At 40.6% G+C, this 72,089-nt stretch overlaps 1 long non-coding RNA gene across 1 annotated transcript; it reads left to right on the forward strand.

Moving 5' to 3' along the window:
* The first annotated feature begins 8,769 nt into the window (after nt 1–8,769).
* On the forward strand, nt 8,770–34,352 carry LOC130252153 (uncharacterized). Its single transcript, XR_008840303.1, has 5 exons — nt 8,770–8,854; nt 12,470–12,539; nt 21,117–21,178; nt 33,254–33,391; nt 34,276–34,352. It is a non-coding gene; the product is annotated as an uncharacterized LOC130252153 (long non-coding RNA).
* Nucleotides 34,353–72,089: the final 37,737 nt, after the last annotated feature.

Here is a 72,089-nt window from a genome sequence, read left to right on the forward strand (position 1 = left end):
TTTTTCAAAATAAGTGGCTATTTTTCTTGCCATTTGGTGCTACAGAGCAGTATTAATGGTAACTAATGCAGTGCAGGTTTAGACAAAAAGTAGTCACAGCAATGCAATTTTAAAAGTCTCTCCAACATTATCCGATATTGTAAATAAATAGGAACACATGATCTGAATCATTGGCATGAGTATGGGATACTCATGTTCCCTTAAAGCAGCATGTAATTTAAAATAATTTAAAGAAAAAGGTTTTCCAATGTCCATTCTCAAGTATTCTGAGTGTACTTCTTTTCAGTGTTTTGCTGAATATTTTGCAGTTTTCCAAGTTCCAGTCTTTCTGGCAAAGTTAATCAAGAGTTAGACATTTTACAAGTATCTGGTGGTTTGTGATCCTTCTGTTATATTAATGCTACTCAAGGTCACAGGGGAAGCATTGTTTCTGTGCCTTGGGAAAAAGCTGTAAACCTTATAGTAGGATTGCTTTATAAAATATTTGCAGCTGTTGATTTTTCTCCTACTTCCTTTTCTCCTATTTCTTGACACTTTCTTCAAAAGGTTAGTAATTTTCAAGAAACATTGAAATTCTATGATATATTTAGCTTGTGAGGTTAAATTTGGCAATCTTAACTTGAAGTAACTCCTTTCCCTACAAAGAGGGAAAATAGAAGAAGACTGGTTGAAAGAAATGTGCTGGGCAAAAATTCGCAAATAGGACTGTTGAGAAATAGTGCCATTATTGATTTAGAAAATGCAGCTATTAAACAGGGAAATAATTATCATTGTGGGGAAGCTATTCTGTGAGAGTTGCAAAAATGAGGATAAGGGCTCATTTTCAGGGGAGGGAAGGGGAGCAAAGACAGAGGATGTTCAGTTGTGAGGCGAATAATGATACTTCAGCATGTCTAATTGTCTAATGCTACAGCATGTGTAAACTAGGGCAAGCTGTGTATTATAAAAATTAAAAGCAAGCCAAGGCCTGACAACTTTTTCTCCGAGTTCTGCTCTGCTGCAGAGGAGTTGGCTTTGATGGGAGTTGTGTTTTCTGCCTTGCTTGCTGTTGGCTCTCCCCGTATGGAAGTGGGGATGTCGTTCAGCCAGTTTCAAAAGATGCAGTTGCATCAGCACGACTGTGAAAGACTTGGTTTATAATTTTGCCTTTGAGTTATCTCCAGCAGTCCCTCTGCCTTGCCTTCAGAGATGTAAGTTGGCAAGTGCTCAGCATTGCTCCAAGTCATGTCTTTGGATGTGAACTGAGAGTCTTCCTCGTGCCCTTCCAAGCTGGCACGTGGAGCGCTGCGCACGGGATGCGCTGAAGAGAACAGGAGGGTGCTGGAGCAGGGAGGTTTGCATCATCTGGCTTCAGGCACTGCAATTGCCTTGGCTGGAAGCTTAATCTCCTTGTAGTGAATGCAGAGAGAGAGACTCAGTCTATACTCTGAAAGAGTCTATACTCACAAATTTCTCTTTTAGTTTTGGAATTATGGCGTCTGGAACAACCCTCCTTAAATTATTGAGACCCACAAAACTCCTGTTTGTGAAGCTGCTGAGAAAGATGGGAGCTGGCACAGTGGAGAGAAATAATGGAAGCTAGTAAAGTGTAAAAGATTGCAAATTGCAAAGAATAGCTAGCTTGGGAACTTCTGTTTTCCCTGTGTCACAACATTCTGCCTTCCAAACTCACTATACTATATTGCAAAAACTGTTCCTCTGTTGCCTGCATGGGTATTTGTCTATTAATCATCACTGTCTGCTTTTTCTTTTGAATCTATCTTTTAATCATCTTGTTAAAGATCTTAATTTAATCTGTATATTGTATTTGGTAGCAAAAGCTGGCTAATGAAGAAGTTAAACTGAACTAATTTTTCTGCAGTGGGAAGGGCTTGATGTTTGTGTCTCATCATGTTCTCTTGGACTGGGTCATTCAGAGTCTAGCTCTGTTCCAAGCTTTCCCTAGATTAGGGTGCTGTCAGCTGCTCATGTAGTATGCTAATGAGCCTTATGCATCTCAAGGACTGAAACTATTTTGGCTCCAGTCTTAGCAAATATTATTTAAATTTTTTTCATTGTAACTTAAACCTGTTCAAAAGTTAATGTAAATTAAGAGATTACTTAATGTGAAAGGAAATGACTTAGCATGGCATCTACTTATGGAGCAGAAAAAAGAAGCAAGCATTTTGGTAGTGTGACTTTAACTGGTGCTGAAGCATGGAAACAGTGGTGTTTCCACATAGGCAGCCATCCTCACACAGGATGACAAAGTATCAGGTAAAGAATTTCATCTCTCAAAAGCCAAAGTCAAGTTCTGATTTTGGGTATCCTGCTAAAGACTAAGTAGTTGCTGCCCATGTATCACTGTAAAAACCAATACCTTGGAGAGATAGGAGCATGGACACTGTAGAGGGATTTGCAAGATCTTTATGTTTGAACCAGGATTAAAACACTGCCTCTGCTCCTGGCTGCAACAGAATGTTTGTCTGTGTTTCTGATCTTTACAGTTTCAGGCTCTTTTTGGTTCTGTTTGGGACTGGAAGTGTGAATGGGAAAATGCTGAAACCTATGAGAAGGCCTTAACCCAAGGGGTTGCCTGGCTCAGGCTGGAGGCTCACCAGACAGAGGTTATTAAGCCATCAAACTGGAGAGGATTTGTCAGAAGTAGGCAGACTTCTGAGTGAGGAGTTGAAGGTCACAGGTCAGATCCTTCATCAGCTTTCCCTGCAACAAGTTTTCAAAGGTGAGAGCCAGCACTTTGCAAACTGCCAACATAAACATCTTCTTTCGTGTGATGCTGGCAAGTGCCTCTATATGCAGATATATGCACATGTGTCCAATTAGCAAAAAATCCTTCTAGGGTCAGAGTGAAAAGAAAGCCACAAAAATATTTTCCAACACCTCGATATAAACCCATGGATCTCAGCACACATGAACATTGGAGAGTATGAAAACCTTATACTGATTTGGATTTTGTCTATAACACATCTCTACTCTAGTCTAGTTCAGTGTGCTCATGTCTTTTTTAGCAGTTATGCAAGAAAATACCCAGAGACAGATTTCTGTAATTAAAATCCTGATTACTGAGTAGATCAGCATGTGATGAGGCAAGAAATGGTGGCTAATATCTGATGTTATCTTGCAAAAGAGAGAGCCCTAAGCTTGAATTTGTTTAATGCTCATTTGGCTTCCCATATACAATGATAATGATCATCTTTTGACAAGATCAGCTGTGATAATGGGTGAGCACAGGAGCATTGCTTGCTTTGGTTTGCATTGCCAAGCATGACATTTAAAAGCAGGGAAAGGCATTTGTTTTAAAACCTTTCAAGGAGCATTTTCAGAGTCAAGCTTCACCTTCTCACTTCTTACAGAGCTCACCAAATGTGACCCAGCATCACCACCTGGCTGCAGACACCTTCTCTGCTGCTGCTGAAGGACACCTCTGGAGCTGGCACTGGTTTCAGTACATATCTGTAAAAAATGTTAAACTATGTGTTTGATTTCTGGAACAGGGGACTGGGTTTAATGACCTAAAAAGCCATCTGAGAACAAGATATGCTTGTATATAGTCAGCGTTTCTCATGAATTGGAAGCTTGGCAAAGAAGATGACCAAAATTACTTTATTCCCTCTGAAATTTCAGTGCTTCTGAAAATTGCATCCATAGAGAGCTGTAGTTAGACACTGACATAGAATCCTTGCCTTTTAATTAAATTGTATTTCTGGGTAGTGATTACAGTTACTTTAATTATTTCTTCTAAGTGCAATACTACTGGCTCTGTACAATACTACACTGGAGCTTTTCAAAATACATCTCTCTACCTAGAAGGACAAATCATATGCTCTGATCAGTGAACTCATGTGATTTGGAGATGCTGTAGTTAACAGGGATTAGTGTTTCTATGATTTTAAAGATTTAGCTGTCATCTTTAATTTACTTTTAAATCTCACTTTTCTTCTTTTTATCCTGAGGGCATTACAGAAGGAGTTTCTTGCTAAATTTATCTTGGAGTTATGAAACTGAGAAAAGAAAATTAAAGAATACCCACAGTTCCTACAGAAGGTATAGAGATTATTTAAGCTTTATTGGGAGGTGAAAAAAGGCAAGAGGAGGATAAAGCAGATAAATAATTCTACCATGTAGATCAAGAGGGCATCCCTTCTTAGAGAATATTGTGTAAAGTGAAAAAATCATCCTGGTTCCTGTGGGGTGGTGGGCATGACTTGCTGGAGCTCCCTGTTGAGCAGTCCCCTGGTCATGCTTATCTATTCCCTGTTGCCCCATCTTTAGAACTGTGCAAATCCCTTCCTGTCACACGACCAAGGGGATCTGCCCCTGCTCTTTCAACCGGGTGACAGCAATGCTCAAATGAAAAACATGAGTGGTGCCATATAATGAACAGGTTCTTCTGGGACAGGTTGCCTGATCTGAGTTGCCTGACAGTGCTTACTGTCTCTGCCTAGGGAATGATTGAGGTAGGACCCAAGGAATACCTCTAATTGGGTGGAACACCTCCAGTCACATCATAAGGGATTTACCTTGCTGTAGACCCCACAAGTATGATGGCCAGTGTGTATCAACAAATGAACCACTTTGAATATAGCTTTGTAACTAAATTCAGTATTTATGCTAATGCTGCATTAATATTATCTGTTTCCTCCATGGAGAGAAAAATGTACTATAAATTTACAAATAAAAATCTTTGCAAGAAACCAAGCCCTGTGGAATGCTGCTCATCACTGCTCACCACTTGGACCTTGAGCCACTGATCACAGCTGCCATACAGCCAATTTCTTATCCACTGGGTGGTCCATCTGTTAAATCCACCTGTCTCCAGTTTAGTGACAAGGATGTGGGCCAGGGACAAAATTTTAACATCTATTTAACACCTGAGGTTGTAATTCCCTAACCTGAGGACCTGGAACTTTCTAGAGCTGGTTATAGGTAATGCAAATTCCACAAGGCACCATGAAACATAGTAGATGGAGCAAAATCTCCCACATAGAGAAGGAAGGGGTTTCTTCTTCAGAGAAGTCTTGTTGTGGATGGGTCAAATTTCAATTTATATTTTCTCTTCTAATGAGCTATGAAGTACTGATTCTGTGAGTATGGTGCTGTTTCTGAGGATTGGTCACCAGTACTAATTCCCATCATTTTTTTCTCAGTGTATGAAATTAAAGTAATTTTTAAGTGCTCTGCTGGGTGACAATTGCTATGATCACTTGTTCCTCTATATTTCAAAATTAGTGTATCTGTGTTTTCCTCCTGATATTTTCATACTTCCCAAGGGGTCTTTTTAAAGTGCTTCTCAGAGGTTGTCTAATTGTCTCCATGTCATAATCCCCCAAACCATTTATTTATGAAAATAAATGTCATCCTAGCTTTTAACACTTCCATATGTAGCCTTGCCTGTAAGATAACTGAGCAGAAATCAAATGATACTTCCCACTCATGCAAAGTTTGTTTCTCATTAGAGCATTTCAAAAAGACATCTATTATGGTAATAATTTTAGCTATTCATATCAACTTACTCTCAAAATTTGTGCTTCACCTCTTTCAAAGAGTTGCTGAAACCTTTCTTCTAACCCTCCTCCAACTCTCATCTTTACTCCTTTTGATTTCCTTATGGTGTGGGTTATTTTTTTTTTTTTCCCTTGCAAACCTTAACTGGTGCTGCCTTCTCATTTAGTTTCTTCCTCCTCCTCTATTTCCAATACAGATTATTTTTTTGTCCTTGGAGCTTTGAGTGGTCCCATGTGAACACTCATCCATTGTTACTGCTGCTTTGCTGATGTGAGCATTGCAGTGTGCAAAACAGGAGAGTCAGCAATGCTTGGACCTTGATTATGAGAAGACCCTCCCCTGCTACTTAAAACCTCCCTTGCAAACACTGGAGGGGAGGGGAAATGGTGTAGCTGATATATTAATACACATACAATAACACCAATTGCCTGCAGGAGTAAAAAAACCCTGAACACCTAACTTGAGAACAAAATTAATTTTCAAATGTAGGTCATATGCTAATACAGCTCCCAGTGTAACCTGTGTAGCACCACCAAGCATAGCACAGGAATTGACTGTGCCTTACTTGTCTTGCTTGTTCTTTTTGCCACTTTCTGCTTGTTTACAACTAAATTAGCTGTCAGACTCAATGGCCACGTTAAAGAGAGGAATTTTTTCATCTAATGATCAATAACAAAATGTTTTGCATAATTCTTATGGGTGGGTTAAGAATATTCCTCCTTCATTACTGGTGAATGAAGAGAGGCAAGTAAGGATTTCTCCCATGATCACAGTGATCCTGGTGTGCAGGCTGGTGTCCCACTTGTCTAGTGCTCTGCAGCAGCTGTGCCCAGATGTTCTGGCCAGGGGGACTGATGAGTCTGACCTCCTAGCCAAAAGCTGGTTGTGCTTCATGGATGTTTTCTGTGCAGTGTGGGCAGACTTGGAGCGTGTGCAGGGCATGACTTGATTTACAAGCATAGAGTAGACCCAGTAAAGTTGGACATCTCTTTCCTGCCTGCCCCCCATGGATTGTCTCTGGATGTTGGCTGACTATCCAGCTCCAATGGGGTGGCTTTTCTCCTCCTGTCTTTATCACACAGTTCAGACCTTTGCAAAGCTCAGGACATTTCAACAAGGGCAGTCACAGATTTAGAGCTGCACAATAAAAACTTATGAATGCCATGTGCCAGCTTCTGATATTGGACTGTTTACTGCATAATGATATTGTTTAATTCAATACAGAGGGATGTAGAGAAATAGGTGATAGAAAGAGATGCAATAAGGGGCAATGCCAAAAGAAGAAAGAGGCAGAGATCCTCAAGAAGAAGGAAACAAATGGAAGAGTGGCATTTGAGGAAAAAAAGCCCAGAATCTTGAGATTGGGGGTTGGCTGGCTCTTTGGACCCCTGGAGCACCTGTTTGGAAAAAGACTGCATATCAGTGTCTGAGCAAACTGAGCTTGCCTGTGTTAGTGTCTGCAGGAAACAAGCATGTAGGCAGATAGTGAACAAATCAGCTCTGCAGGGCTGGGTGTACTTCACAGTGTGCATTAAAATGAGTATTCAGTGATGCCAATTAATATTATAGGAATTTATTTTTGTCCTGTTTGGCTGTTCAAAAAAATATTTGTAAAAGAATATTTTCTTCTATGGCCATTTTCAAACATTGCCATTTTGCAGCAAAAGGCTTAAGAAGATGTAAGTCAAGCAAGACATTATTTTGGGCAAGTAAATTTATTTTTCCTTGCCTTTGGTTTTCACTTCAGTGAAATGTGTCACCACTTCAGAGGGTGGTGTAGCTTCCTACAGTCATAACAAGTTTCAGTCAGAGGAAGAACTCCTTAAGTTTTGTGATTCAAGGACTGATAGACATTTTGTTGGGCTGCTTCTAGTAAAGGTGAGCATGTGGCTCCTGGGATGGAGCATGTGAGCAGAGTGGGAGAGTTCTGGTATTTCATTTTTGCTACTACCAAAAGCAGTAGTTGCTCTTAATTTGTGAAAGTGGCTGGATAAGGAGGTTTTGAGGAATGGCTTAGGTTTTGTGCACCCAAATGGCCACCTTTCTGAATAAGCTACTGCCCAGTTAAATGTTTGCTCAATTATGGTGGCGCCAGCTTGTCCCACATTTGTAATGGTGTGCCAGCATTTTTACAATAAACCTTCATTATCTGAATTTTATGTTTGTCCATAAAATCTTGCTCTAGGCAGGTATGTGATGTATAAGATAGGAGGAAGGAAAAATGCAAATACCCATTACAAGTTAAGTAGGCATCATGATTTTGAAGAAAGTGTTGTGGCTTTGCCCTACCTAGTGGACTGGAAATAAAAGTATGTCTGTTGAGAAGAGCTGGGACCCTTGCTCTCCTGGCTGAGTGGGAAGCTGAGGGTCTCTCACCTTGCTGATGACTGGGGAGTGGGCTGGTATGATGCTTACAGTGGCTGCCCTGCACAGAAGGGCACTGGCAGTAGTACCCTGCATACTTTGGTGTGTTAGCCCTCAGCTGAACTGTGTTTACCACATCTGCTGTGATACAGCCCTCTGACCAAGTCATTTCATGTCTCCAGTGCATTGCCATACCCTCAACTCATGCCTGAAATGACATGACACATTTTCCATCCCCTTTAGCTTCTTTTGTCTTTTTCCTCTGCTTTTATCATTTGTTTTTCGCTTTGGTTTTCTTTTTCCTAAGTAGGCAAAACAAGAATTGTTTTATGATGTTTCTCAGCATCAGAAGAACTCACAAATCAAGTATTCAACAAACCAGAGTCACCAATTCCCACACACCTCTGTGTTTCTCTGTAGTTCTCTGCTCTCTTTCTTAGAGGCACAGCTTTATGTGCTCACTCAAGAGAAGGATGTAATTCAGAACAAGAATTGCTTGGCTCTCTTGCCTCTCTCTCAGCTGTCCAGGTTCTTCTGTAGCCCCCCAAACTCAGATTTGACTGGCTCACATCTGTTGAAGGGCCAGCTTGTTTACAGCACTCTGGTGACATGGAGCCATTTATTTGACTAAAGTTTAGCCCAAATGAGGTGTAATGACTTGCTCAAAGGAGAGCAGCACAGACAGCAAATGACTGTCACAAGGAAAAGACAACTTTCCTTCTCTTCTGTTACTCATTGTTTTTAACAGAAAATTTGAGCAAGATGCATTTTAAAAAGCACTCAGTGTTATGAGAATACCATGTCATACCTCAGTTTATAATCCTACTGTCATGTTTTCAGATTTCTATGTGCAGTTTAGAGTTTGTTGACATTTTTTCCCACTCATTTCTTACACCTACAGGTGTTCACATTTGTGTAAATCAGGCATTTAAATGTTAACCCCCCCAGTACAAGAATGCCTTTGGTTCATCTTCTCCATGTTGAGGTAACTGCAGGGGGCTCTGATTATTAAGTAATGGGAATTAGCAAGACAAATGTAAACATTTGTTCAAAGGGATTGTATTTGGAGACCTTAATTAGAGGGCATGAAGCCATTAAAGAGTAAAAGCCGACTGGCCTGGGGCTGGTGGGGAGCACTGGCCTTCACAGCTATAAGCCCAGCCAGTTTCTCCATTCTGCCTTTTTTTTTTTTTTTGTTTGTTTTGTTTTTTTTTTGTTTTTACAGAGACACAGCTGAAATATTCTGGTTTTTTCACAGTTAAGGCTCAGACCCCTTTTTTCACTTCATACCAATTGATTACTTTAAGCAATATTTGCTTTCAGCTGTGTCCTAGAAACACACCCATGTGCTCCTTGCTGGCACTGAGAATTGTGCAGATGCAAATTTTGTAAAACTTTTTGCATTTCTTTTTTAAAACTCATACAGGTAAATAAAGCATGGCCTGCAAAAGCCACAGAAATTTTTAATTGTGTTGGAATAGCACTGAACCTCAGTGTCTGGTGACTTCTCTATTTTAAAACATACATCCTAAAGAATGTTAAGCAGGATATCTTGCATGCCTTTTTCATGATTTTAAAAGTCATGTGATTAGAAGGTTGAAAAAAACCTAAGCCACAAACAACAAAAATCTCCAAACTACATTGTAAAAACCCTCCTCAAAACCCCTAAAGAAATCCCAAATGAAACTAAGAGGAAGTCTTTGCTGTTAGTATAATACAAATGTTACTTTTGTGGTTAAAAAAAGATCCAAGAACTTTCCTGTCTGGTGCACATTTGCAAGTCTAAGTGCTGGTGCTGGGTGAGGAGGACTGTCAGGTTAGTGATGTTACCAGCAGTGCTGCATCAATGCAGTACAGGGGGAACTGTGCCTAAAACACATAGGGGAATGAATTATAGCACATGACTGAATGGAATGAGTTGGATAAACCTACTTTGATGGCAAAATGACTTCAAATGCAGCCTTCTTCCTGCTCCAAAAGGCTTCTGCACATCTGGTGCATAGGCTGTGATCCATATCCAGACCCTGCAGGGCCATTAGTCCACCTTGGTGCTTGGTGTGATACTCCCTGCTAAGTTTCCTTTCAGGTATCCTTGCAGTGTCCTGTGTTAGAGATTCATGAGGAAAATCCAGCAAGTGCTGCTTGAGATTTTCAAATGACAGGCAGATAGCTATTAGCATTAATCCTCTTTCTGTATTCTCCAAAGAGCTCTTTGACAAGGGTGTGTGCAGGACAGGAAACACTTGACAGGATTCAGCTCCCACTCAAATCCCTACATTAAAAATAAAGAAAGCAGAGACCCTTTCCATCATCATCCCTGGCACTGGTGCAGACAGCCTGCCCTGGAAGGCAATCCCTCCACCAGGATAAGTGATGGGAGATGTTCTCCAGCATCTGCCTAAAAGGCCACCCAGTAGTTGTGTAGGTTTGTAAAGTAATAGGCACTGAAAATTTAGGTTAAGAGCCCCTGGAACAGCACTGAGAAGAGCACTGCATGGGTTCATGTGAGCTCTGACACCCAGCTCTCCCCCTTCCATCTTCCCTTGCTTGTCTGTGATGGATGAGGTGCCGTGAGGAAGTGCTCCTGCCACTGCTAAAAGAAGGGTGATCCCCACTCAGCTGGGCCCCATCAAGCCCCACAGGGTCTACCCAGAGCTGTTGGCTCCCTGAGGAAAAGGGGAGCCTCAGGGGAAGGGCTATCTTAGCGGTAGAGGCTCTGCACTTTGGCCTGAGGGCAGTGTGGGGCAAGGTTAGCTCTGGAGGGCTGAATCAGTGCTCGTGCTGAGGTTTTGGAAGTAGCTTCTGAAGAAGCATAGTGAAGTTATGTACTTTCTTCAAAATATAAACTGCTTATAATCTCCACCTCTTACAGATAGAAAAGGGAAGAAGCAAGAAGTTGGTTGTGGTGAAAATAACCAGTGTTTCATGTGTATAACTAAGTGTACTGTGGACATGAGCAACTAGAGGAGTCTGATTATAGTTCAGCTTAAGTCAGTGAAGCTAAAAATTATAAACAAAATCAGAATTCATCTTGCTATGGTCTTCTTTGAATCCACACTTCCTTGATCCATAGTTGTAGTCCAGAGCTGATCTGCAGTTAGTCAGTGACTTCACAATTCCAGACTTTTCTGCTAAAACCCATCACCCTTCCCCATGCAGATCTAAGCTTTTCTTTGGGAAGGAAATAATTTAGTTAATTTTCTAAATAAGTATGTGGTAGAGTTTTGTGGGTAAGCCTAAGGGAGAAGATTAAAATCACAAAACACATCAGCTGGCTGTATGAAATACAAGACAACGAAAGTCAAGGCAGTGCCAACAGCAGTTTAATAGTTTTCTTAAAAATCTCTCGCATTTTGCTACAAAACTGCATATTGATCAAAGTTTTGAAACATCTGTGTGTATGAGGAGGTACTATAGTATGCCCTATAGGAAGGTAATAAAACAAAAATATCAGCTGGAAGAGCACTAGCTTGTAGGAATTCTGAGGGTGCTCTTCTCTCCTTTGCTGTCTAATGATCAGTCTAGCTATTGCCACATGTGAACTCTTAATATTACATCACCTCAAGGAAGTCTGCACTCAACATTTGCACTAAAGAATTACTTTAAAAAAATTCTGGTATCAACCATGTGATTAATCCTGGCTTTCCAAAAGCTTGATTGTTGTCTGCTTCTGACTGTCCCATTGGCATTGTGTCTCTCTTAGGACACTCAAAGTTGTTGAGCATAGCTTGTGGTTTCTGAAACAAAAAATTGACCACAAAAATGTCACCAGACCATGTAGCTGACTTGAGCAGGTTTCACCATCCCTTGCAGAAAACCACAATTTGAGAAACAAGATTGGAAGAGACGAGAGAGTTCAGGTTCTCCAGGGGAAAGGAATATTGTGGGACCATGCCATTCCTTACACTGCACAGGATTTAAAAAAACCAAAAAAAACCAAAACAAACAAACAAACAAAAAACAAACAAACAAAAAAAAAAAAAACAAACCAAAAAACAAACCTAAACTAAAACTTTTTCTGGATAGAAGCAGCAGATAGAAGTAATATTAATGTTACTTCATGAAAATCCAGTAAGTGGTTATGACCATGAAGTGGTTGTCAGCATAGGAACAAGGCTGAAGTTCAAAAATCATATGAAGATGCATCTTATTTCCATTACATTGCTTTTTGGGTGTACTTCACAAACAATGATGCAGTCTTATCACTGCAGATGGACACCATTTGGCTTTACCTTGCTCATATTCACAGACCCTTCTGTGAAATATCTCAATCTCAGCCTCAAGGATGCTACAAAAGTCAAAAGCAATCTGTTTGGGTGATCTAGGAAAACTAGCCCTTCTAAGGAGAGAAATCAACCTCTCCTACTTATAAAATTAAAACGGTAAAGGAAATAAAGCTTGGAAGGGCTTTGAGAACAGGGTCTTTTTGATTTGGCCTGACTGGGGACAGGTGAGACTGACAAACTGGATGCATTCTTCATGCAGTCCTAGTAGATAAGATTTAGATTTGCAATGTTTAGGGCTGTTAACACATGAATTGAGGTTGTGACCAAGACTTTTCTTGAAATTGCTAACAATAACAATGCCTCTCCTTTTGTAGGGTTTGTTTAAAGGAAGATGATGAAAGGGGGAAAAAGCTAAACACTCAGATGCTGTGCTTCTTAATACTTGTAGGTATCTCAAGTTTATCACAAAAAAAATCACAGGTAAAATATAAAAATAGCTAGAAGACTTGGTTTCACTTATGGATCTCAAAACTGCTTCTCTTGCATGTGGTATTGCAATCTGTTTTCAAAGCAATTTCTTAAATCAGATTAGTTTATAGATAATCTAACCACCTCTCTAGCCCTCCTGAAACTCAAGGCTCATGGCATCACACATTATAACAAAGGAGGACTGAAACCTTTCTTAGTTGGGAGGTCCTTTATAGAATCTTATAACTTCAGAAAAGGCCATAGGAAATTTTAGGAGCAGGACTTGAGATAAAATAATTTTGCAGTACTATTGTATTTTACTCTAACCTGTAGTCAAAATGAGGCAGGTGTATTTCATCTGCCTGTGACAGAAGCTGAGACAAGGCACAGTCATGTTGTTCCTCTCCAGATTAGGGTATGGGGACAAACCCCACTATTCCCCACCCTGGCCTGTTGCATTGGCTACTGACCTAAAGGATCTGCTGTGCTTAGCTAAATGATGTTTTTAGTTAACTGCTGATGCAGATAGGAATCTCTTTGGTGTTTTATCTTGGTTCTTTTGGTGCTTATTGTGGTTTGCACTATCAAGATTCAGAGTGCACACGAGTGGCATTTTGTAACTGGAAGGTGTTTTCCATTTGCATTTCCATTTTGCTCATAGCCCTTGAATTAAGTCACCATGGAAAAATTCCAAATAATACACCCTTTTTTTGGCAAATAAATGTAAAAAACTTGATGCCTCAAGCATATTACATGCTTTGCAGGAAATTCCCAGCCTCTTACAACAAAGAGACAGCCAGGCACCGTATCAGCTCTTCAGAGCAGATCAAAATTGCTGTTACTTGCAGAGTTATGGAGCTGAATGTCAGAACTCGCCCCTCTGAGTACCATTTACATGCCCCCCTTACTAGGGGCCTGGTGTCCAAGATGAATTCTGTGGCCACTGTTTGTCTTTAAGGAGCATCATTAAATGAACCAAATATCCATGACAATTTCAGAAAGCTAAGAAGAAAAATAGCAAGTATTTGTCAGTTATCTCAAACTGGAGACCCCAAGCATAGAGCATGTTACCAAGGTACTAGTATATATTTCACTAGTAAGAAGAAGACTTTGTACTGGAATACTTGAATGTGTTTGGGGTGAATAAGGTAACTTCCATCTCAAAGCAAGGAATTTAGGAGTTGGACACCTGAAGTGCTATACAAGGATTACTTGATCTGCTTCTGTACAACATATGCTGATAAGCCTAGCTGCATTTTGATAAAAAATGGCTTATATGGGATCAGACTGTGTAAAGCAGAACTGGCCAAGACAAAGGGCTGAGCCTAGAAGACATATTATTGATAAAGTCATTTGTGCTGCAGCAGAAGGATGTCACTTACCCAATCCATGTTCTCTTTCCATTACATCAGCTTCTACTACTTGTTTTTGTCATGGCAGTAAAAAATTTGGGGGAACTGGGCTCCCATACTGAGGCAGTTCAACACACAGCAAGCCCTGAGCAGTTTGCATATGTCCAGCCTCACAAGACATTGCTTGTCTCAATTGTCTTCTCCCGATTTCCTGGGTATTACAGGCTGAAGGGTGGGATTCTGCCTAGGGAGACACAAGGCCTTTGTGGTGTACCAGGGCTGACCTCTTCTACACAGGCTTCAAACAAAAATAGAGTCTGAACAGCTCTGATTTTTGGGCAAAAGTATTCAGAGCCAAATGTGGACTTTGCAATTCAAGTCTGTAGGACAGCTTAAAACAATGGTTGTGTTTGCACTGTGACTCATGCTTGGGGTGTGGGTGGATGACTCCCTAACTGTGACTGAAGAGCAAAGCACAGCTGGGGCAGGACTCCTAACCTCATCCTTGCATTTCATTCCCAGAGAGCAAAATCCTGTCCAGAAGCTCAGTTAAGCTGTTGCAAAGGGACCAGTGGGCTTCAACTCCTGCCCAGCTGCAGACCCTGCTGCATAATGCCTTGGACCAGTGAGGCTCATCCCTGAATCTCACCTTTGTCTAACATCAGGAAAAGAGTTTGGATAAAGCTGACCAAAGGGAAAACTTAATTTGCACATTCCACAAATGTCTCAAATCTAACTTCTGCAATTTTCGTTTTGCTCTTATGCCCTCTTGAGTTACTGGAGTAAGTTTTTATTGCATTATGGGCATAAGAGGTGTCTGGACACTGCAGAATGTATTTTTTTTCCCCAATCAAATATTTTGCTTGAGATAGAACAACCTAATTTTGTTCTTCCTGTTCACCTGAACCTTATTTCATGTGGTTGGGCACTGAAGTAGCACATGGTGATGCAGGAGTGTAAGTAGCTTCCACCTTAGGATCTCAGTGCTTTTATTGTGTTACTTGGATTACAAATCCTTGCTTCAGTTTATTTTTCCCTGCCACAACTCTTTGAAGACCCTGGTTAAATTTGGACTCTTAGTAGTTTCTGTAATGTAATATGCAGTTTTATCAGATAAATGTGGATATCCTACAGAGCCTAATGATATAAGGCAACTGTGAAAGAGGTGCCAAGTCCAGTGTGTGACTATCAGTAGTTTTAATGGCAGAGTTCATGGTGGCAACCCTTTTACACACAAAACCTCCTGACTCTGACAGTAATTAACTTTGGCTTCAGCAGAACCAAGACTTATAGTTTAGTTTCATTAAGGAGTTGAGAACTGAGTTACTTATATGTCTCTATATGATCAGAAACTTACATTTATAGCTCAAGGACTTAACTATGCAATGTGGAAAAAATGAAAAATGCTCAGGAAGGCTGTGAAAACTTTCCCTCACCTTTATTTTCATTCACTTGATAGCCTGTGAAGTACTGTCTCTTAAGTTGTCCATCTAAGAATGCCTAAAAGTTTGAGCTTTCTTCTGAGATTTAAAATTTCCAAAGCATTTTATGGTTCCAAAGTCAGATTTTGCTGCTACTTAATATTTGTGTGGAGCCATAGGTGATTTGCATGGCCTCTGGCCCAAAGACATTGCAATCTAAATGGAACTCTACAATACAAGGTGCTTAGAGAGATAACAGCAAGCAAGGAAATGGAGGAGGAATCTACTGGACAGGTTTATGGACTGTTTGGGATACACCATTACACAGCATGCCAAAAACTTTGCATTTTTAAAAGTAGGGCAGTGATTAGCCTGCTATTATGTGGAACAGTGTTGTGGATTATGGAGCTATAGGAAATAGTCTTAGGGGAGGGGCTGCATGAAGCCTGTGGGAGCAGATCCATAATAATCAGACTGTGTGCTGCAGAAAGAAATATCCTATTTGACTAGAAAGCCGAAGATTTTTTTTTTTTTTTTCTGTACTGAAATGGGCAGTGCACTGCTCAAGAGCATTTGAATCTAAAATGAACATGTGAAGCACCTAATACACTTGGATTTTCTCTTCTAGTTGCTTTTGGGTTTTCTTGCCTAGTTGCTTCTGAATTAACCATTAGCTGTATAAAAACCCTGCCTTCTCTTGTTCCACAAGCATCAGCTCATACTCAAAATAAGTATTTCTGTAGGTTAAAAAAAATCGACCACTTAATTTTGTATTTTACTATAATTATGCTTCATTTTCTAATTTCAATTTCTGAAAATTCTTCTGATTTTTGAAAGACTTTATTCCTCTGAATCCTTTGATGCTTTGCTTTTTGCCCTACATCAGCTTTTTTTCCTACATCAGCTCTAACTTTTGGTAGCAATTGGAGACATTTCTTCATCAGGCCATGCTTTAGGCCTGATGTCCTTGAGAATTCCAGCCCCTCAAAATATTTTCCTAGAGGAAACTGCCAGTTTTGTGTTCCTTGCTCAGTTAGAATATCAAGAGTTTTCTGCACTGTGTTGACACTCTATTGCAAGGCAAGATGTGTCTTTTAAATGCACTCACATTGCTCAATTTTAATGTTTTGTGACCATCTGGAATTGATAAAATATTTTGATAATATAAAAACTTACATAAAAACATACATGTTCTTATTGTATCAAGAATTTATCATGCCTTGTAATCCTGAATACTTACAAAGTATCAGTTTTTAGACAGGGAAAAAACATGAGTATTATTAAATTAAAACAATTGCCTTTTTAATCTGAAAAGATGGTACTAGTAGAAAAAAATCAAAATAATTAATATTCAAGATAGAGCTCTAACCTGGGATCGACAATGTCCTGGCCAAATTACACTTATAAGCAGGTCCAAAGAGATTTCCTAAAGCACTGAGCATTTTAATTCTCTCACAGATGACTGAGTTAACTCCTTCTCTGCTATTGACCCTTATTTGTTCTGACATCTTTTAATATGCCTCTTGCTCCAGAGTGCTTAGATGTAGCATGACCTATGATATTCCCAACAGTCTGACCTCCTAACAAGGGCATAATGCTCTGCAAGTTAAGTAGGAATTCAGGATAGTTTATCTACCTTATTCTCACATTTAGCCAAGGCTTTGATTTTTAACAGGAAATTCTACTAGAAGGAATACCTTACCTACCAGTCATGTAAAAATTCAAAATGCGAGAAACTTCCTTCTTTATTTTGATGACAAAAGCAAAGATCGTTGCCGATTTGCAATGCAGCTTTCTGTTACCCCAAAGTAAGTATCAGCATAATATTCTGAAAAATTTTTCTGGTCCAGGCAAGTTGGCTTTCCATTATTTACTGGATGATATTGCTATTCTTATTCACTGTTAAATCCAATTTGGGCTTCTGGGCTGAGGGTGCCAATTTTAACTAATCTGACACATTCGTTTTACTGTATTGCAAAATAAACTAAAAAAAGTCTGCCCCTGGCCACCCTAGTAGCACTGGACTCCATCAGAGCTCCTGCAGAGCCAGGCTGGCTCTCCTGTGGGATGCAGCCCAGGGTAGGGAAGGGAAATGTGGGCAGCAGGAGATGAAGGTAGTGTCAAAAGCAGCTTCATGCCTTCTGTTTCCCAGCTGCTCCTGCCAGTCTCTGGCATCTCATGATGCTTTGTACCCTTTGAGGTGGCCCAGAGTAGTCTTTAAGAGCATGAACTGTGGCCCTTGTTTCTGCCCCTCCAGCCTGTGGCGTATGTTTGTGCTGGCCATTTACAACTAGGTGGGCAAAATTAAACAAAGTGACTAAAAATCACATCCTCTGATGTCAGTTTTTGTGGAAACTGCTTTTTGTGAAGGACACAGAGCCAGTTGGCTTTGCTGCATCTCTACTAGGTGTGTGGATAATAGTGAGAGTGTCTTGCTTTCATACCAAACATTCAGTTCTTGGAGTGTGCAGTAAATTGCCAAGAGCCATCCAAATGTCGTGGATCACCTGTGCCTCTGTCTGTGAGACCAGCAAGCTCTGGCCCACCACAGCTCCATCCCTGCCCTTCCCCTGGGTTTTCTTTTGATAAAAAGCAGGAGGTGTCAGGTGGACAGTGCACTTGAGGCTCATCAGAATCCAAGGGAAAATGTGAATCTCAAGTGGGAAATGTTCTTAGGACTCCCTGAGGGTAGCCAGACCCACTGAGACCAGTGTTTGGTGAGCTTCAGGATGCCATCCTCAGCAGAGACTTGTAAATGTAGGAAGGAACCACTCACTGATTAGGGAGCATGAAATACGAGCACAGCTGGGGGTTTTTCTCTTCCTACTGCTTCTGCTTGGAGCCAAAGCAACATTGTCCTAAACTTGAATTTATGGCTGTTCTTTACAGCAACAAAAACAAAAAAAAAAAAAAAAAAGGAAAGAAGCTTTCTGGCACTATTTGCTGAAGTACTCTTTCTCTTAGTAATTAGAAAGAGTAGTGTACTTTACTCATTCTTTTCTGGTTATACAGAAACTCATTAAGCACCATGCATCCAAGTGCACTGTTTTATGTAAACAAGACCTCTGAGAGAGATATAGATGTCTGATAAAGATGAAAAGAAAAACAGACTAATACCAGGCCACATTAATAATGGCCATGTCATGTTCTTAGAAAACAAAAGTCATCTGCTGTGCAATTATTGCACATTTCACAGCAGGATAGGGGCAAGGTAAAGAACAGAGATGTATAAGGAAAAGACAGTTGTGGATTTGAGATCCAAATTATTTAGTTGCAGCTAGGTTTGAAACTTTGCATGATTTTTATTCTGTGATGAAATGGGACAGTCTCTGTTGTGCTTCCAAGTGCTTGAGAACAGCATTTTCTGGATGTTCTTTACTGAAACCTTCAGGATGCAGTTGTAACTCAAACTGAATTCATCTAACCTTCAGCAGTTGAAGCTGACAGCATTTTTGTTATGTCTAGGCAAGGTTTAGGTTATTGATGCATTTAGCTGTGGATTCTGCTGTTAATAATGTATTTAAACAAATTGGATGGTGCAAGTTCAAAACTGCTCCTCTGGCTGTGCTCCCTGGAGGATGGTTTGACTTCTCTCAAGTAGTTCAGCTTTTTCCATGAGATGCACAGGCTTTGACCACATGAGCTTCATACACTGCCATGCTCTCTGTGGCTTATGGATGGCAGCCCTTCCAAGCTGAAAACAAAATTTGCTCTGCTCCCTTCAGCTTTCCTGTGCATACACTCTGATTCTTCCTTTTGGAATTCAGGAGGCAGAAAAAGTACATGATAACAATGCAAGTAGAGATGGCATGGGGAGGCTTTCAACCCAGTTTTCTGGAATTGAAAGAATGAGATTTTCCCTGAGTCCTTGGATTTGCTTAAATATTGAAAAATGGAAGTCAGGCTCCCAAACTCCACAACCTGTGGAAGATCATCCACCTTGCAGAACTTGAAGTAGTGGTGTCTCAAGACTGTAAACACCTATATCACATATAGCTATACATACAAAGTCTAATATAGCTTAATATATAAATATAATATATATAACTTAAATATACATTTAAGTTTAAAATATAAAAATAGTTATTTAATATAAAAGTAGTTATATAATATAAAAATCTATGCATAGGAAAATGCACTTAATAAGCAGTATGCTGTTTTCTAGTAAAAAGCAAAGGCTTGGGCTTGGGCTTGGCTGGTGTGAAGTGATAGTAAAAAAAAAAAAAAAAAGTAGCACTTAACTTCCACCATATGATTTGCTCCATTCCAAAGTAAGCAGAATTTAACTTAAAATAGGTCATTAACAGCAGCTGGCATTAGCCACGTTAAGAGATGTAAAGGTCAGGCACTTCCAGTGAGACTAGATAAACATGCCAGAAGTATAATTGCTTGCCTTTAAACTGAGATATTACAAGCACAGTTTACATAAATATTTGTACTAGTGTACTTTTATGAGCTGAGCCATCTTAACTTCTTCCACAGATAATCATGTAAACTCTAGGCTGTAGGCACTTATGCCATGCCTTTCACTGACAACAGTGCTCCTGTGCAGCATAATGGGCCTGATTACCTCCAACACTGAAGGAGATGCTTCAGCCTCTTTGAGTCTCTTTACAAACTCTCCAAGAGAGTAAACTGCTAGTTTCTTTGTTCCCTTTTCCACACACTTAGTGGCTGTGGCTGATGCTATGTGTTCATGATCAAGAACTCTCAGAGCTCAGACATTGTGATCACAGCATTTCAAAATGATAATAAAACCTCATAGGGCAGTAGGCTGTTAAAATAAAGGCCAGATGAATATGAACATAATTGATAGATTTTGGCCTTTTAGTGTAAATTATCTGTTCTTCAAACTAATTTGGTGAATTTACTGGAGGGTTTTTTGTTTATTTTCTTCTGAGGGAATGGCCTGAAGCTGTGGAAGGGGAGGTTTATGCTGGATATTAGAAAAATGTTCTGTACCCAGAAGAGGGTGTTTGGGCACTGGAACAGGCTGCCCAGGGAAGTGGTCACAGCACCAAGCCTAAAGAGCTCAAGATGAATTTGGACAATGGGCTTGGGCATATGGTGTGATTCTTGGGGATGATCCTGTGCAGGGCCAGGAATTGGAGTCAGTGATCCTTCTGGGTCTCTTCCAAATCTTGTTCTCTTGGTTCTGTGATTCTTGGTGTTGTTCAGCTCTTTTTCTACCTGTTAATTTTCTGATGGTGTCTAGAAGTGGCCACAGTCCTCTTGTCTACAGAAATATCTTCTGTTGAAGGTATTTATCACTCTTTCTACATCTCTGTGGTCAGAGGCTAATGGTCACAGAAGTGACAAACGATTCTCAATAAAACTGAATAAAAGTGTCTGCTTATGCCCTGGGGCCAGAAGGGTCCAAGTTCCTGAAACAAAGGTTTGGTTTTAAGGAGTTTGGGACTCAGAATAGGTGCTTACAAAGACTGTGCTGTGATCCAATTGGGGATGGGAATCATAGCACAAGGTGTATCTGCATCCTGCGTGTTCTCTGCTATTGAAGATGCATAAGCAATTGATTCTCAGCTGTTACACAAATCCTTCAATAAAAAACCAGTTCTCCAGTGCTGCCTCTGAAGGGCACCCAAGGAGAGAGCTGAAATATTGCTGAGGTGTTAGCCTGAATGGGTTGAGCAATGATAAGATAATGTAGGAAAAGTACTGTGCTGATGCTGAGTGATTTGTGGACAGTTTTACTTTACATAACGTGGGTCCCTCAGTTTGTACATCAGCTTACATGCAAAATTGTATTTTTCTGCAGTCAGATGCCAATTGATACTCCTGCTGTCACTACCAAGAACTCTGACTGAATGAAGATATGCACCAGGTGAGTGCACTGAAAAAAATGAAATAATTTTCCTCTCCTGATGAACCACATACTAAATATCTCAAGTGGCTGAGAGCCATCCAACCTGTATGTTAGAGACCCAAGGAAGGGGAAGCAGTGGATGCAGTTCACTAGACGATCATGACTGTGACCTCTCACTGCAAAGACAGGAATGGAGGGCATAAAACCACGTGTCAGAGAAACTTGGCAATACTGGCTTGTGCCCTCCCTGCTGACTGATGTCCCTCTACAGGTGCCATTTTGGGCTGGCACAGGATTTATGGTTACTGAGTTTTGTCCCTGGACATAGGACTCATCCTCAGCTTGAGGAAGTGTTTGAGCTGCCTGCAAACTGTGCATACTCAAAAGGCAGAGCCCAACAATCCTTACATTAACCTATGTGTCTGTGCTTATGAGAATCATATCTCGGAGTCCCCCCAATGAGGCAACTCAAATCAATGATGGGTGTGTTTCAACATCCTCCTTGAGTCTCCAGTGTATTCACTTTCCAATGCTCCAAAATGTGGCTAACACAGAAACACTTCTATGTCTTCCTCCCCCTCTTCTTTTTTTAAAATTTTTCTTTTCTTCATGTGTTTCTATCATTAGGCTGATTGATCATCAATGATGTACAGTTTTTGGCCTAAGCTTGGTAAATTGGATCCTGAGGATTTGTCATCTTTATGGAGAATCTGTGACTCAGATGTCTTTTGGGGGAAATCTACTGATAAATTAGGCACAATAAAGTATTACAGATTATGGGTGCTGTTATTTCAATGCAATGCTATTATGGAACATAATACTAAAAGCATAATTTTCTCCTGTTGCATACTTGCAGACATATTCAGGTAGGTTACTGGAAAGATTGTGAATTAAGTACCTAAGTGATCAAATTGAAACTGAAACCCTCAAAAGCTGAATGGCCATTGGTTTTGTTTATTGTTTGCAAAGATTGGGGTTGATTGAAAAAACCAAAGTGCCAATGTTTTCTATTGGAAGAACTGAAGTGGGCCAAGTGGCTTTCATAAGTATCTCCAGAGGATTTATTTCAATCACAAATCAAACACAACTAAAAGTAAGAAATGCTGCATGCCCATAAGATCCAACCACAGTGGAGTTAACAATGAATTGATTTTATGCCAAACTGTGTTACATCCCAAACCAGCAGCAGAATTCAAACCCACTGCTACACTGGGAAACAATGCAGCTGCCTGAATAGGATTCTTCCTCCCTCCATGGTTGCAGCACAGTGTATGTTTCAAAAGACAGGGGCTCTGTTTTGCTGAAGAAATTGTCATTTTTCTTTGCTAGTTTAAAGGCCAGAAAAATCAGTTAAGAAAGAAAAGCAAACAGGTCACGCAGTGGCAGCAGAATGACCTTTCATATGTACTGGAAAGTACCTGGCATGAATCAGAGCAGCAGAAATGCACTGGTGGCAGCTTTTAGGGTAGCCCTCATCCCCTGTCCCAGCCCCTCTCCTCCCTCTTCTGTTGGACAGTGTCTTATGAAACAACTGACTTTTTCATCCAGTGTGTTGAAATCCAAACACCGTTGTACGTTTGACAGATATGTTGCTGCTAATCTTGCAAATTTAAGAGTGGAAAAAGTGAAAGCAGAGGATAATTGGTCAATTTGTAGCCAGGAGGTGGTACTTGTTTGAGATACACGCAGATTGTGCTTTTCTCCATCAGTGCAAAAATCCCAACAAATGATCTGAAGGAGCAGCCAGCACTGGGGTGAGGATATGTGTGTGTGTGTGTGGTGTGCCTGGTAGGGTTTTTTTACCCGCTCTTGCAAAGCACAGGCCTTAATGAGTTCCAGGGGGACAGTGGCTTGTCAATCACAATATACTTTTCAAGTAATAGTCATCTCTGCCCCATCACAGAACCACAAGGCATGAAATAATTAGAAAGCCCAGAGTAACTGCTCTGTTTTACAAGAGCAAAATCCTTGTGTGGATCATTTACATAAACTTGTCACTTCCCATTATGGTTCTAATGCAAGCTGGGTAATAATCATGGGACCAGGAGAGGGGAGGTCAAGGTATGACGCTCCTCCATGTTTGAAGCACAAGGTACGCATGTGCCCAGCTTTCCATCCCCCACTGAATTAATGTAAAGTATCTTTTATTTGCCATTAAATAAGAACTATTCATGCTGCTATGGTAGCAGACCATGTGCAGCCTTCTTTTCTTAAGAGAGAAAAAAGGCTTTTGCGTCAAGCCATTGTTAGGGGAGAATTCACTTTGAGGAGCATTTCAAAGCTGATCCGATTGGGGAAGGAATAATGTTAAATATTTGGTATGAAATATTTATAAGATGCACACATGAACATCTGACAAAGTAGCCTGGAAAATACACATTCTCATCTTTGACAATTCCAGCTCTTTCCCTCTGAACGAGAGGGTGGAGAAAAGGTGTGTGCAGAGGGAGAATTGTGTGTGTGTGTGTATAAATGCATCTAAACACTCGCACACACACGCACTCGGGGCAGACACACTTGCATACGAACGCCTGAATGGGTTGATGGGATTTAAGGCAATCTGCATCTGAATGCTGCTCTCCAAAGATGGTGGCAACGAGGGCTTGCTGAAGTCTGTTTTAATCATTGTAAAGGAGGAAGCTCTGCACTAATGCCTATCACAGGGGCATCGCAGAGTGATGGAGGTGATGGCTGCTGCTGTTGCTGCTGCTGTTTTCCAGCAACCATTTTGTTGGCTGTTCTTCACAACTGTTGTCAGGCAAATTTTTGTCACATGAAAACAAGACTCTGCTTTCTGCACAGATTGACCTTCCCCACCTGCATCCCTGTGTGGTTGTTTCATTTCACTTTTACTTTAAAAAAGATGTGCAAGGAGCAGATTTTACTTATAGGCATCCAGAATTGTTGGGGTTTTTTTTACGTTTTCATCTCTTTCAGATAAAACAAGGCAGATTTTTTTTTTTTTCCAAGGGTTTGGAAAGGTTTCAGAAAAATGGGTTATCACCTCATTCTCAGTCCTTATGACAAGGGATAAAGAGAGAATGTAATGGCTCACTCCTTATGGCAGTCACAGTGAAATGCACAGGGATGGCATATATTAAATAACCAGGATAAAGGAAACCATGTGATCTGCTCTCCTTGTAAGGGGATCTAATAGCTCTCTTTTAGAAACCTTAATTCCTTTCCCTTTTTTCTTTTTTTTTTTTTTTTTTTTTTTTTTTTTGCCTTGTCTGTTTTTTGCCTACCCCACTTGTATCAGCTATAGGATGTTGTTATTCTCTGATGTAAATGCCTGCTTGGTCAGGCTGTAAACAGGTTAGAGCAAGACCTTTGTGTCTGTAAATATCCTTTTTACACATCAGTGCTAAACACATATTAATAGCAATGCTCTTGATGAACTAAAAGGCCATATATTTATCTTCCTTCAGGCTTGGGGATTTATTTTCTCTTTAAAATTGCTAGATCAAATGCTCTGGGCAGGCTCCACGCATTGTACAACATGTTTTTATGTGAGCAGGCGGCTCAATAGCAAGGCAGCATCGTTTGCCCTCATCTGCCAGCTTTTGTCTTTGAGTGGAAGTGTGGGGCCTGGTGAGAGGTAGGATATGAACTGTGTCCAGACTCTATTCCTTATCTCTGAGATCACCAAGAGGGAGGGCATTGTTGATGGATTTAAATCAGCTTTTTCTCCCCTTGTGCACAACAAAAGTCTAAATCCCTTTTCAGGCCAGATTGCTCCATTTCGCTGCATGGGCTAGGCAGATTGGGAACATGTTTGTCACTCAGCTTTTCTCCCAACCTAATCAGTAGACACTGGGATGGTGGGATTTTGGTGCTCACTGTATCACCCTTTAATCTATGGAGTTGGCCTTTAAAAGCTGCTGATGCTGTTGCTGCTATGGGTGAGCTGCTGCTGTCTTTCATTTCTGAAGACAGATAAAAAAATAATGTTAACCATGAGCACAAGCAGAGGGTTTAGCAGGGATTTGAATCTAAAATGTGATACTTAACACTGACCAACTTGATTTGGTCCAGCAGAGCAGAACCCCTTATTCTGTTATAATAAGTGTGTTGTATGTGGAGATGAGGGCAGTGGGATTTACTGTGTCTGTATTTTAGTTCTGCTGATGAATGGGCCTAAATGGGAATAACCATAGGCCACAGGAACACGTGGTTGGAAAAAGGTGGCTTGGCAGATTTCTCTTTGGGTTTCAAAGGTCTCTGTGATAAACTCACAAGTTCACCAGTGTCTTTGCACTTGTGAGCTCCATGGCATGCTAACCTCATCTGTGCCTGGAACCACAGTCCTAGAGGGACAAATTGTCCCAACATGAAGGTATGAAGAAGCAGGCCAGCTCTTGTGAGTTTGCAGAGGTCAGAAAGATGCCAAGAGGGAGAGTTATGTGATAGGTGTGATGAAGGATGTTAAAAGCACCAAAAGAATGTAGGCTCTTCAGGGCAGAGGCTGCAGCTCTGTTTACACCCAAACAAGTCTGTATCTGCTTGCACACACACAGCTACTTGCTGTGTTAAACACAGCCTGAATCAGATATTGACTGAGGTCTCTAGACAAATACGAGATAATTCCTTCCAGGAAAGATATAATTCCTTGACTGGATATGCAATAACATTCCTAATTCTTTTTCTGCCACTAAAATACTCTGCATGAACTACCTTGCATGCTCTTCAGCCACATTTGTACTGTTCTGTGGTGTTGTAAGGAACAGGCAGCATGCAGAATTGCATCTATCACACCATGTAATGCCTTGTTTGGCCATGAGAAGCCAGGTACAGAAGGAACATGGAACTCGGCATTTGTGAACAAGGATGGTTCAACAATTCAGCCCAAATGTTCAAATTTAACACTTTGCTGTGAAGACAGGCTGGCTGGGTTTTTCAAGAACCCATTTTGCTCGCTGATAGATGGGGAGGAAGGCTTGCTCCTGCCAATCTGGCATCCCAGATTCCCAACATCTTGCCCCAGTGGTGTCAGGTCCCTGCCTGGAACTCTGACCAACCTGAAAGAATAGGAAACTTTTTAATTTCTTCTTTCTCTTTTCATCATCTAAAATACAAAAGAGTTTTTGAATGGAAGTTCCATTTTCAGCAAGCTTAAGTTCTTTTTGGTGGTTGTGAACTATGCCAATTGTTTTGTTTAAGTGCTGAATAACTCAGTTCAGTTCTGGCTACCCAAGGACAGCAAGAAAAATACCAGTCTGCTTTCTGAAACCCTCCTTTGTTTTTGGGAAAGAACACAATTTTTTCAAGACTTTCCAGATTCTCTTTACCCCTACTAGAGGAGAAGGAATATAAAACAAGACACAAATAGGCAAATTTCCCCAGATGTTTCTACTGGTACTGATTGTCCCAGCCCTTATTCCCTCCTGACTTCATAACTGGGAATGTTTTTAGCAACTTCCAGTATTCAAGTACAAAACTTCCAATGAGGTGGACAATGTCAATATCTACAGTAAGTGCCTGTGCCCTTATTGTGAATTAATAATGATCTTTCTGAAGATGCCATTCCAGTGGGTAACTCTAGAAGTGGGAGCTGAGGTACTTGATCTTAAAGATCTTTTCCAGCCTGGAAGATTCCATGACTTTCATGTCTTGCTGGATGGGTCAGTAGCAGAGGATAATTGAGATAGACCCTAGGTAGGGTCTCTGAAGAGATGAGAGGCTGTGATGAAAGTGCTAACAATGAGAAAAAAAATGTGAGCAGTTGTAACCCACGTCTCTTGAAAAAAGAAACTTGCCTGCTGGACAGGGTATAGTTAATAGTACAAGTCCAGTTGGCTGGAGAGACAGGTTTTTAACCCACTTCCCTGGTGAAGCAAGTCCATCATCCATACAAAGACTGGATGACAATGAAAGTCTAATTCCAGCAATGGGAAGCAGGGAAAGCAGGTGGGCTCCTAGTTGATCTCTCTCTTTTAAAGCAGCATGTAGATATGTATTTATATATATTTATAGCCTATTAATTAAACAAAATTCCTTATAATCTGAGAGTGCAGAAGACAAGATTCAATCAATAACTAATTTTTTTTTTTAAATTTTGTTTTTTTAAATTTTATTCCCATGTTCAACAGAAGTCCCTAAGAAAGGAGGGCTTCATATTCCACACAGAAAAGTGTCAGTTGTTCAAACAGTTTGTTTACAGAAGGTTTTAGTTAAATCATCTCATTGACTAACAAAACTTTTGTTTCTGCCTATGCTATTTCTGTCTGGGTTGGAATTAAATGGGGAAAAATTAGAGAAGAAATTCAGCTCAGGTTAACTGAAAACTTTATAAAAGTTTTACTTCTGCAGAATAATTTTTTTCAACTAGGATGTAAATGGATTTTTCTTATTCAGGACAAAATAGTGTCAAATGTAACATTTTGTTTAATGGCCCCTTTAAGGAGAGGAAATGACAAAATAAATGCAATCTCTTTCATCCAAGAGCTTGGTGATTAGGGCCCTTATTTTGTGTGTGGGAGGCCAGGATTACATTTTTACCTCACCTTGAGGAATTTGAATTGATATCACTCAGATATAAGGGCATTATTTAAGTAGAGGAGAGAGCTCTTAACTCCTATTACTGCTGTAATTTTATTGGGAAAATACTTGACTACTTTTGGAGGCCATGGAGAGAATAATTTTGGGGCTTGGTGCACCCACCTGGAGGAATAAGATCTGTGCTCCTGGCTGCCTTACACCAACTACTTAATTTAAGAGAGCAAATGTCTCCTGGAGCAGGGAGTGCAATCCTTTTCTTCTCCTTTTCACCATGACTCATCTAACTTTTTAGTGATGGATTTTTTTGTTTTTTTTTTTTTTCCTCACTGAGCCCTGGAGAGGGTTTTTTCTATGTAAAGCACAGAGACTGAGCAGGAGACACTGTGAGTGTGTGAGCCCAGGCAGGCAGCCTGGCAGGTGGATTGGTACCTGCAGAATCTGCTCCAACTCTGTCCAGCCAAAGAAGAGATGGTTCCCAGGCCAGCTTACAAGACTTACAAATGTAGCAACAACATTTTCTCCCTCTTTTTTATTTTCACTAGGCAAAGCTAAAAATATTGGTCTGATGTTCAGAATAGTTGTGGGAAGACAAGAAACCACAGCCAAAAAAACCTTTGCCCGATTCTTTTTTTGACATCCTAGTCACAACTGAAGCTTGAGAAAGATAAGTAATAGTTACCTTGATTGCTTGATTATGTGCTTAAAAAAGGAGAACTGAACTTCAATAAGAATCTAGCCTTCTTATCAGATCAGACAGTTTATGAAAAAACATTGGGACTATAAAATGAATACCAAAGACAAAAGGTGAACAAGCTTTCCACATACAGGAGGATATTTGTATTTATTTCCCTTGTTTCTTGTGTTTGGGGCTGAATCTTGGGGCACAGCTAGAGGAGTCAGTGCAAGTAGCATGATACTAGCTATGGAAGCATTTTTAATCAGAGATGGATCTCAGAGATAGTACCAATAGCTAATTTCCTTTCCCTTGAAGTCTAAAGGGAAGGAGGGACAAAACACCTGAATTGTGGGAAGAGCAATCCTGTGTGGTCAAAGGGATTATCTAGATGAAAAGGATTTTCTTGCAACTTTAAATTGTTTTATTCCTTTTCTTGCCTTCTTATTCTCCCTGGATGAAAAACACTAAGGTCAATTTTATCAATTTTTCTCTGCTTTTGCACTCTAAAACTTTCTTCTGTTTTCATGTTAGTGCTTACCCTGCTTTTTCCAAAGCACAGGTCCTTTCCAGAGTGACTGCAATTAAAAGATTCCCTAGCTGAGAAGGATGCCAAAATAAACTGCTTCAGGTCCCACCTCCCAAGACTTTCAGGAATCCTAGTAGAGACTGATGAGTTAGATTTGGCACCAATTTAGTATTTTAAATATATTATTTTTCCCCTCTAGGTCATGGATATTTAGACAGATGTGCTCAGAGATTTGCAAAAATTAAGGGAATGACAAGGTTAGCTTTGTGTTGTATAAGTGACCAAAAAACCCAGTCATTGCTGCAGTGAGTGAGGAAGCCATCAAGGCCCAGCTATTCTAGGCTGTGATGGAGTTTTTCCTCCTTCTGGTAAAGACAGGCTCTGTTCACAGAGGTGTTAAGACCCTTATGACCTGAATTCTTGCCAGTGCCATTCCTTTCCAACAACTCATTATACCTTTGTATTGCCCAAGCTGCTAAAGGGTTTTCTTAGTCCTCCTGAGAGATTGAACCGGGCATCTGGCACCACCTGTGAAAATCCCACTTGTAATGGCTTCACCTCTGCACTTCTGCTGGAAGCAAAGCCCTTTTCCTAAGCAGAGGTGTGATTCTCACTGCTGTGCCTTCAGAGAAGGAAAGCCTTTTAATCGAAGTGTTGCACCTGAATGACTGTTATCCCTGCAGGAAAAAGAAACAAAAACCCTCTCACGGGACCAACAAATAACTCATGAGTCTTTCTACGGAGGAGCAGCAAGGAAAGCATGTCACCTTGTCTTGTTTGGCTTGGCAGAGCCAGAGTGCTCACAAGAGGTGGAGCTGCTGTGACTTGCCTCCCCTGCTGCCACGAGCGCTCCTCCGTCGCAGCGGGGCGGCAGGTGAGACAAAACACAAACCTCCTAACAGCAGCTGAGGCTAGGGTGGGGATTCCAGATAGAGACAAATCTATGTCCCTCAGGAGATCTGCTGCAAAACCATCAGTATAAGAAGTATTTGGCTGCTAATTAAGTTTTGATCCTTTGGCTGCACTTAAAACAGTTTGAGAGTATATCAAGTTGGAGAGCAGGTGCTGACTGGCTTGAAAGCACTGGTCCATCAAATCAGGTAAAGGTTTTATATAAACTCCCCTAGAAGGGAGACTGTAACTTGCTAAGTGATAGATATACCTAGACCCTTTCAAGTATAATGCATTATTGACAGAGTTATAATGCTAGTGACTTTTATTCCCCCAAATGCTTGCAGAATTCCCCTCTGCTCTGAAAGGGCCTCCTCTTTCTCATCATTTGTGTGTATGGAATGAATGCCAAAGGAGATATACAGCCAGGTGCAGCCTGAAAATCCCAGGAGCAGTTGCTTCTGGTCTTCCTGCCTTGATTTGGAATCCAAATTTAAACAGGAAAGTCTGATTTTAGAGGACATGCCACCTCTGTTCAATGGTCTTCAAAAATTCCAAAGGTTAAGAGCAGAAGGTTGCATGCATAGTATGTATTCTCCCCAGGTGCCAGAATATTTAGAGAAGTAGTCACTTTTTATTAGAAGCTCTTAGGTGTTCTTGACTGACCAAATAAAAGAAGGCCCAGAAAATGTGCAACTGAAAAATAATTAGCTGCATATGCAGGGAGGAACTGAGATAGAGGTCATTAAAATTTGGGTTATATTTTTCTGTATCTGAAAAACTTCTTAATGATCTCTGTGCTACAGAGAACAACAAAGCAGATTAGAATAAATAAAAGCTGTACCATGCCTCCCTACTGTGATACAGCTGCCTGAGGACTGAATACAGAATGGTACATACTTACACCAGGTTGCAGTATGACCAGCTCCAATTGTTCCAAATTATAAGTTGCCTTGGAATCATGGCTGAAAGTTATCTTTTTAAAAACTTTTTAGTAGTTTACTCTCTGAAATTTGGGTATCTAATGCTCAGTTTCTAAAAAAAGAAATATTTTCCAGTATCATAGGACTTTATTTCTAGGGCCAAAAGGATTCTTCCTCACCAATTGAAGGAGAGGGAAATTTAAGAGGCAGAGAAATACTTGCAGTTACAGCAGTTGCTCTTTTACTATTCCCCATTGCATGGTTAATGAACTGGATGTAAGAAAGCATTTATTAAAATTTATGGTATGCTTTCAAAATTATACTGCTCACACTGAGAATTAGAACCTGCTAGTGTACTGGTGATCAATAATGGTAGATGGATTTCCTTCATCATAGTAAGGTTTTTTTTGAGTAGGGTCTTCCCTCAAGTGTTGTGGTGGTGGTGCAGTTATCAGCTTGTTTCTAGCCTTGTGGAATTTGGCAGACAGCTGACAGTAGGAAACTTCTTAGAAAAGGCAAAAGACATGGCACAGGGATGTTTTCCTCCCTGATAACTTGCCTTGTCCTGAAAAATCTTTGCATGGCTTTCTTTTACTGTAGAGTAGTGCCCTTCGATGGCTCGAGGTATGTGGTGCTTTCAACACTTTAAGAGATTTTTCACACTACAGTTCCTGAATAGTTAACATAAGGCTAGTGGGACAACTGTTTTCTAAATCAATAGCAGTTGTGGATGTAATTTGAGGCAAAATTTCACCCTGCAACAGATAAAGTAAGTCTGGTGGGCCTTTAATTAAGCAGCAGATCCATGTTTTTCAGGCTCCAGTCGTAATGTGTCAGCCAACAAAACCACTTAGGCTGGTTTTGTAATGGGGACTCTTCATGTCTGTGCCTCAATCATAGTCCTCTCCTACCTGAACAAAGAAGTCTTCTTAACCAAACAGAAATAGTGGAAGGATTTTGTTTTCTATCAACAGATCTGTTGTAAACCATCCATTAATTAGTTATGACAGCTACACTTGCTGAGAAGTATTTCACTGAGTCTAAATATCATAAGTAAAGAAAGTTGCTCAGTGTGTTGTGAGGATAAGAAGTGATTGAAGTGTGGTGTGACAGAAATTGCAACATGTGGGTGCATATCCAGAACATCCCTGTTTCTGTTGGAAAAAACATGCATTGGTATATGTCCATTATTATGTAGTACCTCTGAAATAAATGTGTAAAGATTTTCTGAAGAAATTGTGCCTAAATAGTTTGCAAGGTGAAAGGGTCTGTGGAGGAGTCCTGAGAACTTCTTTAACCTGAAGCACAACACTACAGGCCCAATGCAGTGGAGTGAATTTGCCTTTTCCTTCCAGCAGAGGAAGTGAAAAAGGGTTAGTATACTAAGCAGAACATCCAACAACACTAAGAAAGAAGAGGCTCTAGGGATTATATCTTCTATTTGCTCTCAATTTGGAATGATGGATGATTGCTAATGGTGTGAGCCTAGAAACAGAAGCTGGGAAGGAAATAAGAACATAAGATTGTGGCTCTCAGTTAAAATGCATTTGTGATGACCATTCTCCACCCTGCTGTAGTCCTTTTGTGAGGGTGAAGCAGTGAGGATGAAGGCTGCTTAGCATTATTCTCCCTGGGCTTAGTTTTGGGGTATGATGATTTGAACATGAGGCTGTAGTCAGGGAATGTGCCCCTTCCAGCCCATCTCCTTTGAGGCAGCACCCAACTATTTCCACTCACAGAGCACCATTGTCTCCTTTCTTAAGGCCCTTTTAGGTGAAGCTAGCACGAGAAGTCATGGAGCAAGAGAGAGGCTTGGTGTCAGCTTCTAGAAACATAAAATACATGTGGATTAGGAGACCTCAGTCTTGTATACAACAACTGAAACATGTAAAGTGATCTGGGCAAGCCCCATGAAGGCATCTTCTGAGCATGACCTGCCAGTCTACTGTCCTTTTTGGTGCTGCCACCACACAACCAGTGATCTACAGTGCCTTGCACTCTTTCTGGTTGCTGGAGGCCCTCTTAGATCTAGTTTAAGTTAGAGAGTCTATTCTATTGTGAAAGGGGTGAGAAAAAGGCCTCAAGTTTGCTTAGTCTTTTTCTTCATTCATGCATTTGGTAGAGCTTGGTTGTAATGGTGGATTAGTGTCACTGGCTCTAGTGCTTTCTGAAGTTATCAGAACATGGGTCCAGGTTTTGGCATGTTTAAGACTGACCTGTTTGTTCCAAAGTGTAGCCACAGTGAGTGGCTCAGCCAGTGCTGTCAGATATTGGCAGCAGGAATAAGGCATAGGGTATGCTCACCCATCCCTGTATTGAAAGATCATCTCAGCTAAATTCAGGGGCCACTATCTTCCCCAGGTTAACACTGCCAGAAGCTTTTAGTGCTGATCAGGATGTGGATAATTTCTTGTGGAAGAATTGTGAGATGTTCTTCAAGTACCAATAAATAATTTTTGAATTCTTTTTTTTTTTAATCCATACTGTTTTTTTCAATGTTTGAAGCTGGTATGCTGGAGGAAGAAAGCTAAAATCATCTCAGTTCTTCCTTGCTTTTAATGCAGCCATTGCCTTGACAGGGGAGGATGCCCCATGTATTGAAGTACTGCTATCAGCTCTTGGAGAAGCCTGACTAGCCTGAAAAGAAAGTTGATGCAATCAGCAGTCTCCTTGCTGCTGCCCCCAGCCTCTCTGGATGGATACACAGCACCTCCAAGGTATGGCAAATGTCAAGTGGCTTGCAGGGCCACGTCCCCACGCCTGAGCTGGGAGCTCCCAGCTGGCAGTGGCAGCAGCCCCGTGCAGCCCGGGTGGCTGCAGCAAACAGCTTTGAAGTTGTGCCCTTCAGCTATCTCCTGTTGCACACAGCTTGTGACACACGAGTCTGTGTCCTGCAGCTGTCTCCGTTTGAGTCAGCAGGCGTTTGAAGCAATGCTGGCCACCCCAGGGAAAGGGGCAAGAGTTGAACAAAGTGTTCATCTTCAATTAAACTGTTGGAATGCCAGAGCAGAGTCTGATTCCCTGCCACTTTCTCCTCTAAAACTGATGTCGTGTCTGAGCTTTTTAACAGGGAAGAGCAGAGGCAGCTGTCAAGGTCTGCTAGTCAGTTCAGGTTTGAACCAAAGGGAAAAATCAGTAATGGTATCAAGTGGTTTGTAAGGGGGACATGCTGGGTTTTAGGCAGTGATTTCAGCAAGCTTCAGCTCCCCTTGAGACTACAGTCTTCAGTTTAAAACTTTGCTGCTGAATATGTCAGAGGAAACTAACAGGATAATATCCAGGAAGCTTAACCAGCAGAAGGGTTTAATAACGTTTCCTTGCACTGAGCCAAATTCAGCTCTGGTGTAAATGCAATCCCTTCTAAAGTCAGTTCTGAAGCTGCTGATGAAGATGGGTTGAGATCAGCAGTCCAGGACTTCACCTTGAATTCAGTGACCTGGTTGTTTTCACTGGGAAAGAATTAATTTTGGGAAAGATAAGCTAGAGGAAAACAGAAAACATGACCCACCTGGCTGCACCCATTTAGTCCTGGGCTGAACTTGCTCAATTATCTTTCTTTTTTTGTTTTTCTTTTTTTTTTTTTTCTTTCCCTTTCTCACAGATCAAGTATGGCTGCCTGTTTGGAGCCACAACAAAAGCAGTAACAACAGACTTTGACACCTGTGTTTCCTCCAGCTGTGAGTCTCATCTTTTTTTCTACAAACAGCTTTATCTGCTTCAGAATGTGGGATCAGTTCTCAGAATTACAAAGGCTGCTCAGCAACAAATGGTCTCCTAGTTTGCTTTATCTGTTTAAACGTGTGCTTTTTGGTCTAACTTTACTTTTTCTATGAACTTTGCATGCTGCAGGGTGTGCTCCTTACTTATGGAGTGAGCTCGATACAAAATGCGTAACAAAACAATTTACAGTGCAGGCTCGTATGTTCAAATCCATGGTTATGTTCTTAAGGATCTGACTTTCTCCTCTCCCTTACCAGCTGTCCTCTGTTAGTGACTAGTGCTGATAACAGCCCTGCTGAGAAAGCAAATGGTAGAAAGCAAATTGCTTCTTGGGAAAAAAAAAAAAAAAAAAAGCAGTAGGGGGAGTGAAGAAATAAAATGAAAAAGAGGGGTCAGAAAAATTTATTCTAAAATACAAACTACTGTTATGCCTGGATAACTAGCCTGGTAATCTTTGATGGGGCTGGAAATATTGCCACCAAAATGAGCAGAAAGTTTTGTTGTCATTCACAGCAGAAGAGTAGCAAAGGAATTTATGGTATGAAAGTTGTCTGTCTTCTAGTGCATCTGTATACACCATGTACTGGGCCACTTGGCAGGCCAGGAGATTATGTAAAACAACAACAAAAAAAAAGTCTTGGAAAGTCTGCTGTCTTTGTTTAATATATCAGAAATGGTATTCTTCCATAGCCAGAGCAGCAGCTTGGTATCAGAATTTTTAATGCAGGGTAGGGAATATGTGCAGGAGGAATGAAAGCTCTCCTGTTCCCATTTCATGAACTTTCAAAAGGATGCTGAGGATAGAATCAGAATGGTGTGGTGGGAAGTAACATAAGAGTAATTTCTTTAATTTCTTATTCTGTAAAAAGTATTTTATGTTTACGAGACAAGGAGACAATCCAAATAAAATTGCATTGTATGGATTTCCCTGCTGTATTGCAGCAGGAAAAAACAGTCAGAATAGAAGAAAAGTCACTGCAATGCTCCAGAAGGTGCAGTCATGAAGCCAGGAATGCAGTACATAGTTGAAACCTTTGAAAATCTAACCTTTAATTTCCAACACTGTATGAAATTTAGGTCATTCTGATCCACCTGCTTCCCCTCAATGGGTCTGAGGGAGGAATTCTATCTGTGTAGACACTTCTCTCAACCTAGATAATTAATTACATTCATTTATTTTAATTTAATTAAATCAAATCAGGAATAATTTTACATCACAAATTAGTTGTCACTATTTAATTTTTTTTTAGTGTTCGTATTTAAGTCAGCTGGAAAGATCAAATAGACTTGTTCATTTCCCTCCTCACTTGTAGTTGTTTTTTCAGTCTGCTTCCTGTTCAAGTTTCTATGCACATTAGAGTTTGCTTTTTATTTAAACTCTACTGTATGTTTTCAACAATATTACTTAAACCGTGTCTAATCCTGCAAGCTTCTTTCAAGCCATTTGTGGTCTGCTGGACTTTCCAGTCTCTTTCATAATTATTTGGAGCCTTAAGCATGAATTGGTAACTTCAGATGTGCAAAAGAGCTCACTGTTCTGGTTAGGACTTTTGCCATTTGAGATATGTCTGATCTGTAGGACACCATTTCATAGCCTAAATACCAAATTTATAATATGAACAGATAGCAGGTGATTTAATTTGGAGAATGGCTGCAGCATGTTTTGAGAATTAATAGGCAGTCTGGGACCCTGATAAGCCAGTCTTTAAAATGCTTTGTTCTAGCAAGTTAAAACAAAAGGTGATCCTGATAATTTCTCAGTCTATTCTAAGCCTCTGCTTAGAGTATTTTGACAAGAAAGAATCCAAACCTTGCAAATATACTTAGTTTAACCTGGAATATTTGTGTATAGGTAATAATAATCTCATTCCCAACCTGTATGCATCTTCTAGCCCTTTGATATTACTTTCCTATAAAAAGTGCAGAACACATACCAAGCTCAAAAACATATTTACAAAGACCTCATGGTCTTATTGTGACCATGTTTTAGATGGTTCATCCCACAACAAACAGAACTCATTTGTCAAAAGATATTAAGAGAATTTTTTCCACAATGGGTGTCTCATGTAAGCCTATACTTTAAAAAAATACTGGTTTTTATTTTGACGAACATGGTAGAATTATCTCATTACACTCAGTCTCAGGCTTCACAATTTCTCATTGTCTTCATGTAGAAACTTATGTAACATCATCAGGAAAATATTGAGTCCAGTTTGAGCTTTCTTATCATTTTAATTCTGTAGGACTTTCCTATAAGGATAGAATATCTATAAAATATTATGTTACAAAAAGAAAGAAAGGGGATTTTTTGCTTGAACTGTTTTCTGTCAGGGCTAGTTCAGATAGGCTGGGCAATGAAACTATTGTGAATTCCTATTTTTGCCTGTGTTTCTGACTTCTCAGCTGGTTCTTCCCATCTCTAATGGGCAGTGGTATTGAGGGCTGTGCATTTGCCTCTGGGTCTGTCATGAGGCTTGGCTGGAGCTGGACCTTCTGAGAATTGGCACAGCATACTTTCACACGCTGCAAAAATAATTTCTTGTGCTAATCCCTTGTGGCATTTACATATTACACAAGACCCTCTTTACAGAAGAAAAAACCAACATTTTCCCATGACCATAGTTAATGTACTGTAAATCTGTGAACTGTTGGATCTGTGAGCCACATCTCAGGATACTTTTTCCTCCAGAAAGGGACTTGGAAGAGCAGCGTGCTCTCTATCACAGAGGAAAATTCTGGTGTGGTTAAAATATTAGTTCTAGGCTCTAGAGGCCTAATTTAGAATTTCTGCTCATCTACTGATTGCCTTGTAACTAGATGTTAGGGCACTGCACGAACAGAAATGCAGTACAGGTTATCTGTGGAAGACAGGAAATTCAATAGTTTAAGAGCATCTGTTCTGCCTCTGTCTAAGGGTTCATTAGGCTCTCTATCCAGGTGGTTACAAGAAGGTGCACAGGGAAGAATAAAAGTAAGGAAAGAAATTTACCTCTTCCAAGTACACTCCCAATCCCTGACATTTCATAAACCTGATGTGTGGTTTTTTACTATTTGATAGCGCTAAAATATCCATTTCTTAAAGTTTCTGGTACAGGTTCCCCGTCGACCTATGCAAACTTTTTCCATCCACATATTTTTCCCCAAGGAGTCCTATAACAGCAGAACTGCAGTCTTTTATTTTTCCTGAGCCTTGTTCTTGCACATTTCATGTCATATTCCTTAGTTTTTGAGCTGGAAGACTCAGCATAGAGTCAATTTTTATCAGTTTTTTCAGAGATACTCTTTAATTTGTTGACCTCTCTCATGCATTACCTGTTCAGGTTGTCTCTTCTCCAGGCTGACAAGTCCCAGCTTGCTCTGCTGTTGTTTCAATTGCATACAATGTGACTGTAATGCTTTTTCTCTAGTGGAAATCCTGGAGAGCATTTGGTAACAAAATCATGTCTCTGTGTGTATATACACATATAGATGTCTGTATATAAAATACAATGAAGGTTTGAGACTGGAACTATGCAGCACAAGACTAGTATTAGATATTTTTTCCAAAGCTAATATTAACAAGATAAAATGATATAATTATCATCTTTTGAAAACAGGGAAAAAGTGACCATTACCTTGCAAATGACCTTATTGCTTCCTCTTTTACCTGAAAGGCTTAAAAGCCCATTTATGTAAAAACCGGAGCTCTGGCAAAATGCCCACTGAGGGCAACCTTGTAACCATGCAAATGCCCAAAATCTCTGCAATGTTGTCTCTCAACCCAGTCTATTTTGTTCAGTCTTGTTAAAGAAAACGAAGGCTGAATCTCACTGCTGCACAATGACTTCTCACCACTTGATTCACAAGTGCAACCTCAGGTCAGATGGGGGTGTCACAACCTTATGACTTTCTCCTGCAGGCTGCTCCAGTTGGTGCTAGTACCTGCCATGTTCTGTGTTCAGGGCAAGCAGATTCAGAAAAATGTTAGAGAGGCTCTGAAGATTCAGTTTCCTCCCCACTGACCCCAAGGCAGAACATCCCCCTGATTCCTCACTTGGACTTACCATAGTTACCTTTGCTTGAGCTGTGACACCTATTGGTTTTGCACTGAGGGGGTAGCATAACCCAGGGCAGCTAAAGTGTGAGAAAACCTTCAATTTATGCATGGTATACATAATGACATAAAGGTGTTCTTTGCTAGGAACTACAGAAAAATCCCAATATTCTATTTATTTGGTTGGATTTTGTGGAGTTTTTGGTTGGTTTGATTTTTTTACTGTTCCTGACTGCTGAACTGATGTTTTGGAAAGGCAGTTCTTAGTATTTGCATCCCAAAAAAAGCTAGAGCCAGTGTGGGAAGTGCAACCTAATGGAGCAAATGAATGCCTGTTCTTTATCTGTCAAAACCCAGTTTATTTCTTAACTTTGCTTAGATCTCTATTGAATTAATGTAATCTAATAAAGGTATTTTTGTTTGGTAGATTTGGCTAGGAAGAGGTTGTATGCATGGAAGGAACCCTTAAAAGGAGGGGCAAAAATCTACTGGTGATGCAGATGAGATGGGGCTGATGTAGACTAATGGAAAGAGTGAAGCTCATGTAATGATCAGGATAATTGCCTGTCTGGCAGTTAGAAAGTTCTGGCACAGACTGAGAAAATCATCTACCTTGGCTCCTTATGCTATTGCTCCTATAGGCTAAAGGAGTTTCTTTTTTTTGTGCTTGTTTCCTCAGTCTCTTCAAAATCACTAGCATGGGTTTCAAAAAAGGAACTCAACTCCTCATGTCAGAGCAGAGCTGCTTGAGTAGAGTGCAGTTTTGCCTGCCTTCCATGTGTGTTCATGCAGCCATCTCTGCCTTGCTTGGTTCTGAAGCTGTTTTTTTCTCAGTTAGCAAAAGGCTTCCACACTCCATTACACGAGTCTCACTTATTTACAAACTATGTGTAAGGTTCTGCTCTGCTAAAGCAGGGCAGAAATAATAAGAAAAGTATCTGTTTTTTCAACTGCACCTGTTCCAGGAGGCTTTTTTTTTCTTTTTTTTAAATTTTCTTCTTTCTCAGAACCAAATTACAAATATCTTAGTAATTTGCTAATTCAGGAGTGTGGCCATGCTGAAATCCTCTCCTCCTTCTACCTTTGCAAAGACAGAATGAATAATGCTGTGCATTTTGTGCACAAGGTGATAGATGCAGAAACTAATTGGGTGCTTAAATATTTTGGTAATGGTACCAGATGAGTATAGAAGCTAGTGAGATTGTTTTTCTCTTTTTTTTCTTAGGCTCTCATTTTTTCTTTTGATTTTTTTCCTACCTATGCACCATGATTTGTATGCTGCCAAAATCTGGGTGGAAATGAGGCCCTGTAAGGTCAGATAAATGCTTTTCCCTCTACTTTGGTGACACATTTCTGAGCTTAGCTCAGACCAGCTTTCCTATCCATCAAAGAACTTTGCTTGAGCTGCAGACGAGGAATGACCATAAGTCCACTCTCATGGCTCTGATGGGAAGGCTCTGACTCTGCAGCAGAGATTCACCAACAATCTAAAGAAGGGTTGTTTAATGATGCATGGGTCACTCAGTCACTGCTAAAATGCTTTAGAATTGTCCATGCACAAGGGCTCAGAATTGCTGTGGAAGTGGCACAGGCTTCCACAGCAATGCTCATGTGCTTCCTGTTCATGGCAATTCTCTTTCTAGAATCCTTGAGCAGAAAAGCATCAAGACAGTGAGATGCTGACTTTGACTGATCCTGTTTTCCATCAAACACAGTCTTAAGAACATGTTCAGGAATATTTAAAAAAAAAGCAAACCTAAAATAACAAACAAGAGATCTCTTTTAGAAGTAAAGGTCCATCTGTCTTCTAGTAAAAAAATACAGTCTGGTAATTTTACTTCCCCCTGCAACGGAATGATTTCAGATAAGGAACGCAACCTTTCACAATATTCAAATAAAGTATGTAAAAATACAAGCCTATGTGGTTCTTGTCTCCTGCTTCAAGTTTAACAATAACCTTGCATATCACTCCCTTTGTTGGCAAACTGCTTACAAGCAGGCTGCCATTTCTGTTACTGACATCTCTTACTTTTTACTCCTCCAGACTGTGTAGAATATTTAATTAAACTTTGCAGCTTTGGTATGAAGTTTAGGAAAAGACAAAGATAATGTTCATGGGGAGAAAAAGGAATTCTTTTAAAGTCAGCTTCATTAACTATCAGGCTATAGAGTGAGGGTCACTTTGCCCAGACTGAAATAACCAGATCTCCCTAATTGCATTTTACTTGAATTATTTCTTTATTTCAAACATGTTATGCTTGTTAGTGATTTAATATGACTGCAAGCACAAACTAATTATACCTGGTAGCTAATTGTAGGAAAGTTATGGTGATCAATGTTTATGCTTTTTTTAATGTCTACCTTTAGTACACATACTTGGATCAGCTCCCTCCCAATTATGAATAAATATTTGCTGCTTATATGTTCCCATGCAAATTGGATTAATTTTAGCATATTCATGGAAGAAGGACATCACTGCCTACCCTCAATATTAAGCTAGCTGAACAAGCAAATGTTGGTTTTTTTCCCCCTACTTAAGTAGTGAATGAATGAGACAGAAAATTCAGCACAAGTTTGCTTATCCCAAATGGTTTGGGGGCATAACAGGGTATTTGGAGAGATGGAGGTAAAGTCAATCAAAGAATTGACAGAGAAAAGCAACTCTTCCTGGGGCCCTAACCTTGAAGAATTTCAGTTAAGCACTGCTCAGCTAAATGAAATGGTAATTGGATAAACAGAGTGGTGAATGTTTGGGTCTGGATATGGACAGAACTCTGCACATGCCTGTAAGGTTTTCTCTTTGCATTTTCAGCATCTCATGCAGCCTTTGTGTCATCTCTGACACCACTCAACTGCCTCGCATTCTGTGGTGTAATGCACCACAACTTTGGCATCAAAGATTCTCCTTTCTCTCCATTTAATTATGTGCCATTTTGGATATCCTTTTTTTTTCCATGAGATGCAAGGACAAAAGAGCTGTAGATTTTCTCTATGTCCAGGCATGCTTACACCCTGCATGCTGACTCTGGGAATGCTGAGAACTCATCCTGTGTGATCTGACTATCTTCTTGTAGGCAAGTGGTAACTTTTTCCAGAGCTAAGTCCTGATGGTACCCTCTAAGTTGTATCCTTCTCAGGGGTTTGCTTGTCTTTTCCCAGTTTTCCTAACAATATGGGTGGGACATCCCTTACTGGAAACTGCACAGTTGAGAAATCTTCATCCCTGCATTTGTCAGCTGAATTGTGGAATAAGCCTTGAAGTGGAAAGCCTTTTTAGTCAGAGATGTGACTTTTGTTGCTTTTTTTTTTTTTTTTTTTTTTTTTTTTGACAGATTGATCGATTGCAGGAGTGCTGTTCCCTCTGAGACATCAAGTTGCTGAGGACTTGGACATTGTCCTTGTGTTGTGATACATTATCAGGAGCAATCTGGAGACAAAGGCACAGGGGTCAGGCAATGCTATAGCGTGAAAGTCAGCTCTGTAGGCTCTGTACTGTGGAGACACTCATTATTCACTTACTCTTGACTGAGAAAGGCGCCATCATGCAGCAACATTTTGGGTGTTCAGCACTTACATGAGGTGGTGTGCACAGGAATTTTAGGCTCCCAGCTCTATGCCATCAGGATTCAAAAACCTCAGCTAGGATTCTGAAAATACCTAAGAAAATAGTAGGACTTTTATATCATCACTCAGACTTAACCTTTCAATGGTTAAGGCAGCTGAATATAAACTGTATTTACTTGCCTGATTCCTGATGTCTTAGAGGATAGAAGGCCTCTAGGCCGATGGAAGAAAGGACAGGAACAAATTCAAATTTTTATTTTGAGTCCCTTAGACTTGATCCTTCACACCAAAACAAAAGGATCAGTGCTTCTCCTGCTCCTGGGGTGAGTGTTGCCAGTGTGTTTCTTCCTATCCTATAGGATAGCAAAAAACAGAGCCAAACCATGGTGAAAAGCTCAGCAATGAAATAGTCAAGTCATCATAACTTCCAGACCTCCTCAGAATAGCAAATCCAGCATCTCTATATGAGCATGTGGACATGCACATGTGGTTGGTCCATGCTTGTCCAGCTTCTCCAGTGCATCCTCCTGCTTCCTGTGACATCTGTGCCTCTGAACTCCTGGGATGCAGCAGAGGCTTGTGTGATATGGAGCTGGTTTTCGCATGGTTGGTGGCCATTTGTCTGAGATTTCCAGATGTTACAGCTCTTAATTGTCTGGAAATCTGGTGGAATACTGCCCAAAGCAGTTGAGTTGGCCAGCGTGAAATGTCTTTTATATGTCTAATTAATTTAGTGTGCATGTAAAATATCTTCCCATCCAAAGAGGACCAGAAAAAGAAGTGTGAGTTACTAGTAAAAAGGCTATAAATTAGAACTCTAGACCTTAATTTTCACATTTCTTATATCAGTGCTACTATTCTACCAATGTGCAATCATGAATATTCAGCAAGAGTTCTTGTCTTACACAACATCTTCTGCAATGATTTAATTTGTGTGTGTGTGTGTGTGCACATGTTAAAATTCAGTTGCTGACTGTTTCCTTTCTGCCCCAAACTAGATCAGATATTTAGTGATGACTCAAAGGAACACAGCAGATCCATGCTGATTGCCATTGCAAGTGACACAGGATTAGGGGGGAATTATGGAGAGGCCTGTGACATAGACCTTACTTTCTATGAATTGATAAAGTAAAGGAAATGTAATTATTTGAATGTTTATACAATCGGGAAAGGATGAAACATAAAGGTAAAAATATTAAAGCTCTGATAGCAGAATGGGAGACTGACTGAGAGTGCTGAGTTTAGAGAGTGGTGAAAATTTTCTAGCAGAAAGCAGTGTAACACTGACTTCATGACATTCTCTAAGATGTTAACCATAGTTGGAGATACAAGCAAGGAAAGATAAAATATAAATCGAGAATGTCACAGCAGATCTAATTGGGAATTCTCTGCAGTGTCACATTCTGCCATCAACAATTCAAAGAAACTGATGATTAATGGGAGACAATTCGGGGAAAAATGAGATTGCTCAAGGAGAACAACTCCTGTAGGGTGTGTAAAAACTCTGACTTCATACTTTATACTAATTTTGTAATTTACCAAAAGGCAGATAATGTGAATTATCTTGGTCCGAGTCTGCCAAGACCTAATGTACAAAGTTTGGAAATAGACTTTTCTGTTTGGTAAAGGATCTATTGCTGGAAATTGAAGCAAATCACATTTTAACTAGTGAAAATGTGTGGATTTCTAACTGAGAGGGTAACATGGGAACATGCTTTCTTAATTGAGAAGCAGCTACAGAGTATGCAATTCCTTTTAAAAAAATAATGAATTGGCACCATTGGTTTGGAAGCAAAACTAAGGGGAGTATTGTTGCCTGTGAAAGGGAATTCATTCCAATTTTACAAGAATGCTTATTCAGCTGAGCTAATTTATCTTGACCAGAAATATATAAAATAAGAGGACTTTTTCTAAATTTTCTACTATCTTTAAAAAGATTATTCTGTAAATATTGAACGAATTAATGTAGTTTGACATCTGTGCCTACTTTGTGCCTTACTGCTGCAAAGTACTGAACTATGACAGGGTTTTAATGAGCCACGAAATTTGGTCCAGGTGTGTCCTGTAAGTGTCTTTTTGTGGCCAGCATTCCCCACTGGATCTTCAGCCACAAGGAAAGATTATTTCTGGTACCTGTTGTTGGTAGGCCATTGTGAGATCCTGAAGAGAGTAAAAATAATGACCTAAAAAATCCCAACCTACATTATTCTGGAAGGACTTTGTATTCCAAAGCAACTGTATTTAAGGGAGATGTTTAGCAAGTGGATATTAAAATTTTTTTGAAAGAGGTCAAGAAATATTATTTTAGATGTGTGAGTACCAGAATTTCAAAGAAATTAGGGAGAGGGGGTGGGTGTGCAAGCAGTTAACAAGATGTATGCGATAGAGATGAAAAACTAAAGAATTTAGAATAAGCTGAGTCAAAATTAAAATCTCATTTTATGATGAAACTTTTCATAGTATCACTCTTTAAAAGTAATCTCTTCTAAAATAAAATGTGTGTTTTAAGCCACATTTTCTAACTCTCAGTCATGCTGACTTCTTCAGCACTCTGCATATAGAATCAGAGATTGTACATTGTCTTTTAGGAAACTGTAAAAATGTGTTGGAAAGGGGTTGTGAACATAAGTTAGAACCATTTCTTCTGTGCTCCAGTCTATTGCACCTTTAGAGTTGATATGCAAACAAATGCATTTCCTGGTATGCTGGCCTTGAAAATGCAGTCTCGATCAGAAATCAAAGAATCTTTTATTTTTAGCCCTGCCTTATTATTTTGTTCCTCTTTTGCCCAAATGGTGGAGGAAGAGGTGAAAAGGTTGATTAAAACAAAAATAAAATTAAGAATACTCATAAAGTAATTAAAGATCCTTCTAAGTAGACCAATTGTCCTGCAGAAGAATCAGCCATACATCAAACATCATAAATCAGATATCATTTGCAGTAGAGTTTACATTTGCATTGACTTCTGTGATCCTTGGCATGGATTACTCCAAACTCCCTGGTAATAGTGGCTGACATTAGATGTGGGCATGCCCTGCTGTGCAGCTGGCAGCTATCAGTATGTATTGACTGGTGAACTGTTCTATTGACACTCTGCCTTCATGATTCATTTTATCAGACTGCATTTTCCTCTGGAATTTTAACAGGGTATTCAGTGGGTGAATCTCTGGTCTGGAGGGCTGTGGTGTGAGCATCCACAGTGGGAACCTCACTGTGGTCAGGTGCCTACTGTCGCTCCAGGAGCTGTTTTTGAGGCCACTTCTGTGGTCACAAGGGTTAGAATGTTGTAGTTCTAGACTGAAGAAGGGTATCTTTCATAAATAAGGGGCTCTAAGGAGGAGGGCTAGAAAGGAGACATCAAATACCACAATATTCACAACAAAACTATGCAGGGTGACCATGCTGCTTGCTCTTACTGTAGAGATTGGCTGAACCTGGGAATGGCTGTGCCTTCTGTTAAAAAGAAAAGGGAAAAAATGTAGTTCAGGCTGATGTAGAAATGTATTTCTTTCCACTTGCTGTGTTCTTTTGTCTGCACATGTGGGTGATTGCACTGTACACAAGCAATCTTGCTCTCCTCTATTTGGCAGGCTGAGGCTGCTGTGTGTTTTCCTCTTCAGTGACAATGCTTGTACTCCTGGTTGTGCACTAGTACATGTCACGGAGGGAATGGCTTCATTCCACTAGCAAGGCAGAGGGGATAGCGTGCCTCTGACTTCAGCTCCGTGTTTTTCTTCAAATGAATGTGTGCTTTCCCATTGATACACCTGCCCATCAGATACCTTCCACCAGGTCTGGGCTTGACCCATTGTTCTACCAACAATACAGTCAATTCAGCAGTTAATGCATGTGTGAGATGAAAGCTGGAAATAAATATCTCTGCCAGATATAGAGCATGTTTTAGTGCTCTGCTTGCTACAAAGTGAGCATGCTTTATAGTAGTTAGAAGTTAGAAGCTGTAGGAGTTGCCACAATATTTTTCAATGCCAAAGGTCACATCTTTTAATCTCTCATGATAACAAAACTAGGTTAGCCCTTATGAGTAGAAAGTGATATAATTTTGCTCCAGTAAATGAGTTTTTAAACAGGTAGAGTTCAACTCACTGTTGGCACCAAAATGCACAGCAAGAGATAAAATTAAAATTTTAGTATATACTTTTGAAACAACATGAATAAAGAAGAATAATAAAGTGGGCAAAAAAAAGTATCAAATGGGAGGTAGTTAAGGCTAGACTTACAAGATGTTTCAAAGTATGAATTGTCATATGTTTAAATTATGACTGTTCCTTTATTCTCAAAATGTGGGTTAGATTTTGAATGTGGAACAAGAACTTAGACTTTTTTCAGAAGTTGCATTCTTAACAAATTATTCTTAAAATGAAGCTGTTTAATGAAATTGCTTTTTAACTGCTGTATAAAACCATGCATTATTAACAGATGACCATGCATAATACAACATAACGCTGCAAGGTAACAAGAGCTCTGCTAGCCTAATGCAGTTTTGAATTTTACCACCTTTACTTTAAAATATAGCAGGTTAAGCATAGTCTTTGTTGGAGGTCAGTGACATGTCTAGAACACAACTCTTTTGGCTCAGCCTCAGCTCTGGGAAGTTCAGGGTGTTTTGCAGTGAGCAGGTGGGCGAGTAAGGCGTACACTGCAGGGCAGATTGCACAGCTGTAAGATGTGGAATTCCCCTCGGAAAGATCGGCATGTCTTTGAAAATGAATTCAGCACCGAAATGAAAAAGATTTCTGGTGCAGGGGAAGAAAATGGAGTTTGATTAGTTTCAGATTAACTCTTTTTGTGTTTATTTTGTCTTCATTTCCCTCTTTTTTCCTGTTTCCCCAAAAGAGGGTTTTCAAGAGAGAACACCGGGGAGTTTTCATGTTTAAAAGGTGGCACTGGACTGTTAGAATAAACTCTTCAGTGCAGCCTGCTTCTTATAAACACAGAGCCTGCTGCAAGGTAGTGCATCTCAAACACTGGATTTTGCAAACTCCAAGTTTTCTCAGTATCTATTACAAAATGTATTCATCACTTATTTTCTCCTTAGAATTCTATACGCAATTATTTTTTGTTGTATATTTTTGTGGATGATGGTTAAACGGTGCACAAATTAGGAAGAATGGCTCCAAGGATTCAATGCTGCATGTTCTAAACAGAACTTGCATGTGTTCAGCAGCTAGCAGGATTTGAAATACAGAAAATATATTTAGCACTATAAGAATGTGTTCTTACTTATTAATTCATTGGCTGCATGAATGAAAATACTGGGATTTAAATGCTAGATTTCTTTCCTAATGTCATTAAACTTGCTTGCCATCAGCAGTTTGGGTGCTGGTTAAGACCTGAGCAGACACACTGTCCAAGTTTTTTGCAAGTGCCATTGCTTTCTGCCCTCAGAAACTACCATAAGGTGGGAGCTGATGATGATAGGCCATGTGGAAACAAATCAACTGCCAAGGACTTCAGAAGTTCTTATATTTCTTCTTTTGTTTTGAAACACCAGAGTCTCTCTGCTCTTGTTGATCAATATGAATAGTTTCATGGCAGTGCAAGTCAGCCAAAAAAACCCATTTCTCTTTTGCATCTGATAAAAATTTTATTGCCATATCAAGCTCCAAATAAAACTCCTACTCTTTAAGCAATTCCTGAAAAACACAAATTAATTTGGGTTTGAATAATACTCCCAACATGTTAAAGCTGCCAACTGAAAAAGGAACAGCTAATTAGGAGATGACAACAGACAGTAGAGAGCCAAGAGAGGAAAAACTAGAACACAGCTAGACAGCAACACTGGCCATCTAATCCATTAACAGCCTCCTATAATTGTTTTGTTTTTGCATTAAACTGGTATAGGCACAAAAAGACATTACTGAAGTTTTAATCTCCAGCAAAAGAAATCTCCTCCTGCCTAACAGCACGCAGCACACACACAAATGTGACTTCAATTAGCGCTACCGTAAATTTTAATTTAGCACTTCGTAGGAGCATTCACTAATGTATGTAAGAAACAGGGGCTGATGCTCCATTGAAGACATTCCATGCAATTATCCCATTGATCTGTTGATCCCTTGATTCACATTTGTGGTGTGAACAGGAGGAGGAGGCTTTAGAAATTTAGAGCTTATGAAAAATGCTAGAAGAAATTTTCGCCCTGAAGTCTTCAGTACCTTTTCCCTATAGCTGCACTTTTCCTGTTAAAAGTGTGCCATTGCCACCTTCCTGATGCCTGGGGTCTCAGCTGTCCTGTTTCTGCAGAGGCTGGGATGGTGGAGGTGTAGCAGCACAGGCTGCTGCCCAGCCAAGCCCATTGCCCTCTGCAAGTGGAAAGCACCCACCCAGCCTCTTCTTCACAACTGCTGCCATTTAATGCCTTGAGGTTAGAATTCTGTCCCACGGACATCTGTTTGCTCTAAGCATGACTTGGGTAACCCATGGCACATGGAAGCATTCTCATTTAATTTTGCTCATTAGCCTGTGAACCTGACAGCAGCCCAACAGGTTAACAGTGTTAATTATTAACAATGGCATGTGTTTCAGGGCTGCACAGCAATGCTTTCTGGTTGTGACCATGCAAAGCTGGCTTGGAAAGTCTCCAGTATCCTGCTCTGTCATGGTGCACCTGGTTCTCCTTTTTTATAGGACTATCTTGTGTGGGTAGCATATAGGTTTAATTCTAGCAGCCAGCTGTGATTTGGGTTTAGCACATTAGAGCACCAAGAACTTGTTTGTTGTTGCATAAAGTTATTCCCTGGTGGTGATGCTTATTTGTGTTTAAACTGCCGATGCCCGCGTTTATACAATTTGCATTGTTTAAAGTGTCACTATTATTTGTTGAAAAAAATTTCTGTTAGGCTTGACAGAGTGTATCCTGTGATTTATGCTACAGCCTTGTGCTATGCCATTTTAGTGAGGATCTTGAAACAGGGCCCTGTGGTTTCTTTTCCCCTTTTGCTGTTTGTTCTGCTCCTTAATTACATTCATATCAGCTACTTTGAAGTTAATGAGACTGTTGGGATATGTAAAAGAGAATCCTGTATTGATTTCAGTTCTAGTATCTTATCTTTGCATCTTTTTCTTCCTGAGTGTAATGTGTTCTGAGTCACAATTACTGACATGTTGTGATGGGTGCAATAGCTGTGGCCTGACAGAGCTTTATCTCACAATCCAAATGTAAGAGGAAATAGACAAATACATAATAATCCAATCTGCCTTCTCATTTGCTTATTAAAACTCCTTAGTATATAAGGATTGTAAGATATTAAAGCTACTGCTTCATGTACATTCTAGGCTATAAGAATATTTTTTCCTGTCACATTTTTTTCCTGAGGCAAACAAGTCTCTTCCTGACTTCCTGTCTTCCTCCCCTACTCAGAAAAAAGAAAGAGTCATATAATACATGGCAGGTGATAATTACAATGTTTAGATATTGATTTTAGGTACAATGCAAGAAAAATATTGTTCTTATGCCCACTGGCTAGAGCCAGTTTCTTCAATACAGTCAGAAGATGACAGAAGAGGGTCTACTAATTTGAAGGGTATAAGACAACACCAACTGTTCACATAACTGTTTTGGTACCTGGAAAAGAATCTTGTAAGCCATCAGATTTTATCTGGCTTTTTTTCCCCAGCCAAACAAAGTAAATAATCAATGTGGTTTTGGATTTATTTCTGAACTTAAACCCTTCATTTAAGCTTAAATTAAATTCACCTGTTTCATTGACAGATGGAAATCCCTGCAGAAATGTTACTGAGTAACTCTCTTCCAACTTCTTTCTCTTGACTTTACTCAGAAATGCTAGGGACCAGGAGCTCAATAGACATACACCTTGCAACCTGCTTGACCAGCTGAAGACAGTGAAAACTAATTGTGTATTTTCAAATCAAAGTCTTCGTAAGCTGCTTTTCAATTTTACAACTCTACTACACATTTTCTCATTCAAAAAGACTGTCCTATTACATTTTGGTTTTAGTCTCATTCACAATTCAATTTACACTTGTGATATCAGATAATTTGGAGCTATGTGAGAAGCCTGTGTTGGTAGCAAGGCACTGTAGTGTTCAGCTTGGTTTCAGCTTACAGAGCATTTCCAAATTCACTTAAAACTGATTAAAACATAACTCAGGCAACAGAATTCCATCCTGGTTCCCACCAAAAGGTTGACTTTGGATATGAAATCCAGTGTAAGTGCTGACACTGAAGTGTTTTATGACACCTGAGGTTGTTTCACTCCAGACTGTATTTTCTCCAGACTGTTCACCACAAGGCTTATTCTGTTTTCGTAAGTGATGAACTTCCATTGTCTGTATTAGAAAACTCTTTATTTCTTGTAATTGTTTTACTAGCTTATTGCATGGGAATTAAAAGGCAAGAATAAGGTTTAGAAAGTTCTCTCCTGGCTGTAGAAGTGTTCTCTCCTGGCTGCAGAGTGGCCAGGAGAGTATGAGCAGAGTTAAGAGATGGCTGGACTGCAGGGGCAAATTCTCAGTCCAATAAAAGATTTAAGGATATTCTCAATGTGAAGTAGAAAAGGATTTATTGTTTGTTATGTTCTTTATAGAGTTGTGCTCCTCTAGTGCACATATAGGCAGAAATTCTTTGTAATATTGGCAACTAAATGTGTGTTATACCCAAGGTTTGAATACTATAGTCAAGTTCCTTTCTTGAACATTCCAGTGGCATTTCCAGCTTAACTTTATCTCTGCTGCACTGAAAAACTTTGTCATATTTCAGGAGGGCACCTAAAAATTATCTGTGGACAAGGACGACCTACTTAATAGTCTGTGCCGAGAAAAGCAGTATGTTCAAAATCAGTTTCAAAATTAAGTGCAAAAATCAACTGGCCTTAACATGAAAGTGTATTTTTTTCCCTTGTGGATAAGAAGTCTTCCTCCAGCAAAATGAAGCAGCTTCAATTCCCAGAAAAGGCAGTATCAACTGGAAACTAGGGTAAGAGTGGCTATATTGCAATGTATCAGTGCTCTGTAGCAAGAAAAATTCCACACTCTTGGTACTATGTATTTCCTGTAAGCTGTATATGTTCTGTGTATGAGACCAGACTGTAGGGGCAACTATTTCATATCCTATACTTTTTGACTATGTAGATCACTTGAACACCACTTCCCTGGTTTCTGTCTGCCTTGCTTCCTTGCAAAAATCATGTTTCCCATCTTCAGAAAGCTCTCTGAGATGTCTAGGTAAAAATCTCTACCTCAAGTCTTAAGTATTTTCAATTATGCATACACACACTTGCCACACGTATTTGGATGGTACAATATTTTACTGATTTCCTTCACTGCAGATTTCTGTGCTTTCTTTGTAATTTATAAAACTCTGTATTTTTCTATTCACAAAAAACCCTCAAAAAACCAACAAACCAAAGCAACTCAATCCAGCATAAACTCTACTCATCCATTTATTTATTTTTCATTTAAAATAAGATTATGCCTACTATAATTCTCTCTGTAAAAAAATGCCTTGGCACATCCTTTTAGAATGAGCTTATCTAGCCTATTAATATTTTCCAAAATTCAAATCTTCCCTACACTATTTTTCAGTAAAAATATATTTTAACACAAGTGAAATTCCCTCAGTACAAACTGTTTTATTCTATAAAATTATGTTGTCAAGCAATGATAGAATAAAATTTCCCCAGATAAATCAGGCCATTGTAACATTTTTTCTGTTTCTATTCCAAAATATGGTTTTTATATATGATAAATCATATTTTTGTTATGTAGTGGCAGGAAGCTGGCCTAAAATTCTGAAATAAAATATGCTTCATTGTCACAAGGAAATCTACTCACCACCTGAACTGCTTAGGATTTTGATTCCTACACAATAAATATGAGACACTTGAGGCAAGAAAAATTATGACATAATTGGCACAAGTCCCATCTCCAGATGGAAGAACTTCTAAGACTGACACATTAGACTCGCATAATTTATGAGAGAAATAAAATAACTGAACCCACCTCTGATTACTCCACCCAGAAGCAAGGTTTAAACAGGCATGTTCTTTGAATTAAACCCAAATTCTTCCCTGAATACAGAAAACCTTGTTCTGATAGATACAAAAAGGGCAATTGCTGCAGTTAAGCCTAAACTGTAGGACCCACGAGCTGTTCTCAGAGCCATTACAGATTTGTTTCTGGTCCTGCAAATGCATCTGAGAGATTCACATTTCTCCTGCTCTTCTAATATCAGAGCTTCTTCCAGCCTCTCTTTATTCTTACAACACTTTGTGCAGAGGAAGAGGATTAATCCTCAGATGGAGAATGGCAGGATGCAATAATGCAGTAACTTGTTAGGGAGAGGGAACTGAACCTGTGTCCGATGTTCAGGATCCTGTCTCCTTTGAGCAGCAGCTGTTCTGGCTTATGCAGAGCTTGGGCTGTGTAAGACTGGGCTGCCCAGGCATGGTGATGTAAAACACTTGTGTGCCAAGCCAGCTGGATGTGTCTGTGCACTAGGACATGCTTACCAACACTGGAGGTGGCAGGCAGGAGGAATATTTGGAATAGCTGGGAACTGAGACGATGGTTTAATGAAACCATCTCATACATCTTTTGGGGATCATTTGAGAAATGTCAAAGCTCATTTTTCTTCTCATCTCTGACTCTCTTTGGTCACAGAGACTACAAACTGAAGAAGAAGAAACATGAGGCCAGTAAGGGCAGGAAAGCATTTTCTGATAACTGTTTTCCTAATCTTCTGTCCTCTGTAAAGGCTGTTCTTGCTTTTGTTCAAGACAAAAAAAGACTCTGTTAAATATTTACCACTAGCACTCAGTATCACCAAAGTTGGATGCCAGTGGCCTTCATGCTAGATAGTAGGGTGCATTTTTGTGACAATTTTAAAATAAAGGGTTAACTAATTTGTTAGTTCATTAAAGAAAGTATTATGTTCATAGCTTGTCTCAATATCCACACAGATATAAGGGGATGACTCTTTCAGTATATGCTGCTGCTTACAGCAGACACCAGTGTTGGGTCGGAGGCCAGACGTGGTCTCACAAAGTCTGCTATTCATCTGCTGCCCACATGGCAGTCTTGCAGTTGAATACAGTCATTAGAGTTAAAAAAAAAAAAAATCCTTGTTTCTGCTCACTGGCCTCTGAAGTATCAACAGTTTGAATCTATTTATGAATGTCCAAACTAAAGGTGTGACATGCTTTGTCTGCAAAGTGGCAGGAAGTTGGCATCCTGCCTAACTTTCTCTCTGTTCCCAGCTTTTATGTGGTAAAGAGATTTATGTATTTTTCATTACTGGATTGTTTGGTTTTGGTTTGGGGCTTTGTTTTGTTTTGTTTTTTTGTTTTTTAACTATTTAGGTTGTGCTCTTAGCTGAAGTGTGACACTTTTTATAGGAGGCTGTACAGCAGTAAATGAGATGACTTTGGTTTGCCCCACTCTGGTAGTTTTCCCACTTTAGTCACTCAGGAGCACAAGTGCTGCAGTACTCAACCACCCCCTATCCTATATCCTCTGGGGATGTAAAATTCAAAAGATGTTTCATGTTCTGAGGGTGTTTCTTCCACACGGTCAGCTGGTTGCAGAATTGCAATGAGAAGAGTGGCAAGAAGGGAGAGCCACAGTCTTCTGGATCTGAGCCTGAAAAATGGGAAAAAGAGGAAATGAGGAGGAGAATGGGCATGACTAGAGGGGTGCTCCTCTGTCTGATAGGGATTTTAACAACTACCTGGGGAACTACCTGTGATTTTAACAGCCAGTTCTGCTCAGCTGTACTGAACTGCCTCCAGAAAGCTTTGGCAAACACCTTTAGAGACATTTGTAGGATAAATAGCAGAGATTTTTCTTTTTTCCAAATCTTACAATTTAGAAGTTGGCTTATGCCCTAAAAGTTGGCAGATTTGTATTCCCTCCAATCTGATGTGTTTATTGTAATAATGATATTTCATTTTTAACTCCTACTATGGTGATTCTTGTCAGCCACAAAGGTCTCTGGTCTCTTCTGAAAACAGTGCTTGGCTCTTCTTTTCCTAGCGGATACAGTTGGAGGATAGGAAATCCTGTTCCTCTAGGGATCTAATTCATGTGGCAGGTGCTAAAAATAATGTTTGTTTCACACATTAATTTGTTTGGCCTTGCTCACATCTTCTCTCATCTCCTTTCTTCATGCTTTGGTTATTTTATTTTCATAACATACTTGAAAATAAAGGCTGTGAAAGGTTTGAACTAATGATCTGCCTGGTCAGGTAGTCTGAAAATTTGGTCTGTAATATAGTGCTAATCTGGATCTTGCAGTACCCTCTAGGGGTCCTATTGTCCAATCCTGTTGTTATCCCTGTAAAGACTTACTGAAAGGTCCTCTGCTGTTGGGAAAGGACTCCTTTGAAGTGGATTCTTTAAACATATTTCTGTATTTGTAGAATGAAATAGGAAAATATAATATTCTATTAAATTCTGTGCTCAAATACCTCTAAAAGTTAATCCTGCCTTCAATTATAAAATACATTTCTACCTGGTAACAAGTATCAGAAAAGTGAGCTAGCTAAAAATATGAGGAACAAACCTTTTGTTGGATGTCAGAGATCAGAGATTCCAGAGTTATCCCCATACAGTGTGAATGTACTCACTGCTGGTCTGAACAAGACATGAGCAGCACAGGTTGCAAGTCTTCTGTCCATGATACGAAGAAAAAGGCATGAGGTCCTTGCAAAACCATTTATACCTCACTCCTGAGCTGGGAAATGAGCGATGGAATGTAGCAAGGGCTGGGTGGTATGCATGGAGGTCTTGGCTGTAGCCCAATGAGGTGGCCCTCATTCAGTATGTCTGACACCACAGCAAGTTTGTCTTTTGAGAGGGAACATGCCAGCCATGGCAAGAGAATGCATGTGTGCTCTGAAGGTGGTTTTCTGCAGCCTCTGTAGCGTGTTGTTGTGGGTTGCTCTTTCATCCACAGCACTAATCAGGTCAGCTCTGTGCAATCCCCCAAAGATGCTGTGACTCATGTGTTTGTGTTCTCCCTGTAGATCACTTTTAAGTTGGCTTGAAGTCTAATTCTCCTAGTTGTCAGTCTCTTTGGCCACATGAAAACCTGGATGGGATTAGCATACACTACGACTGCTGTCTACAAGAACTTTCATACTGACTGCTTGAATGGAAGATCCTTGAGCTCTTACTATCTACCTTCCTTCAGCCCTTTGTTCTTGTTCTTTCATGGCTTGTGAGGCTGGTAATGAATACACTGAAAACTACCAAGAGACCTCTTGTGAGCCTCATTAAGACAAGACTTAAAACCTCTTTGTGATTAGTTGGAAGCCTGATGAACACACCCTCATGAAAATACCAGCAGGAATTTTTATAAATCTTTCTACATTTGTGCTTAGGCACCTGAGCTGTCATTTGGCATTTTTCTTTACTTAGAATTGATGAAAAGTAATTTTATGTACAGTGAAAAGTAGTGTATGGATAACAGAGAGAGACTCAGAATACAAGGAATGCCGTTCTGTGTGTGAGCTTCGTTGTGTTTTGGAGGGCAAAGCTGCTACCTGCTCATTCAAGAAAGGAATCACACAGTTTCATGTAAAAATTGAAATTAGTCATGTATCATCTGCAGTCCCCTACAAGCAAAAGCCTACAAGGAAAAAAAATCTACATCTAGTATTGTTGGTGCTTCTGTAACACATTGTCTCTTCAGCATCTTAGTACAAACATTAATTCATTGACGTGGTTGCTTTGCCCAAGATCACTTGACCCTTTGCTTTCAGTTCTAGAGCTGATGTTGTTATTGAATTGAACTGCCAAACACTCAGACTAAAAGCACCAGTTACTTTTAATTTTCAAATGAAAGTTACATCCAGTGAATCATCAACCTGTTGGATGATGATGTGGACTGTGTGAGATTTATGGAAATTATAGAACCTCTGGAAATTGTATAAGATTACTCTAGCAAATAAGAGCAGGTAAAAAGATGACAGAATGCAAAATAATTTTCTATTTGCTCTCTGGGATAGTACTAATAAGCCTCTTATTTTCATGAGGCCAGGTTTGTTAGAAATTCTATTCAAAGGCACAGCTGGCAACAGCTGTCTGTAGTATGGAGCATCTATTTTAGTGCTTCTAATTCTCCTTAAGCTAAAAACATTGCACATTCAACGTGGTTTCTTTTGCATGTAGGATATAAGGAGTAGTTAGCATCTCAGGAGAATGGCTGTCAATTACCAGATGTGCCCTTAATAAGCAAAAGCATAGACTTAAAGTGTTAAAAAAGCACCTGTAAGTAAAGAGCAAACAAAGTGTAGGCTGAGAAAAAGGAAGAGTGTGAGAGCAAGCAAGCAGTAGAGGTGGCAGGCAGAGGTTTTGGTGCAGTAGCTGTCAAACCGTTACCGCTCTGCTCACAGTGCCCTGATAATGATCTCACAGCAGTGGCATCGGCTCCTTCCACAGAGACAAGCTGTGTTTGATCAAAAACGGATGTCAGAGTGCTGCAGTTTTCTCCAGGAGTTTTAAATGTGAGTGTTTGTACCCTAACAACACAGGCTGTGCCTGAGCATCCTTGGTCTGCCTAAACTGGTGGCAAACTCATTGGGACAGAGGGAATGGAACGATAGTGGCTTGCTCACGTGTTGACAAGAGAAAGGAGGGAGGACTCTGCAGTGCTGGCCTTTGTGGTCAGGGGCTGATGTGCTCAGTACTGACTCTTTTACCAGCCTTGCCAGCATTCTATGCTGGGCTCTCCCTCTTCCTGGGGTCAGAGGGAGGCACGCTCTGATCTTGGAGAAACATTCAGGAAATGGTTTAGCAAAGGCAAAGAGGCCTCAATGAATTTCCATGTTATAGAAGACTCTGAAATCAATACTCTGGCCCAGATGAATGGAGCTATTCATTTTGGTGGGGTGTGGGTGGGAAGAGACTAGGATGTAAAAAACTGCCAGATTTTGTAAAGGCCCTGCACTATTCCTGCAATGTATATCTAAGAGCCCTGGCCAGCTTCTTCCACGGCAGGGATGTACTAGTGAGTAGGCATCCTCTGAATCGTGGCTGCTCTCCCATCCAACCTCTAATGGTTATGATTCCTGCTTTCCTTTATAATGTCATCTGAAGCTGCCTTTGCCTTCTTGGCTGGCATCCTGCCTGACCTCCTACCCCCTTGTCTTGTTTCCCTCACCCCCCTTGACTTACAAGCCCAGAGCAACACTCCCACTCACTGAAAGTGCCTTGCTTCTGTTTTCCCAAAACACTAGTCCTTCTCTGATCGGTTTGAGCACCGCTTTCCCTCTCACCTCTCCACTTCTTTCAACAAAGAGTATTTACCCTCTGCCCCTTGCCTCACCCTGCCCTCTTGAGACCTCCAATCCATTAACGTCTATCATTTTTTTGTCACTCTCGGCATCCTCTCCCTGCTTTCTGTTCTTTTAAGTGATCTCAGCTCTTGCTTTTCTCCACTTCAGTCTTTTCTTGATCCTCAGCTCTTTCTGCAGTGCCTCATCAGAAAATCTGCCCCATGAACCCACTCAGCCCAGCTTCATGACAACAGCTATCACCATATTGTGCTTGTCATCTTCTATATTTATTTTGCTTCTTCTTCCCTCCGTGTCCCTGGCCATCACTTCAATTCAGGAAACTCTTTCCTTAAACTGTCCTGTCACCTCTCCTTCAGATAATTTTCTGAAATCTCCTTATGTTTTGATACAAGAAACATTCGGAATTGCAAACGTTGTTTGACGTTAAAGACGTTTGTTCTAAAGATCTTCATGTGTTTTGTTCTTCCATTCCCTTTGTTATCTGTCATCTATTTTGTTATGTTCCTTCATATTTTGGTAATATTTTTTTGCTAAAAACACAAAAATGTAACAGTGCATGGATCCATCCAGACAAGAGAGCTGAACTTTTTATTCTTTCTAGGAAACAGGGTTTCCCCAGTTTGGTAATTTATCTGTCAGCTTGACCACATATAGCTGCTATTGGTGGGGAGTGCACACTGATTTTACTCTAAATTTACTCTAAACTGTAATTTCTGTAAATACCTTCTGTGCTGTGCTGGTTTTGGCTGGGCTAGAATTAACTTTCTTCACAGTGGAAAGATGGGGCCAATTTTTGGATTTGTGCTGAACACAGGGTTGATAATATAGAGATGTTTTTGTTACTGCTGAGCAGGGCTTATGCAGAGCCAAGGTGTTTTTGTACTGCCATACTTGAGAGAAAGTTGGGGGTGCACTAGAGGTTGGGAGGAGACATAGCCAGGAGAGGTGACCCACACTGACCAAAGGGATATTCCAAACCATATGACATCATGCCCAGAATATGGAGGGAAGGAGGATGGAATGACATTTGGAGTGATGGCATTTGTCTTCCTAAGCCACTGTTATGTGTGATAGGGCCCTGCTCTCCTGGGGATGGCTGAACACCTGCCTGCCCATGGGAAGCAATGGATTCCTTATTTTGCCTTGCTTGTATGCACTGCTTTTTCTTTCCCTATTAAAAAGTCTTTATCTCAGCCCATGAGTTTTTGACCTTTTAGCTTTTTCTCTTCCCCATCCTGCTGGTGAAGGAGTGAGCAAGTGGCTGTGTGGGGCTTGGTTGCTGGCTGGGGTTAAACCACAACATGTGCTTTGCACTATTTTGCTCAAAAATATGTTTAAAAGACTCTGCATTGTCTTTTCCACATTACCAAGTGAATCAATACTGCCAGCAGCTGATCCTTAAAGAAGGAAGGCACAGTAGGGAAGCGCTGTCTATCATGTCCCCAGTTGGTTATTGTTTTAATATTCTTGAAACATTACCAAATTTGCTAACAGTGCTTAGCAGTGAGTCCAGGAAACAAATACAATTTTCTCTAATCATAATAGGTTTATTCAGAAGCCCAGCAGCATTCTGGAAAGAGTTAATAGAGGCTTGTCTACCTCTGAGAGCTGTTGCTGCAGCTTGGGCAGGAGGGTGTTTTAGTCCAGTTCCTCTGAGATGTAACCCTGCAACAGGACAGGCAGCTCAGGGCAGGCACAGGGCTGCAGTGTGAGGGCCCACCTCTCATCCTCACTGTACACTCTTGTCATTCATTCTTTGTATTCAGCATTGCTTGTACTTTATTTTTATTCTACTGTATCTGTCATGATACAACTTCTCCGACTCTTTACTGTAGAAACTCTTATTTAGTAATGTAGGATAAGTTTCACATATCTGAAATACTTCTATCAGGCACTTAAAGTATCTTTCTTTCTCCTTTTTCTGGGGTTTGTATCAATTACGTTTTATGTACTCTTAAACAAACATTTGTAGATTTATATGTGTTGTTAGATTTATTCAGAACTCTGGGTTTTTTGACTGCTATTTTCCAGAGAGCTGTCTTTAAGTTTATATCTGGAACTTGTTCAGGAGCTAGTTTATTTTTCTTTTTTTTTTTTACTTCTTAAAAAAATGCTCTCCAGAATTCTCTACAGTAAAGAAAGAGCAGTCCTCCTAGAAAGAGTCTTAGTAGCTGAACTTTGGTTACAGCATTTGCTAAGAAAATTTAGTTGAGTTAGCGTAAAAAAAATTAAACTAAATTATATTTTTGGTGCAATCATAAATTTGAAAATTATTCTGCTTTCTACTACTGAAGCTGGAAAAGTGACTAGCTAGAAATAATGCTTATTATAAGGACTGTAGGATAGGCTGTAGAGCTCCACAAGGAAGCCTTGATTAAAGACAGCATTAAACTCCAAGGAAAATGGAGACTTGGAAAAATCTTTCAAAACTTGTAACTTGAGAATGTTTGCCTTTATGGAAGAGAAGGAAGATGGATGATGCTTGAACTATGCCTGAAATAAAAGTGCCTTTACCGTTTCCTCATGATTAAAGCTTTTAAAATTTTCCTGGAATACCGTGATTATGCTTAAATATATATTTGCTTTTGAAACCTGTCTAGTTTCAGGAGGTTCCCTGTCTTAATTATAGAAGATCTGTGCTGAGTTTCTCATACCACACTCCTGTATTATTAAAAAATAAAATAAAAAAAAAAGAGCTGGAGCAAATCTTGCTAACATCTTAACACAGGAACTGAAGAAATCTCTCAAGCTAGTAAAATGGTTAAAAAACATAGGAGAAACCAGTTTTAAAATGAGGAGGACTAAATATTTTCACTTTGAAGGACACTCCTCATGAAGATGCTGATCCAGCTCTTCCCTCTTTGGGACTTCATTCTAGTTGTGGCTTTGGCTGTCGAATTGTTGCAGCTGCTTTTCCCTTTGATGCACAATAACTTGGAGCACTGGAAATAACTATGAGAGTACAGGAGATCATGGAAAGCTCAAGCCTTCATACCCAAATCTCAGCTATATCTGCTTCTCCATTTTACACCTGGTATGAAGACATCTTCTGGAACAGCCTGTCCTTCCTTTGGCCTGGCTTTGTGGTCCTGTGGGAGTCCTAACAGGGACTGCAGGCTTGGGCCTCCTGTTTCCTACAGGAATTTGTACCTCAGACAGCATTTTGCTGTTCTGGTCTGTGCTCTATACTTCGTGGTGTTTGTCATCCATATGTTCAAATCGCTAATGAATAATAGCTATAGTCAGCAAAGGTGTGACATGCCATTCCTGTAGCCCTTGCTGCTGCTTGTTTGGATGGTTAAAGGGATCCCCTGCCTTTCCACCCTATAGCCCTTCTCCCTGGCACTGCTGCCTCCAGCCAGGAGAGCAGTGAGGGTCTGCAGATGTATGTGTCCCAGCCTAGACCATAGTGATTTGTTCCTCTTTGAGCAAGCCAAGCCTTCTCACTGTCTAAGAAGAGAGCATTTCCTGCTCCCTCCTGCCTGCCAAGCGAGGACATGGATAAAAAAAAATGTGGTGGTGCAAAAACGGAAATCCCTGTGCACTGACTGTAAGAAACACAGATTGTAAGTCTCCACTATCTCAATTATTATTACTAAAAAAAAAAAATTGAAGCACAATATAAACAAACAAACAAAAAAATCAACAAAACCCTGAACCCACTGTAGCCTAGTACAAGTTCTGCTTATTTGTGTTTCATATTTGGAAACAATCAAAAAAATAAGTTATATTGAGGTTCCAGTGAGTGGCAGCTTAACTGAAATAATCATAGTAGTCCAGACAAAGACAGTAGTGCTTAGACTTTGATCAGCACCTTTTAATCTCTCCTATGATAAATTAAAAAGATTTGTCTTCATCTCCAGCTACTGGAGTTGGATCCAGTCTGGTGCCCAGATGACTCAAGTCTGGTGTCCTGTCAACTTTAAGGAAGTTTGCCTCCGGGACTACTTTGCTGCTACAGGCTAGGGCATAGAAAAACAATGCAGACTTTGGATGTGTTTCATTTTGATCTCTGGAGATCCAACAGACTAGTCATGACTGTGAATGTGGCCAGTTTGTAGGAAAACTGTCCCACATGCTGATTGTATATCTGATGCCCAAATCTACTCTGTGGATCAAAGGGATATCTGCAAGGAAACAAGAAAGGAAGTAAATTTGAAAACAGCCCTGAAACTTGTACACAACATCTGAAGGGATTTGGCCCCCTTATGAACTGCTGAAATTTTGCCACTGCAATCTGTGTGAGAGCCATCAGAAACAGTGGAGGGAAGCAAAAGTCTAAGCCCAAAGCAGAAAAGACTTTGCCTTGATCTAATGAACTGAAAAGGAAAAGATTTCATTTCCAAAATCACATCTGCACAATGTGAATTGAGGATGTCAAACACTGAACACAATGGCATATACTGAAGGAAGACAGAGTAACTAATTGACACATTACCAATTTCTCTTAAGAGTAATTTTAGTGGCACTGGCACACCTGTACTCGAGTGACTTAGTTCCCAAATAACAATTTAATTTGATGATGATTATTAAAATAAAAGTTTCACAGGAGCTCTTTTATGAAATCATTGTAAACAGTGAATGAAGAATATCAAAGCCTCACTAAGCAGTTCTCAAAGGTATTAGTTGGGTTGAGAAAAATAAATCATTCGTAGCCAAATTACAAGAGAAATCATGTATATTTGAGCATTTCACCAATTATGGCAGAAAGCAGTAATAATGAATATTCTTCAGAATATTCAGAACTTCTTTTTTAGTATTTCCAGGAGGAGATGGAAACCATCTAGGTTCAGCAGGTCTTGACTCCCATTCTTATTACTGTACACTTCCTACATTATTTTCTTCTGGTCTGTAAGTGGCTGTATGGCACAGGTTCACTCATGTTCTCTATCAAAGTCATGTCAAATTGATCTGATTTCCTCTTAGGTACAGAAAATACACCATAATAAGAGGAACAACCATTTAACCTTATTTTACCTTTACTTAGGTGTTTGACATTCCCAAGGGCATAAATGCCATTGCCTTAAGATGATGTTATTAACAAATAGGGGCAAAACTGTGCTCAGAGAATGATGATCAGTTCCCTATCTGATGGTGGAGTAAGTAAAGCACAGCTGAGATTTGAGATGAACCTTGTTCTGCTTGATGGCTTTCGTTGCTAGCGGTAGGCAGTTAAATGATGGAATACAGAGTCTCCCTACTGCAGTGACAGAAAGGCAGAAAGGAAGAGTGAACAGCTCAGAGATGAGCTTTGGAAGCTAAATGATCTTGAAGAATTGACAGCATGGTCTGGAGGAAGCAGGATGTTTTTCAGCAGGGGCAAGGAAGAAAACTCAGCACCAGGAACTACAGCTTGCTGCAACACGGAGAGCAGAACTGGGTAGGTAGCAGTGCACTGAGGCACTTGTGCTCCTTGGTTTGTGTGGCCTCTGGGCAGCTGAGCTCAGAAAGTGTCAGGTCTCATGATTACTTGTGCATGTTGTACCTGCTGTGGGCTGGTTTCTCAGGAGAACTTAGGGACCCAGCTTCAGTTGAAATCCGTGAGAGTTTTACTCATAAATACTTTTAAACTATCTGAATCCCTGCTCCTCATCTGTAAAATGTAAAAGATAATATTTCCCTCCCTCACAAGTGTGTTTTTAGCATAAATACTTTGGAGATTGTAAAGAATATTAAGACGCTCCAGTAATGGGGATTATAGAAGTACTTCAGATAAAACTGTTTCTCTTTCCTCCTTGCACCTCTCTACATGGAAAATTAGACTAAAATTAATCCAATATAGCTTTCTCATTCTTTTAGTATTTTTATTCAGGCATGTACATGCTTTATGTTGCTGGGACTTGGCACTTCTCTCCTTTAGGGCATGGCACAGAGAAGCACTGTCTGAGAATTGTGGATAAGATGGGACAGAAAATCTGAGCATGTGGATACCAAAAAGGTTTCTTGGCAACAAAAATAATTGGAGAACTCCCAGAACTTTCTCTTCTTCCACTTGACAGTCTTTTTTTTTTCTTATAGCTTCATAACAGAGTATCTCAAGTTGGAAGCGACCCATAAAGATCATTGAGTGCAGCTCCCAGCTTGTGATAAATAATCCAAAAGTGGGATTCTCCTTCACAAATTGGTCCAAATTAAATCTCTAAAAGCCACAATTTGGAAGTATGCACTTTAAGCGTTTTTGGTTAAAGCCTTGCTATTTGCAAGCCTTATGCTAGGCTGCAAGAAATACAGGAATATACAGGTGTGTTTTGTCTCCTTGTATTATACAGTGAAATGAAGTAGCTCCATGCATGGTTCTTCAGGAGGATTTGAACCAGCAGAGGACACTCAGTTTTTAAGTGAGGAAGCAAAAAATGGACGGAGGGAAAGTCTGAATTAAGGATGTCCAGAATGATCCCAGATAAATACTAAAGAAATAAAAGAATCCATGTAAAACCAAGAGAAAGGGTTATTAGAGGAGAAGCCCAAGGCCATCTCCCTTTCCTTTGATTGCAGAAGAGTAGGAAGCTGAACTTGGAACATTTTCAAGTATATTTTGAATTATGGGACACTTCAAATTTTGATCCAAGTATCAGTTTCCCCAGCTGCTGAGGAGGGATGTAGGATAGTGATAATTAGTATAAAACAATTTTTGTAGGGGACTTGCATAGCAGCAAACCAAAATGCTTTTACTACTGAACATGTCTTCTGTTGAAGACATTGAACATTAGAAGCATGGCGACCAGTGGTGACTAAGAGTAGTGCTGCCTAAAGTCCCAGTTTGTTGGCTTTTCCTATTCCACTCAGGAGAAACAGGTTGGACTGAACAAAAGAGAAGTTTTCTGTGTAGTCTGTTTTCAGCAAGTGCAGGGGCTGGCTGTGCTTGAATCTGGAGGCAGAGGAACCAAAGGGAGAGCATGGGGAGGGAGCAAAAAAGAAGTGGTGTCTGTTGCACGACTGAAATGGTGTTGCCTGTAACACTCAAGCAGGAACCAAGGTGTGAGTTGGACAGAGAAGTAAATATTTGTGGCGCTTTGGTTTTCAGGAGGGTTAAGACTTGAGACTTTACAAATCTGGTGAAAGAATACGTTTGCTTTGATGTGGAAGTAGTTCTGTAGCAGGTCTTAGTGGGACTTGTGTTTTGTAGTTTCCAAAAGCAGCTTTAATAAATATGTGTTTTAGGGTGGTGTATGGAGAAAATTATCCTCAGGATTTTAATATTCAAGGAGAGTCATGCCTGTGAGAGCCCTTCAAATGCATTTGGTCTTCTAGGGCAGTTTCTGCTCCTGTGACTAGGCTCACTGTTAGCACAGCAGCAAGCAGAAATTCAGGAAGAGTGTTCCAGGGCTTTATCCTGTTACTCTACCACACTGAGGTCCTGTTCCTATGAAGTCTCTGAGTTTGGTGGTAGCAGACCCAGCAGCCACAAGTGAGTAAGCATTAGATCACCAGACAGAAGAAACTACCCAAAAGTTTTATGGTTTCCCCATGCTGGCAGGATATAGGAATAGAAAATCATTGCTCATGTGCAATTTTAAGCTGTTTGTGACCAAATATGCTTCTAGCACTGCATAATGCAACTGAGGCTGCAGCCTTCTGGGAAGACACTCAAATTCGTTGTTCTTATGAATCCAAGCCCAGTTAGTATGACCTGGGGCCATATCAGATTCACTGCACAGAGAATTCAAGCAAGGCTTTGCAAGAAACACCTGCATGGCTTTTCCAAGTGTTTGCCAGAATATACAATGGTCGTCAGTGCTTAAAAGATCGGGGAGATAAGGGGAAGGATGGACTGCAAATTATTCATAACTTTAAATGTGTTTCAGAGGCAAAAATATAATTTTTCAGCACATAACACCACAGATCATGAGTGTCAGGAGTATTATAAAACTCAAAGTTTAAAAACCAATGTACTAGGTTGTGCTTCCTTTAGTAAGTCTGCGCAAGGAATGGGAAGGTAGATAAGAGGGTTAATGAAAAAAATTGGAAACATCTTAGGAGTTTACATGTATTTTCAGAAGGAAGTTTAGGGAACTTCCTTCACAGAATTTAGCTTCTCATTTGATAAATGTTTCTACATTAAATGCAATTTTTGTGTCATCCTTGATTTTGAGGCTGGAACATGTCTATGACTGCTTGTTTGTGAGGGTTCTTTATGCTTTCTCACTATACAATTGTAAAATGTCTGAATACGCTTCGATTTGCATTATTTCTTTTCTGTCTTTCTTCTCGTCCCAATTTTCAGCTCCCATTTGTCCTGAGAAATTAAATAATTTTATTTTTTTGGCAGCAACGTTGTTGGAGTAAAGATGCTTTTTTTTTAGAGCTGTGTCCCATTGCTGCAAGCCAAAGGCCAGAGTCCCTGACAGGTCAATCTGATGGCAGCAGAGTCCTGCTGGAAGCAGTAGGAACTCTGCTATTCCTGCAGTGCCAGGGAAGCAATGCTGGGCCCTTATTCCTGCAGTGCCAGGGAGGGGATGCCGGGCCCTTATTCCTGCAGTGCCAGGGAGGGGATGCCGGGCCCTTATTCCTGCAGTGCCAGGGAGGGGATGCCAGGCCCTTATTCCCTCAGTGCCAGGGAGGGGATGCCGGGCCCTTATTCCCTCAGTGCCAGGGAGGGGATGCCAGGCCCTTATTCCTGCAGTGCCAGGGAGGGGATGCCAGGCCCTTATTCCCTCAGTGCCAGGGAGGGGATGCCGAGCCCTTATTCCCTCAGTGCCAGGGAGGGGATGCCAGGCCCTTATTCCTGCAGTGCCTGGGAGGGGATGCCAGGCCCTTATTCCCACAGTGCCAGGGAGGGGATGCCGGGCCCTTATTCCCACAGTGCCAGGGAGGGGATGCCAGGCCCGGGTCAGGAGGCACATGGCGGCCAGAAAGAGTCCACAAGGCAGAAAGGCAGGCTCCTGCTGCCAAATACCGTGTCCTTGTGCTCTGCCTCACCAGACCCCCTGCAGCAAGGGCTCATTATCCAGCCCCCTCCTTTCCCGGCCCCATCAGCAGGAGGGGAGGCTCCTTGTTGCCCGGCACGGCTCCGGGACCCAGAGCCCAGCCCCGGCGGAGGGGAGGGCTCGCTTTCCCTCCGTGTGCTGGGAGAGGCACCGGGATGTACGGGCAGGTTCTGTGACCCTCCGTGCTTGGAAGGGAGGGAAGAGAGCTGGAAGGAGGGCAGCAGCAAGCCGGCAGAGCAGACGTGTGCTGCGCCACACGGCCATGGCTCCCCATCCTCACCCGGACCTGGCCCCGGCCCCGCCTGGGGCCGTGAGTCACTCCCGCCCTCAGACTCGCTGACATGTCAAGTGTTCGGTTGTACCCCTGTGACTTATGGGTGAATCAGGGCTAGTTCTTGTTTTCTCTTGCCCCAAAACACAAGGTCTGGTGCAGCAAAGCAGCAGAGTGCCTGGAGCTGTTTGAAATACCAATGACACCAAATTGTGTGGGAGTGTTGATCTGCTGGAAGGTAGGAAAGCTCTGGGGAGGGATCTGGACAGGCTGGATTGATGGACCAAGGCCAGTGGTGTGAGATTCAACACGGAAGTGCTGGGTCCTGCCCTTTGGTCGCAACAACCCCAGGCAGTGCTGCAGGCTGGGAACAGAGTGTCTGGAAAGCTGCCTGGTGCAAAAGGAGCTGGGAGTGCCAGCTGTCAGCAGCTGTGCCCAGGGTCCAAGGAGGCCAATGGCATCCTTGTGTCAGGAATAGTGTGCCCAGCAGGACCAGAGCAGTGACTGTCCCCCTGTACTGGGCACTGGTGAGACCACACCTTGAGTACTGTGATCAGTTCTGGGCCCCTCACAAGGAGGACATTGGAGCACTGAAATGTGTCCAGAGAAGGGCAGTGGAGCTGCTGAAGGGACCTGAGAGTAACTCACATGAGCTGAGAAGCTGAGGGAGCTGGGGGTGTTCAGCCTGGAGAGGAGGCTCAGGTGAGACCTTATTGCTCCCTACAACTACCTGAGAGGAGACTGGGGCCAGGTGGGGGCTGGCCTCTCCTCCCAGACAACCAGTGGCATGATGAGAGAAGATGGAATCAAGCTGCACCAGAGGAGGTTCAAGTTTGATAGCAGGAGGAATTTCTTCATGGAAAGGGTTGTTAAACTTTGGAATGGATTGTCCAGAGACAGGATGGAATCACCATCCCTGGATGTGTTCAAAGAAACAACTGCATGTGGCATGTAGGTCTGCACGCACTCAGGTCTAGTTGATGTGGTGGTGATCAGGCAAAGTTGGACTCAATGATTTTGGAGGTCTTTTTCAGCCAAAATGATTCTGTGATTCCATGAAAGTGCTCTGCAGGTTTAAGGCAGGGTTGCAGATGAAGGCACTTCAGCACAAGGCTGGATTGTTTGGATTATGCTTGGAGAGTATTTAATGGACAGTGACAGAAGGTAGATGGCTCCTATTTTTCGTTCAGAGTGGGAACTGTACTGAAAACAAGGTGAATGGAAGGCAGAGGACAAGCAGTGCTCATCCTTAAATACTGCCAGGCTTCTCAGACCTACTGTGTGTGATCTGTTTGTGTCTCTTTTGGCCAGTCCCCTTCAGATGAGCGTAAGCCCTGTTCTCTGCAAAGATGTGTCATGCTTCCCTAGCTCTTGCCTTCCTAAAGCCTTGCTTTGAAACCTGATCCTTGTGCGGTTGTAAGTAACGACCATTCCACTAGGGAGGCTGTTACCTGCTGTAAGGGCAATGCCTTGAGAGCCTGGCGAAACATTCTGGAGCACCTGGATTGCTTTGCTAGCAGCACACCTGCCTGCACACCCCGTGGAATGTGCTCACTGCTGCAGTAAGAAAAGCTTGCAGCAGAACACTTGCCAGATCCTTTTGGACTTTATGTTTCTCCCAGTGCTGTGGTGTTCGTGTGCACCTATTTGTGCTACACCAGTGGCAGCATCTCCACTGATGGGCACGACCTGTGGGACAGTGCAATCCTGTGGCAAATGGCTAGGACAGTTGGGTCACCAAAAATGTTGCTTTTAATATGTAATGTACGGAAAGCAGGAGAGCCTGTCATATGCAGTATGGTTTCCCTCTCTCTGAGTTATTCCAGGAAAAGATGAGTGCCTCTTGCTTCTTCCAGTCCCTTGTCAGTCTTCCAGTCCTTCTACAAGAAGAAGAAACACAGTTTGGGGACAGAATACCATTGCTATGAGTGGATTGCTGTTGCTGCACGGTCAGGCTGCATCTGGGCAAAGGGAGCACTGCCTGTTCATTGTGCTCTAAGACTGGAGAGTATGTGTCCCCTTCATGCAAACCCTGACAAGCTGGGTGGTCTCAGTAGAGATTTTTAACCTCTCTGCACTTCTGCTTCCCCAATGTATAAAATGGGGATAGTAAAAATCAACTCTTTCACAGAGGTATTGTGTTTTCATGTCCGTGAAGTGCTTTGAAGAGGTGAAATACTTAGCACTATTGTAGCTTTTCAAATTTCAGCTGTCTTTTATTGCAAGTACAACAGAGAGTGATATATTGTTTTAAAAACATATTTGAAACTCTTGGTAATTAGGAAGTCGGGCAATGGCAATTAATGCTCTTAGACATGGTGTTACTGCTCTTCCCCAAACTAAAGCTCATTTAAAATGCTAGCCCTATAATTTATTAGCAATATTTAATACCTCAGTGACCATAAAACTCAGTGTTTTATTACCACTGATTAACATATGTTTGATGTTTTGCCCAGTGTTACACAATCCAAAACAAATTACTCTCAGGAAGCTGGATATTATATAAATACAGAAAAGTAATAAATAATGCATTGAAGAAACAATTTTCTGTGGTTCTAACATGCCACAATCTCTTCAATGACTTGGAATCCTTAGGCAGTTTTTCAGTCCTCCAGGACTATTTGCACCAAAGAGCTCTCTTCACTCCATACTGGCTACTACCTCTGCTGCAAGTTTGCTGGTGATTCTTGGCATCCTGTCAGCCTCTGACACTTCAGTCTGATCATGCCCTACCAGAGGAAACCTGGATTTGCTTGGTCAGAGTGTCTTCAGTTATGATAGTCTCCTTAATAAGCTACAGATGTGTGAGAAACAGAAAGGCTCTTTCATATTTCAGGATGCTTTTTTCCCTTCTCTCAATTTGGTGCGAAGAAGAAGAAGAGCTTTACAAATGGATTATTTGTTTTCTTGAGCCCCTTTAAGGCACAGCTTGGATAAGAATAAGGGGTGAGGAGAGGGAAAACTAATGGACTAAGGGAACACAAACTGCCCAGAATCAGGATATTCTCAGTTAGGTTTGATGGTGCAGCTGTGATATGTACCTGTTGAAAATCACAAAATCACAGTGATTTTCACTGACCATGCCCAAAACTCTGCAAATATCCATAGTTCCAGAGATTCCAGGTAGAACTAAGAAATCCAAACGAGAAAGGTCCAATTATGTAGCTGATTTATACCTGTACAACCCCACAGCTTATTTTCTGAGGACCTGAAGTTCCACCTCTCCTAAGACTAGAGTTCATATGAAGCACTAGTAGACATGTGCAGCAAAAGCCCAGATTCAGGTTAATAGTGTCTTTATTCACTAGTGCAAGCCTGGGCTCCTCCTTCCATTTTAAAGAGCTAGATGCTGGAACTTATAGAAAATGAGGATTTTATTTTTGTTAAAGTCATGTTTTCACTGGGAAAAGGGGGATAAAATTGTTTCAACCAACTTGTCCTATTTATTTTGGGAGAACAAGAAAACCAATATTGCCTTTGAGAAAAATTGTTCTTCTTGTGGCAGTACAGATTTGTGCTGAAGAGCCTTTGCAATGGACCTGGCAGATACTGTCCAGGCACAAAATAAAATATTGCTTGCTATCCTTAGAAATTTGTTGTTTGAGTCTGTGATGCAGAAGGGGGAAACAGGGAAGAAGAAACAGTAAGATGATGACTGAGTTTCTGGCTGCTATAATTCAGCCCTGGCTCCAGCATGGTGAACAGCTTAATGGCTCCTTTTACACTTCTGCTCAGCCATATAGTATTTGGAACCTCAAAAAATGTACTCAAAACCTCAACCTCAAAAAATGTACTAACTGCACGCCCTCCCTTTTTCTTAAAACTTCCTCTTGCCCCCAACATGTTTCAGCAACACGAGGTTTTAATCATTTAGCCAAGTTGGGTCAATAATGGATATTTTGTTTGCATGGCTGCCTTAAAGTTGGGTTAGACCAAACAAAATGGTTTATTTTCTTTCTATTGGTGTAACACCAATATGAGAAAATTCATGTTAGAGTCAATGTTGACAATTTCATTTATATTCAAACAAAAAGATTTATTTCAGTTTTTGACTATTTAGCTTTCTTTCTTACTCTTACATAGGGCAACCTTTAAATGAAAATGGCATTGCACAATGACAATTGAAAATTTTTTTAAAAATTTTTGGAAAAACAACATCTTTTTTTTCAACATTTTTGAAGTGTGAAACTTGTCAAGTTTTGTTCTCTGGCTTTTGAACAAAACACAATTTTTGAAGAACTTACCAAGAGATATGTTTATTATCTATCTATTCATAAACCATCTAATAAACCATTTCAGGACCAGACCTAACACTCCCCTCTTCAAGGAGCTTTCTGTGACATCAATAGATAAGAGCTGAAAATGAAGTTTCTGGAAATGCATCACAGACTATTTGCTGTACATCCTAAAGTTTTCACTTCCTTCTTTGTCCTCTAGCAATATAAAACAGTTTTGTGTTGGCACCAGGGAGAAGGATTAAACTTCTGTCTTGCTGTGACCTTGCCATACACAAACTAGAGATCGGGTGCTGCAGATTCCATATATAAAACGTAACACTCCTGCACATGTAGGCAATTTCAGCCCACCTTTTTATACTCCTGGAGAGTATATTCAGAAGCTGAGAAAAGCTAGAAGGTTTTATTGGAGCCAGTGCTAAGGTAGAGGACATCCAGCTCTTTCTCAGGCTCACCTACCCTATCTGAGAGATTTCTCTCTCTAAAACTCCTCTTGTGAACATCTGCTAATTTCTCTTAGAAATATCAAGAATAAGGTTGTGAAAACACCAATTAAAAATTCACAAAGAATTGCTAGTGACTTGTTTAGCATTTTCTGAGGCAGATGAGAGATTTGGGCGCCAAAAGATAAAAGGATTTTGACACTGTGATTTATATGTTAAGAAGCCTCCTCCCTCCCCCATTCTCTTTTTATTTTTTTAAACTCCCCTTAGTCCTGCTGCCCTGCAGCATTCATTTTGAGAGAGGCTACAGCAACTTCTTATTTTCTTGTGACTGCATGTCAGTGCCTGTTCCTTAATTGTACATCTGGCTTAAGTGCATTGAGGTGACTCATAACTTTGGGCTTAGGTTTTCTTTCTCTTTCTTCATTTATCAACAACAACAATAATATTATGTGGGAAGATTTTTTTTTCTTCCTATTCTACTAACCTGGAAAGCCATGTGAGTGGCCCTGATATGAGCAGATAATAAAATATTAGACAAGATAGTGAGAGGAAATGAGATTGCTCTTTCATAATAGTTTGGTGATGAGTTAAGCTCTCTCCTGCTGTTATCTGGATTTATACTCATCCATGTAGACTAAGTGTACTGTCAGGTTATACTGGAGTGACTTACTTTTCTTCCATCCCTTTGCCATGGCACAGAACTCTGTTCTTGTCAGTCTTGATGCCTGAGATTAGGGGACTCAAATTACAAATTTTATGCTATGACAAATCATAAAATCATGGAATAGATTGGGTGGGATGGAACCTTAAGGATAATTTAGTTCCAACTCTGCTGCCATGGGTCTTTCACTGGACAAGGTCACTCAGAGCTCCATTCAACCTGGCCTTGAACATTCCCAGGAATATGACATCCACAACTTCTCTGGGCAACCTGTTCCAGT

Source organism: Oenanthe melanoleuca, chromosome 4 (genome assembly GCF_029582105.1).
Source record: "Oenanthe melanoleuca isolate GR-GAL-2019-014 chromosome 4, OMel1.0, whole genome shotgun sequence".
NCBI lineage: Eukaryota > Metazoa > Chordata > Aves > Passeriformes > Muscicapidae > Oenanthe > Oenanthe melanoleuca.